This window comes from Papaver somniferum, unplaced genomic scaffold (genome assembly GCF_003573695.1).
Source record: "Papaver somniferum cultivar HN1 unplaced genomic scaffold, ASM357369v1 unplaced-scaffold_29, whole genome shotgun sequence".
NCBI lineage: Eukaryota > Viridiplantae > Streptophyta > Magnoliopsida > Ranunculales > Papaveraceae > Papaver > Papaver somniferum.
In genome coordinates, this window is record NW_020639929.1 from 355,820 (window position 1) to 416,767 (window position 60,948).

At 37.2% G+C, this 60,948-nt stretch overlaps 3 protein-coding genes across 4 annotated transcripts; 1 reads left to right on the top strand and 2 right to left on the bottom strand.

Annotated features, from left to right (window-relative positions):
• Positions 1–32,538: 32,538 nt before the first annotated feature.
• Positions 32,539–35,421, top strand: LOC113341303 (disease resistance protein RPP13-like). Its single transcript, XM_026586230.1, has 2 exons — positions 32,539–34,122; positions 35,036–35,421. The coding sequence occupies exons 1-2, from the start codon at positions 33,605–33,607 to the stop codon at positions 35,040–35,042; spliced, it is 525 nt and encodes a 174-aa protein (XP_026442015.1). The 5' UTR covers positions 32,539–33,604; the 3' UTR covers positions 35,043–35,421.
• Positions 35,422–39,022: 3,601 nt separating this feature from the next.
• Positions 39,023–43,772, bottom strand: LOC113341323 (7-deoxyloganetin glucosyltransferase-like). Of its 2 annotated transcripts, none has more exons than XM_026586238.1 (2): positions 43,124–43,772; positions 39,023–40,504 (listed from the first exon to the last, which is right to left on the bottom strand). In XM_026586238.1, exon 2 carries the CDS (start codon positions 40,284–40,286, stop codon positions 39,546–39,548), a length of 741 nt encoding a protein of 246 aa, XP_026442023.1. In that variant the 5' UTR covers positions 40,287–40,504; positions 43,124–43,772; the 3' UTR covers positions 39,023–39,545. The 2 variants fall into 2 exon arrangements, with proteins under 2 accessions (XP_026442023.1, XP_026442024.1); XM_026586239.1 differs by having other exon boundaries at positions 40,291–40,504.
• An 11,519-nt stretch (positions 43,773–55,291) lies between these two features.
• LOC113341455 (30S ribosomal protein S9, mitochondrial-like) lies at positions 55,292–59,851 on the bottom strand. Its single transcript, XM_026586333.1, has 4 exons — positions 59,100–59,851; positions 56,780–57,223; positions 55,898–55,978; positions 55,292–55,652 (listed from the first exon to the last, which is right to left on the bottom strand). The coding sequence occupies exons 1-4, from the start codon at positions 59,785–59,787 to the stop codon at positions 55,561–55,563; spliced, it is 1,305 nt and encodes a 434-aa protein (XP_026442118.1). The 5' UTR covers positions 59,788–59,851; the 3' UTR covers positions 55,292–55,560.
• Between the last annotated feature and the right edge of the window lie 1,097 nt (positions 59,852–60,948).

Here is a 60,948-nt window from a genome sequence, read left to right on the forward strand (position 1 = left end):
TGCGACTAGGATGTACAACTTGCTGTCAGACATGGGAAATGGACCCATGAAGTCGATCCCCCAAACATCAAAAATCTCCACAATCAAAATGGGGTTCAATGGCATCATGTTTCTCCTCGAAATGCTTCCTAGCTTTTGACAGCGTTCACAAGCAACACAATAATCATGGCAATCCTTGAACAATGATGGCCAATAGAATCCACACTGCAAGATCTTTGCAGCGGTTTTTCTTGGCACTGAAATGGCCTCCCATGCTTGGTCATGACAGAAAGATATCACATCTTTCTGTTCAGTGTTGGGGACACATCTCCTAATGATTTGGTCCGGGCAGTACTTAAACAAATATGGGTCATCCCAAAGGAAATGTTTAACTTCAGCCAGAATTATAGCGGTCTTGTCTCGACCAACGTGAGGGCATCCTACCTGTAGCGAGGTAGTTAACAATATCAGCAAACCAAGGAAGGTCTGATACATCATTGCTCTGGGAATGATTCTCTATCAGCATGACTCATCAATAGACTCAAAGTTAATCTAGACAAATGATCAGCAACCACATTCTCACAACCTTTCTTATCACGGATTTCGAGATCGAATTCCTGTAATAGAGTATCCATCGAATAAGGCGAGCTTTAGCATCCTTCTTGGAAAGAAGATACTTCAAAGCCGCATGGTCTGTGTATATGATGATCTTAGACCTATCAGATAAGATCTAAACTTGTCTAATGCGAAAACGACGGCAAGCAATTCCTTCTCGGTAGTTGTAATTGAGTTGTATCATTAAGGGTTTTGCTAGCGTAGTATATCACTATGGTAGTCTATCAACTCGCTGTCCTAAAACAGCACCAACAGCATAATCAGAGGCATCACACATAGTTCGAACGGAGTTCCAATCGGGTGGTCGGACTATAGGAGCGGTGGTGAGAAGGGTTTTTAATTCCTCCCATGCCTTCACACAAGCATCATCGAAATTGAAGGTAACATCTTTGGAGAGAGACTGCACAGAGGTCTGAGATTTTGCTGAAATCTTTGATGAATCGCCGGTAAAAACCAGCATGACCTAAAATGATCGATTCCTCACAGAGCGGTTTTGGTAATGTTGATGAGGTCACTTTAGCTTTATCCACTTCAATTCCCTTTTTCTGAGATGATGTGTCCTAGAACTATTCCTGAATTCACCATAAAATGGCATTTTTCCCAATTTAGAACAAGGTTCTTTTCTTTACATCTGGACACAAGGGCATGCTTCAAACATTCGTCAAACGAGAACCAACAGAGAAATCATCCATAAGATCTCGAGAAAACTATCTATCATGTCAGAAAAAATGCTCATCATGCAACGCTGAAAAGTAGCAGGTGCATTACACAACCCGAAGGGCATACGTCTATAAGCAAACGTCCCAAATGGACACGTGAATGTAGTTTTTTCCTGATCTTCTGGAGCAATGTGAATTTGGTTATAACCGGAAAAGCCATCTAGAAAACAGTAGTGACTGTGTCCAGACACACGTTCTAGCATTTGGTCAATGAAAGGGAGCGGGAAGTGATCCTTCCTTGTTACTGTGTTCAACTTCCTGTAGTCGATGCATACTCGCCATCCTGTGGTTGTACGTAGGGACTAATTCATTCTTGTCGTTCTGAACTACAGTAATGCCTGACTTCTTAGGCACAACTTGAATGGGACTAACCCATTTGCTATCGGTATTGGGTATATGATACCCGCATCAAGTAGTTTCAGGATTCTCCTTTGACTACATCTCTCATGTTAGGATTAAGTCTCCTTTGCATTTCCCTAGATGGTTTGGCATTCTCTTCGAATTAATGTGGTGCATGCAAATGGTGGGACTATTCCTTTGAGATCTGAGATGGTCCATCCTAAGGCCTCTTTGTGTTCCTTAAGTACTTCTAAAAGCTTACTTTCCTGTTCCGTGTCTAAACATGATGAAATAATGACAGGTAAAGTATCAGAAGAACCTAGGAATGCGTACTTCAACGTACTAGGCAATGTTTTCAATTCAAGCTTGGGTGGCTCAACAATGGATGGAATAGCTTGGAATCAGAGAGTAAGGGTGGTTCCACTTCATATTTCCTTTCAGTGACGTCCATTTGAGGTACAGATTCGAGCAGAGATAGGACGTCACTACAGTATGCATCATCATAGGAATCTGAGTTAAAGTTCTCCATACATGCTTGAAAGGGGTCGACGGATAGAATGTTAGTCAACGAATCTTGTATTAATCCTTCAATCATATTAACTTCATGCACATCATCATCATCAAGATTCACAGGTTGTTGACTAATATCGAACACATTCAATTCTACCGTCATGTTGCCAAAAGACAGTTTCAACACTCCATTACGACAATTAATGATCGCGTTGGACGTAGCCAAGAAAGGACGTCCTAAGATGACAGGAATGTGACAGTCTGGGTTTTGTACAGGTTGAGTGTCTAAGACAATGAAGTCTACGGGAAAATAGAATTTGTCAACCTTGATCAAAACGTCTTCGACCACTCCACGAGGAATCTTGACAGATCGGTCTGCCAGTTGTAGAGTGATAGATGTTGGTTCAACTCCCCAAGACCTAACTGCTCATAAACAGAATATGGCAGTAGGTTAACACTTGCACCTAGGTCTAATAACGCTTTATTGACCGTGTGTTCTCCTATAGTGCAAGAAATTGTTGGACATCCTGGATCCCTAAACTTGGGTGGAGTTTTGTTCAGAATGATGGAACTCACCTGCTCAGCTAAGAAAGCACGTTTGTGCACATTGAGCTTGCGCTTTTGAGTACACAAGTCTTTGAGGAATTTGGCATATGCAGGGATTTGCTTGATTGCTTCAAGAAAAGGAATGTTGATGTTGACTCTCTTGAACAGATCTAACATCTCATTATAATGGGTACTTTTCTGTTGATAGATCAATCTTTGAGGGAATGGGGCAACAGGAGAATGAGTTGGCAAAGGGACATTCACAGCAGTAGAATTGTCAGGCTTTCCAACTTGCTCAGATTCTTTGGTTTTCTGGGGTTGTGGAGACAGCGTGGAATTTGTATCAAATTCATTAGGTTCGCCCACGTTGTTCTCGATGACTTTACCACTTCGGAGGGTGGTAATGGCATGGACTTGATCGGGTGAGGTTTCAGTGCAGGATGTTGTGCCTGTTTGAAATATCCTCTTTGGATTTTGTTGGGGTTGGCTAGGAAGTTTACCCTTTTCTCTCTCACTTATGGAATCACAGATTTAACCCATCTTTTGATCAAGACTTTTCTGACTTTGCACCAGACTCTGGAACATCTCCTCTAGGGCGGATAATCTCTTGTCGGTATTGTGTTGAGGATATGATTGTTGTTGAGAGTTCCTAGGATATTGATAACCTTGATTGTTCTGAGATCCCTGATTGTTTTGATAGCTTTGGTTGGGTTGAGATGGTCCTCCCTGAGTGGGTCCTTTGGACCATGAAAAGTTAGGGTGGTTTCTCCATCCTGGATTGTAGGTCTGTGAATAGGGGTTATGCTCTTGTTTTTGAAACATGGCATGTGCCTGTTCAAGCCTAGATTCCTGGACTGCAAGCAAATCGGGACAATTTTGGAATTGATGGTTGGGATCGTTACAAGCGGCACATACAGACGAAGCGACATGTTCTCGGAGAGTAGTGGTGGAAGGTTTTGAATTTTTATGTAGTTCTAACTCTTCTAATCTCCTAACTATTGATGCCATGTTTGCTCTTCCCTCGAAATCTGCTTCAATCCTAAAAGCCTTCGCTTCGGATGTAGTCTTTCTGGGTTCACGGATGGATTCCCACTGTTGCGTCTTTTCAGCTACTTCAATCAAGAAGTCCCAAGACGCATCAGCAGTTTTGTCTACGAATAGACCATTACACATCGACTCAACCGTTGTTCGGGTGGACACATCTAGACCTTCATACAAAATTTGCACAAGTCTCCATTTTTCAAAACCATGATGGGGACATTGGAGCAATAATTCGTTGAATCTTTCCAGGTATCTAGCTAAGGTCTCACCCTTTAATTGCACAAAGCTATTTAGACTTTGACGAATTGTCGCAGTCTTGTGATTTGGGAAAAACTTTTTGAAAAACTCCTTTATGAGGTCATCCCATGTCATGATGGATTGAGGCTGTAAAGCATAAAGCCAGGCCTTTGCCTTATCTTTCAGGGAGAAAGGAAAAAGCCTTAACTTTAGGGTTTCGTCGGACATTTGAGTGAAACGCAGAGTTCCACAAATTTCCTCGAATTCTCTCACGTGGTGGTAAGGGTTTTCATTCTCAACACCTCTAAAAATAGGAAGCATCTGTATTGTGCTTGATTTCAGCTCATAATGGCCATTAGCCTCGGGTAGCACAATAAAAGAAGGTTGACTGGCTCTAGTTGGGTACATATAATCCTTGAGGGTACGGGGTTCTCCCATTGTTTCTGGTTGATCTGGACTGTCTCCCTCAGAACTTAGAATTTCGATAGGTTCGTCTGGGTTAATTCTAACAAGTCTGTTTGTTTGGTCTCTGTAGGTCACAATCATGTCCTAGTAGGTACCTTAACTAACATTTTAGTCAGAGCAATCGGAAACAATTTTGGACCACAAAAAGGCCCAATATTTTGGTTTAAAATGGGTTTTGATGATTTGGTTTTTGAGTGGGTTTTGGTTTTAATAAGGGATTTTGTTTTTGGTTTAAAATTGGGCTTTGGAAAAATTTTTGAACTAAACCTAGCATAAATTAGCACAACCCATAAAAGAAAATAAAAACAATAATAATAATTAAGACAAGCCCATAAAAGAAAAAGAAAAATAAAAGAAAAATAAAGACAAACAATAATTACAGTCCCAAATAAAAAAAGAAAAAGAAAATAAAGGAAAATAAAAATTATTACAATCCCAAATAAATAATTAAATTAATTATTACAAGCCCGAATTTGAATTTAAATGAGGCCCAAGTGGGTTACCTCATGGGTTAGGCTTACTTGATTTTTGGAGAGAATCCCAAAAATAGGCTTTTGGTCCCCTTTTAGTTGCACAGCCCAGTTGGGCTTTAGGATCGTCCTAAGCAGCTCACACAGCGAGCCCAGCAACAGAAAAAGGCAGAGCCCAGCAGTAGCAGGTGGCTAAGCCCAGTTGCAAAGTTTGGCGAAGCCCAGCAGACCACCACCAGTGAAGCCCAGCAGTGAAACGCAGCTTCAGTTGGCAGCCCAGTTGCTTTGGCTTGGCAGCAGCAGGCTTGGTTCACCAGCTCCAGCAACAGCAACATCAGCAGCCAAGGTTTCAGCAGCAGCAGCAGCTCAGGTGGCTAGCAAAACAGCTTTGCAGCAACTCAGTGGCACCTGCAAGTGAACAAGAGTGCAATGATCTCAGACAACTCTGCAATGATCTTGACATAGATGCAATGGTAGATGAAAGACAGCAAAGGAAATCAGCAGATGGCAGCACCACTCCCCGGCAGCGGCGCCAAAAACTTGGTGTTGTGGGAAAAGACACACAAAACTTGCAAGTATACAAGGCCAAGCTTTATAGTATAGGGATAAGAAAGGGATCAGTCCACAAGGAGTGGGAGCATACAAGAAATTTTCCTAAGCTATCAATGGGTGCAAAGCACTATGGCAGTGAGCAAAGCAAGGTAATGTGGCAGATGCAAAGAACTAAAACAGTTAACAAAGCAAAGCAGTTAACACAAGATGGCAGCACAGCAAAGATTAAATGGCAGAGGATATAAAATAACAAAAGCAGGGAACCAAGGCTGTAAGCCAAGGGCAGGGGGAGTTTGTGCACTGATTTCAGTGCACAACAACTTCAAAATGCAAGAAAAACAGTGAAGGAAGGTAAATTTAGCAGGGAACAAAATAGAACTGAAATTATAAGTGATTGCAAAGGATTTGTGGTTAAGCCAAGGCTTAGGATCCACCTTGTGTCCTAATCAAACAACATATTTCTAGGTTGAGTAGAAAATCCTATGCATACATCTAGAATGGGAGGAAAACTAATTTGCTCACTAGTTTGCCCCTAGCATTGACTGTCTTTTGATAGAACAATCAATCACAGGCACTATAAGCATTAATCTCTTCCCAATGCTCAAGCAAAACAGGGCAAGGAGTTAACTATCCTAGCAACTTGTCATTTGACAGTGCATAAGGCTTCAACTGAGCCTTAGCTTAATGCTACTTAGCTCATGCTCAACATATTACAAACACAAGCATTCATCATATAAGCTAAATTAAGATACAACATGAACACAGGTTGCACACAATCAACTGTAGCTAAAATGGAATTTGGAAAATGAAAATTGATTGCAAATATTGTTCACTGGCTAGCCCAGAGATCCTCCTAACATTCACCCTTCATCTCTATTTATACCCAAAACATTCAATTAGGGTTTACAAGCATTTTCCCCAAATTTGATAAAATAAGGTTTCTTGGGAAATTGGGGAAAACTCACCATACCCTCTGAATTTGCTGTCCCCTCTGCAATTGAGCGCTGACCCATGCTTCAACTTGCTTCTGCTACTCGAACGCTTCTCCAATTTCCTTCTTCTCTCCACTGTGAAACCCTAGTTCCATCTCTGTCTTGGATGTAGCACCTAAGAGTGGTGGGTGCTAAGAACAAGAAGGAGAGTAACTAGGGTATGGCTGTTCTGATGATGGTCGGCTGGGGAGGTGATGGTGGCGATGGGTGAGGTGATGTCTGCAACTGTCGGGGGAGGAAGAGGTTTTTGGGAGAATGGAGTTTTGGGGAAGAAGAAGGTGGGTGTTTGTTTTGGGTCGATGGGTTTGATGTTTAGGTGTTGGTCAGGTGCAGCGGAGTTTGATGAACAACGAGAAGGAGCGATGGATGGGAAGATGGTAGGTGGATCCAACGGCGATACAGAGGTAAGCGTGGAGCGACCGTGGGATGAAGGGATGTAGCAAAACGGACGACCCAAGATGGAGATGGGCGTTGCGATGTAAAGCGGGGGCTTCGGAGTTTGATGTGCTATGATGGAGCGACCGTAGGATGCTGAAATGCTTCGATCTGACGGCTGAAATCCGAGACGGGCTTGGATAGTGGAAATGTGTTTGAGTAAGGGTTTTGGGCCTTGGGTATGCCAAGCCCATATCTTCTTTAAGGACAATTCTTCTTCTTCAAGACCATTCCTAGCCTCTTGGTTTTGTGCACAACGTTCTTCGCGGCTTCCTTGCGTAATTTCTTCCGGATTTTCACCACTCTTCAGCTCTTTTCCGCTCCGCAAGTCATCCAGACTTTATTTATTACCTAAAAAATGCAAAATTAAGTAAGAAAAATATTTATTCTTGAAAACAATGAAAATACAGAATATGGGATAAAATGTAGAATTAATGCACAAAAGATGAGTTAAATGCCAAGAAAAATATATAGAAATATGCACTTTTTAGCACTCATCATACAACGGTACTCGTCGGTATGAGAAAGTTAATTTGCCAATTCTTTTGAATAAGCATGCAAAGGTATAATGGAGCTCGTTTCAGGGGAAGAGCATCACCTATTCATGCTTAATTCTTGTACTTGATGTCGGTTGACACTTGCTGAAACCAAGAGCTAAGTTTTAAATATTTCTTTAGAGAAGTATTTAAATGTGGGGGATAAGACATGTGATCTTGTAATCCATCAACGATGAGAGGATCAGTAGATGTGCATATCCGCGTTTAACCTGGGAAAACACAGGGATGCTCTGTTTAGAAGACCAGAGATTGGAATGCATGAGGTACATAATTAATTTCAATTATGTGATATATGCTTTACAACCACCTATGAAATATGTGATATGTTTAAGATTTGACTGAAAGACCAAGATGGTTGATATGATCTAAATGATCGAAAGGATCCAGAAGAAATTCTGAAGGAAATGGTTTTTGTCAAACTCGATGCGTTTAATGTGTGTTGTAAATGTGCAGTATAGCAGATGTATACAAATACACTAGTATCTCAAAAGAATTACCGGGATGATCTGATCAGAGACTTGCAATACGACTTGCAATACTTGAGGTACATCTTAAATTGTGTATGTAATACATATTGTACTGACCTTAAGAGATGTTGTTGTTTCAGGCTATGGATAAATCTTAGCCTATGTGTGTATCCTCTTAAGGAGTGTCTGTCTAAGGAAGTCCTTAAAACAGACAACATGAACTTGTATATTGAAGAAATCAAAGTTCGTGTGCTTTAATTCAAGCATAAGAGGAAGACGAATGATTACTAAGATGCTTCTTAGAAGATATTCCTCTGTGACCGAAGCCTGTGGCCATCATTGCAGAAACTCAATTGACTATGTGAGTCTAAAGTAAATGAGCAATGACAAAGTCTAGACATACTCGAAGAAGGCTAATTCGGTAAGACAACTATACTCTTTAATGAAGTAATTTTAGTTGATTCTCTAAGTCAAAAAGAGGTCTCAGTAGACATGTAAAGTCAAAAGAGAACCTCACAGACTTAGGGAAGTCAACAGAAAAATTAGTGGTCCTTTGACGAAAGGATTTTCTAAAGAGATAGTTCGTGATTATACATCGAGGGGGAATGAGACTTAAGCTCATATAAAATAAACTTGCCATGAAGGATACTCAACCTTGCTGACTGGAGATCCCAAGATCAAGGTTTCGAATGAGACAACTAATTTATGGTAGGTAAAGGTAAACACTATCAGAGAATTATATTCTCTCTGTCCCTTCCCTATGGTGTAGATGTGATAGTGTGACTGCATGTGAAGGGTGACTTTAATAAGTCTTAATGAGTTCCATAGTTTCAATTTAAGATTGAAGTGGGGTGTAGCAGTGAACACTCTTAATGGAACTCACCTATCTGAATGAGGAAGTGGGTCGCTTTCTATGAGAATATGAGCTGATTCTCTAGAGCATTCTGAGAAACAAGACGTCCATGGCCAAAATGGACACAACGGCGGAGCTTGGCAGCAACCTTGGAGATATCATGTGTGGTTGTTATCGCGAGTTACACCAAATGTTAGACAGTTCAAGACCTAATGGACACTGGCTAATAAGTAGTTCAGGTAACCTCTCACTAAGCAAAGGTTCAAGACCTTATGGACACCTATGCCTATTCATGATATTTCTTGTTTTCCGTGTTTTATCGTATTTTTATTCATGTGGGGGATTGTTGGAAAAAAATACAGTTTTATGTGAATAAAAATTACTAATAAAAAGGTTTTTCCAAAAATAAAAAAACACCTTCCAAATTTATCTCTTAGTTTTTTACGGGATAAGTTTACCATATATTTTTTGGATTTGGGTTAGGGTTCTATATAAGAAGAACCTCTTTTTATTGCCGATATATATAGAAAAACCTCTCTTATATCCCCGTGAACTGAGTACTTCTTCTTCGTTTTTTCGATGTTTGATTCGAGGGTTTAAGTGCTAACGATTTCATGAGTTTTTCCGCTGCCAAGTTCTAGTAGGACAAATTTGAATATGCTATTCAAACTTTGTTAAGATTGTTGTATCTTGGAGGCAGATGTACCCGTAGGGCTATAGCATCATCTTTTCAGAGTGTAGCCGGGCATTCTTGTCTTAAGGACAGTATGTTGAACATGCGCCTCAATCTACCATTCGAGTTTCTTATTTCTATGTTGTTTAACAGGATGTTCAAGACATCAACAGTTGGTTAACGAGAAGACACGAAAATCAGATAAGTGCCTCTTTTATTATTTATTTGTTTGATCAATTTTAATTGTTATTTACCAACATACCATTCAAAACTGCAGTCAACGTATCCCTGGATTGTTCTTACAAAGTTCTATAACCTTAGCTAAACAATTCCTAGTTCTTGATGAATCCAACATCAATGCTAATCATGTCAATTCAAGAAATCTCAGGGTTCTGAACCGTATAATTATAGATGACACAAAGATTTTACAATCTTGGGATGGTCTTATTCTTTGTCGCAGCGTTGGCACTAGCAGATGTATATATTACATTTGCAATCCAACAACTGGCCATAACAAAATTCTTCCTCCAGCACTATCAATTAACTTCGCTGTCGGTGATCGCAATCTTAGTTTAGCTTTTGATCCGGTAAAATCATCTTATTACGAAGTGATTTATGTGCAAGCAAATGAACCGGCTGGTGGGATATATAAATATCAAATTGAAATATACTCTTCAAAGACGGATTCTTGGAGAGTTTCTGGAGAATATACAGTTAATTTCTCTTGTCCTTTAATTTCGTCAGGTGTCTTCTGGAATGGTTCCTTGCACTGGATGCCATCAACAAATGAGTCTCAATTACTATATTTTGATATAGATCAAGGACTGTTAAAAACATTGCCGATTCCACCGTCTCAACCAGTGAGCATAAGTATAACAAGATTTAAGTACTTTGGTGAATGTAAAGGGCATTTGTATCTTATTAAGGTTGGTTGATATATATGAGATGAAGAATGATTATAGTGGGTGGAGTAAAAGATACCACGTAAATCTCGACCAGCTAAAGTCTGAATTACTTGATCCCGATCAGAAACCTTTTTTTGACTACAATATTTTGCTTATTGAAGAGAATGATCAAGATTCACTAAAATTAGTTTTGCTGATTTAAAAGATTTAAGCTTCAAGATAATTTCTGGTGCAGTACCTGCAAGCTTTCTAACAAACGGATTATTCTTGGGGTTGTTGGGTACCAATGCATCTACACCCTTGCTTCCGTTTGATTAGATGTTTGCATTTCCTTTTTGTTGACCTTAGTTGATGTTTGGAAATGCACGTTTGTTGAAGCTGGTTGGATAAAATGTCTTTTTCAATGACCAATTGTTTATTTTTCTTTTTTCTATTACAAACAAAGCATTGGAATTATCTTTGTGCTCACCTAACAGCCTATAACTTTACATTCCACTTGTCATTAATTTTGAATTACCTGTTTCTTTTAGTCTTCTTTCTCTTTTAAAGCAGCAAGAAATTACCATACTAAGAAGTTGATTAAATGAGAGAAAAGGTGATTTTCTGACTCAAGTCTTACGATTTTGATTTTTCTAAAGCACCTAACTTTATAGCGAACAATTTAATGCATGGAGCCAGGGCCGTCTCTGATATTCCGACCACCTTGTGTCAAAGAGCACAAAACGAAAAGAAAAAGCAAACAGTGATTTATGGCACCTATTTTTAGTGCACCGAGTGCCCCCACTCTTAGGTGGTATCCATGTGAACACATTTTCCCTGCGTCACTTTCTTATTCATGTTTTGACCGCCACTTTCATGAGTTCTCAGTTCTCTAATGAAAGTTTTGGGAAGATGTAATGGAAAAAATTGGAAAAAAAAAATCATCAGACGATCCAGTCAAGAATCATGATCCGATTATGAAAAATATCATTTTTCCATGAAAACAATCCAAAAAGAGATCAAGTTATATTAGGGTAAGGAGAAATCATTCAAAATTTATGGTCAAGTTTAGTGTTTCAGTTTCTGGATCAAAACTTAATCGAAAATGACAACTTGCGGGGTTTTGTCAAGAGTGGCTTTTGATTTTATAAGTGAATTGTTTTCCAACTTCACTGAGAAAAATAAGGTCTAGTTTAATTGTATTTACAATTTCAAATATTTAATGAATATTTGACATAGTAATAAGGTAGAGTTCAAAAATAGGAGGAATAGTTTTTCTTCTTTCTTCGTCCGAGAAGTTCTCCCATTAAAGAATAGTAAACTAAATGGAAAAATTTCCGGCAAGCAAAATTGATTCTTTTTTTTGTTTGTTTGCTCTGTTAAATTTCTTTCATCTATGTGTAAAAATCTATACTAGCCATCTTATATGTAAAATTTTATTGACATGGTTTTCACCATTGAGATGTTAATTGAATCTTCTGTTTGAGAAAAAGAAGTTAGACCTAAACTAAAAAGATAGAGAAAAGAGATAAACCAGTTTGGCTGCGTACGTGGATGCCAACTAAAAATGGGTGCATTGGGTGCATGAAAAATGGGTGGCATATATCATTTTCGATTTTTTCCGAATAAAATCTATTGTATAACACGAAACCTGAAGTAATTTATGTCGCGCAATTTAAGAGCAACGTTAATAAGTCGGAAATTTTCCATCAAAAATGAAAACAAACAAATTTTTAACAACTGTGTAAGAAGGAAATTTTGAGGACTAAGCTACGTTCGTAAATAGATTGAAGTAGATAACTCCTAGCCAATTACTCTTTCATTTTAGAACTTGCCATGTTGTTTTGCCCGCTCTAGATAGTTTTCATATACCTGCATTAAAAAAAAAGAAAAAGGCTGCATAAGGAAACTCAAACAAAAGAAGATGCTCTGATTGATAACTGTAGTTTAGTGAAGTCTTCCAAAATGTAAATATTGTTGTAGGTACGATACAGGGGCTATCTGCTTAGAGTACAATTCGCTAACTATAAAGACCTATAATGTACAACGTACAACTAAAGAAAGAGTGATTGAACACATTTAGGTATCCTGTCTACATTCACATAACCTCAGAGCATAAGTTTGTAGTATTCATATGCCGGAATTAGGCCTGCACACGGTTCGGTTCGGTGCGGTTATAGCTAAAACCGTTCACCTAACTGTGTTTGGTGCGGTTATCACAATTAAAACTGCAGCCGAACTGTTTAGTATTCGGTTCGGTTTTTAACCGCACCGATACTATTCGGTTACGGTTCGGTTCGGTTGGGTTTTCACCTATATCCTGCACCTGTGCATAAATACATTCTGAATTTCTAATAAACTGATGCTACATTCCATACTTAAGTCTTGACAAGATAACCATAGTCTAGAGAATAAAAACAGAGTTGAAGTTCACAAACAAATTGACCAAAGTCTTAAGTCTAAAGATTAACCAAAAAGTCTGATGAAACCAAAGTTAAAAAGCAAGTAGCATAAAGAGTTTCCAGTAAAAGAAAAAGAATTATCCATTTGATCTTCATTTCTCAAGTAGCAGACCATCCATCTCTCAAGCCAATCATCCCCTTAATCTTCATCCTTTCCCAAAATGTCTGCAACAAGAATACAAAGAAGAAATATTCAAATATATTCAATGAAGTCTAATGATAAAAGGTATAAAAACTAACAGATAAAAGAAGATAACATTCATTCAAATTTCAAGTCAAAAGAGAAGAGATTCTATTACCATCTTCAATGTTGGAATTGTCATCTGGTACATAGTCACACAGAAAATCAAGTGAGATAGGTTTCTGCAACCAGCTTTGCGTACAGAGAAGTGCTTCAACTGTCCTGGCAGATAGCGAGCTTCTCCATGGGGTAAGAATGCGCTTTCCGGTACTGAATGCAGATTCTGATGCAACAAAAGACATTGGCATTGCCAAAATATCCTTCGCCATAAGTGATAGCACCTTGTACTTGGTACTATTAGCCTGCCACCATGCCAAAATATCAAACTCCCTGGTAGACGCTTCACAGTCATCAAGCAAATACCTTTCAAGTTCTGACTTTGGATGAGTACTATGAACATTCATTCTTCGCATTTTCTTCCTTGATTCAAGCATATCCTCAATGTTCTCTTCTTGCACAGAAACAACCATGTCATCAACACCAGCAGCAGCTGTTGACCCAATACCTAAGACATCAGAAAAATCAATAGTAAGTAATGATAAAAAGCAGATAAGCAATATTAAGTAATGAACTAATGATGATCAATAGTAAGTAATGATTTCACCTTCCTCTGCATTGGCATTTGAATACATGCTGGTGTACTCATCATAAAGTCTTCCCATATCTTGATTCACAGCCTTCAAAACAGTTGTAACCCTGAAATCATCTTGCTCATACAAACATTCCAGATCAAATTTCAAACCAGATTCTTTCTCCCGAGGATCAAGCAACTTAGAAAAATACATAACAGAGTTCATATCTTCATAATCCCCCCAATATGCGTTATACTTCCGAAACATTATTTCTGCCATCCTAGAAATATGAGGATCTCGGTTTCCTATAGCTCTAAGACAAACCAACTGTTCATGGATCAATGCCAACTGCCATAAAAATTCATGTGAAGTAACCTGAACTGAAGCCGAGAACTTAACAGTAACATCAAAGAAGATTTTTAAACACTTAACAAGACACCTAGCATATGACCAGTCTGCAGCATAGGGAGCATGATGACGGGGCTTGTTCTTTTTCTTAATATTATTCTTTCTAGATACATCTACCTCACATTCAGATTCACTAGATGAACTAAGATAATAATCTTCATTATCAATTACAAAAGTATCATCATCGGTATTAGGTAAAGCTTCACTTTCAGATTCTTTGAAAATATACTTAGAACGAAAGCTCTTGTCCTCCCTTTCTAACCTCTTAAATACCTTTTCATATGGAATGGCAGCTTCAAGCATCAGATACGTAGCATTCCACCTGGTCTTCACATCAAGGAAAACCATCTTCTTACAATCAATCTTCTCGAGAGCAAGACATTCTTTGAATTTCGCCAACCTAGAGGGAGAACCGGTAACAAACTTGATAACTGATCTGATCCTTCCAACTGACTTGTGATACAACAACACAGCATCTTTGACAACAAACGCAAGAACATGCGCAACACACCTTACCTGATAAGAATGGAACAAGGAAATATCATCAAAAAATCAGTAACAAGCACAAAGAAGTATAGAATAAACATAGCAATAGAGCTAAGAAAAGTAATCATACCTGCATGTATTGAGCTCTCACTACTGCTCCTATCCAATTGATGACACTGGTTTGAAGATAATCAATTGCGACAGTATTTGCACTGACATTGTCCAAAGTCATACCAAAAAGATCTTCTAGACCCCAATCCAGCAAATATTTCTCAAGCATTTTCCCAATCTCCTCTCCAGTATGACCCTTGATCAAGCAAAACAGGATGATCCTCTTTTGAAGTTTCCAATGGATATCAATAAAGTGCACTGTCACACACATATAATTGAAGTTGTTTGGAGAGGTCCATGTATCATTTGTAAGAGAGACTCTTTGTTTAATTTCCTTGAAGTATTTCTTCAACTTCTCTTTCTCATCTTTGTACATAATTAAAAGATCTCTGTAAATGGTCATCCTGCTTGGCACCTTGAATCTAGGTTCAAGCTGTTCACTATATCTTCTAAACCCTTCTCCTTCTACAATTCTAAATGGCAGTTCATCTATGACGACAAACTCAGTCAATCTTCTTCTACACATATCCTTGTCATAAGTTACAGAAACCAGCTGTGATGACTGTCCAGGCCTTGGTGGTGGAAACACCAAACTCTTTTTTCCCTTGAGCTTCTTGTTGGGATTCTCTGGACATGTGACTAAATGTGTCTTCATGCTGGAAGTTCCATTTCCTCTACTATGTGCTTGCAATTTCTTGTGACAATGCTTACACTGTGCTTTTTCTTCGCTGATCCTTGTAAAGTCATTCCAAACTTTTGATCTAGTTTTCCCCTTATTCTTAGGTACAACTTCAGGTGCAGAGTCCTGTGTAGGTGTAGCCTGCGGTGTAGCTTGTGTTTCTTGAGTAGCATCAACTTGAGGTGTTATAGATAGTGTCACATCAGTAGAACCAGCTGCAGTGGATGGAAAGGGAGATGCATTTGCCATCTTGCAGCTTGATAATGAAGCTGAACTTGATCCAATCATTGCCCTGCCAAAGGTAAACAAGTTAGTTCTTACTTCTTAATACAAGCACACATATTTCTTAAAACAAGCAAGTTAGTTCTGATTCTGAACTTGATAATGAAACTGCACTTCATGTGAGTGACATTGCCTGCCATCTAACTCAATTTTAATTAAAAGCAAACAAAACAGTTCTATGCTGGTCCTGTGTTACATAATTAAGATTATAGATAGATGTCAACTAGAAGAATGAACCAAAAACGAACCTTGGATGTAATAGGAGAGAATGAAAGTGATAGTCATTTGCTACCTAACTAAATAAAACAGTTCATATGCTCTAAGGAATTTTCTATGTAAAACTTGAAAACAAAAATAAAGTTGTGGCACAGGGTAGGCTTTAAATAAACCTAAACAGTTATCCTAACTCCTAAGATACACTCCACTTAGAGCTAGAAACTCCCCTAGTAAGGGTTTAATGGAGTTATACCCAAATTCAAAAATAAACACAAATCAGAAGCCTACCTAATAAACTCATCAGTTTGATTTGAAGTGTCAAGTATGAACAGACCTTATAGAGTATGTTTAGATACATCTTTATCTTTAAACACAAAAAATTACACAAGCAAAATCTTAAGCAAAAATTAAACCCTTTTTCACACAGTCACAGATCATAAATCACTTCATTAATCAACAAACCTTTTTCAAAACATTTTACATCAAAACCAGAACAAGTCAAAATGAAGATTGAACAAGAGAGATAGGTTACCTGTAATCAGACTCCTTCCTTAAGAAATCTTTCAGACTCCTTCCTTGAGTTCCTCCCCTTAACTTAACCAAAACCTAAAATAAAAAATCATGGCTGTAATCAGAAAAATAAGATTTGGCAAAAGAAATTGATTGATAAACACAAAACAACAAGCAAACGATTTCGATAAAAGAAACCCTAAGTCCTAATCAGAAGAATAATTAAAAAAAAAAACCCTAGAAATTGAAAAACAAACAAATCAATCGAAACCCGTGACCTATTTACTTACTAGATAGAGCCATAGATATGGTGGTGCTCTTGATGGAGGTGGTGGTGGTCTGTTGTCTACTGGTGGTGGAGGCGACTGAAGTGATTCAGGTGAAGGCTGAAGAGAAAATGAAGAGGGAGAGGAAGAGAAATAGAAACGAAGAAGAGAAAATGACGAAGAAATTAGGGTTGCCAAAATATATATGGTGGAGGCTTTAATCTAGACGGCTAGTATTAATCAGGATAAAAACTAATCGACGGTCCCTACTAATAGGTTGTTCGGTGCGGTTAGTGTGCGGTTATGGGTGGAACCGTTCACCGAACCGTAAATCTAACGGTTACTAAAATGAAAACCGTGACCGACCGTTGGACCATCGGTTCGGTGTGGTTTGCGGTTTCAGTGCGGTTTGTGTGCAGCCCTAGCCGGAATGCAATCATTAGCATTGGTACCGTACAACTTTAATTTAATGTGTGGCATATAAAACACTTTTATGTGACCTGCAAAATACTGTAAGTAATTAAGAGAGGAACAAACCTATGCAGGTTGACAATTGACATCATAATACTGTAAGTAATTATGCAGTGAAAATTAAAACGACATGAGTGAAAAATACTGCCAATAAGAAAGAGCATGTAGTATAAGATACTGACCTCTTATTATATTGTGTCCATCGTTATTTGAACTTCAATCTCCATGCATTTTTGCTAGCAAACTCATTGATCAGTTTTTGAAGATCAATTGTATCTAAGAACCCACTCTCAATAGATATCAAAGCTAATCCGTTTAGCAGTTCTTGTGACATGGTTGATCTCAGATACGACTTCAACAATCTCAATTTCGAAAAACTTCTTTCTGCCGATGCCACAGTAAATAGTCAGTGATATCCTGTATGCAATACAAGTAACGGGAAAACAATCATGTCCCTTCAAGAAGTTCAAGATATCAATAGCATTCCTAGTGTCTTTTGGCAAAGTCTCTCTGACGATTTTTAGTTCAGCAAATTCAAATACCAAAAGCATTTAGCATCCACTAAGATCAGTTAATCAAATTGAAATATCAAAAGCAACCGTCCAGTATATCATCAAAGATTCAAAGTGAAATTAACAAAGCAACCATCCAGTATATCATCAAAAATTCAAAGTGAAATTAACAAATAGGAAACAAGTTAATCAACTAACCCCAGTAAGGCAGTAACCCTAATCCTATAACCATCCAAAAACGCAACTAGTCTTCTGATTATGACTATTAAACTACATAACACTATAAAAAATTAGTATATATCCCACCATTAAATCAAAAATTCCCGCCGTGTGCCGTTGCCCAAAAAGCCCTATTTAAAAATTGGGTCTGATGGAGCGGGGGCGAAGCCAAGAATTTTATTAGAACGATTTTTTGGGCATCACTGTTTTTTGGGGACCATTATTTTATTTTGGGTAAGACATTAGAAGTAAATCTGGATCACCCTTTATATAGATATTTATATTAATACCTAAACTATCCTCTTGATTACTTTTAGGTTATGATTAGTGAAATCATTAGTGAAACGATTAAGTTAAAATAATTAGTGAGATTAAATTAAAAGATGGGTTTTTTTTTAAAAGAAATAGAATTATTGAGAGAGTAAAGATAGATTTGATGAAGGAGAAAAACATGGAAAATAATTTTTTTTTTCCAATTCAGTAAGCTTGGGTATTCAAGTAATGAAAGCTCATCTGATTCTCCATCTCCATCCTCTCCTAGAGTATTTGTTAATCTTCACAATGATCCGAATATGAGTTATTTCTTAGATGGTGATTGTATTCTTCCCCAAACTCAATCTCAAGATGAAAATGATGGATTTTATCAACCACAACCGGAGGAAGAGTATTTGGGTATCCAGGTATGCTCCAAACTTAGATAATGTTGGTTGAATAGCTCCAAATTTTCAAACAAAATGTAAAATTTTTAAACAAATTTGGACTTGTTCGGTTACCTTATGTGAAGCACAGGTAACCGAACTCATATGAAAGTGTAGTTCGGTTACCTTATGTGAAGAACAGGTAACCGAACTCATCTGAAAGTGTAGTTCAGTTACTTTACCCAAACACGCAGGTTACAAAACTCGCTATTAATGGATGTTTCTAGGATTTCCAAAGTAATGTTCGGTCGTTTCGCAACCAATTAACTAACCGAACTTTAGGTAAAATAAGATTTAACTTAGTTTACAAAGTTCGGTTGGTTCACAACCAATAACAAAGCGAACTTCACGTAAAAATAAGATTTAGCTTAGTGTACAAAGTTCGGTTGGTTCGCAAACTGCATATAAACCAACTATCTAACCGAACAATACATAATATAAGAGTAGACTAAGTTTAATAAGTTCGGTTGTTTCGCAAACTTGAGCCCAACATCATAACTAACCGAACTTATCGAACAAAAAAAAATCAAGAGTTCCAAAGTTATATTCGGTTACCTAGATAAAATAGAAGGTAAACGAACTTTGTACTTGTTATTTGTTCGGCTACATGTCAACTTGCTTTATAAACCGAACCTGGAGTTTGGTTAGCCCGATAAAATTATCTTGTTATTGAGCTTTATTTTGATTGCAATTGATGTTGTTCCATCTCTTGTAGATTGAATGACAACCTATATCAATGGATGATCAACCTTCTCTGGTTGATATGTTGTTCGAAGATACATCCCATCACTATGTCAATGATTTGGTATTTACAGAACCTATTGATGCGAATAATTGGGCTAGAGAGCATGCCAAGAGAGCCATGTGCGTATTAGTTTTGAATGGAAAAGAAAGCAAATCTCGTTTTGAAATGGTTTGTGAGAGAAGTGGAGATCCGGATATTATTCACAAGAGGAAGGGTTATGTGTATAAAGGAAAGACGACGAGGAAGAACACAACATTCTCAAAGAAAAATAAATGTCCGTTCAAGCTAGTATTTAGTAAGTGCAAACAAAGGAATTGATGGGTTCTATTTATGGATAAGGTGGTAGGTCATCACAACCACCCTCGTCCGGAGGATCTTGAAGGACATGCAATAGCCGCAAGTCTAACTCCTCAAGAAATGGAGAAAATAGCTAAATATAGGAGAATGGGTATTTCACCACTTGGTATGCTTCTCTTATTAAAGGATCATAACAAGGATAACGTATCATCTTTGTCCACCATTTACAATGCAATTGAGACAATTAAAATGAATGAATGGAAGGATAGACAAGTCATGCAACAATTGTTTTTGTTAGCTCAAGAGAAAGACTACGCGGTTCAAAAGAAGGTAGGTCCGGAAGAAGAAATAACTCCTCTCTTCACTGCTCATCCGAAGAGTGTTCAATTGGCTCAATTCTTCCATGAAGTTCTTATAATGGATTGCACTTATAAGACAAATGGCATTGTTGAACATTGTTGGTCGTACGTCGACGAAGTCACAGTTTACCGTTGCTTTTTGTTTTTCTAAAAGACGAGCAAGAACCAAGTTACACTTGGGCGCTACAACAAGTGAAGGCGATCTACCGAGATGATGATATCCTCCGGGTTATAGTGACGGAAAATGAAGTAGCATTGATGAACGAAATAGAGAGAGTCTTCTCATTGGAACATAATATGCTTTGTACATTTCATATATGGTGCAATGTGATGAATAGGTGCAAGCATCAACTTTGTCCACCTAAGAGGAAATCATTAGAAGAGATTAGTAAGCTACCAGAAGATGAACAAGCGGATGCAAAAGAGGAATTCGATAAACAATACACCATAAATCACGCTAAATGGGTTGCTTTCTCCGGGGAATCGGAGGCATTTATTTGGTCTCTCACTGAAGAAGAGTATAATCTAAATCTTGCCGAATTTATTAAACATTGGTCTAGCCCCGAATATCCGTAGGATATTGTAACGTATGTGGTGGAGCAATGGTTGTAACTGAACAAAGAGCGCTTCGTTTATGCTTTAACCAACCACCATAAACACTTTGGGAATCAAGCGAAAAGTTTGGTAGAATCGGATCACCACCGGTTGAAGAAAAATCTCTTTGGATGTGTCGATAATTTTGTGGTTGTGTTTAACGCTATGGAGATTTACTTCAACCGCGAGATTGAGAGAATTAAAGAGAATCTTCAAAAAACCCGCATCATGAAGTACAAAAATATTGTAAACAAAGGTAATAAATCAAGAAAATGGAGGTTCTTCGGTTTTTCAAGGGACTCCACTATAATGTTTCACATGCTTGCATTAAGAGGTTAATGGTTGAGGTGAATTTGATCGACATATGGGGAACCAAGCCGGACGAGGTGTGTGTTTGGAACATGATGAAATCTATGAGACTCCCTTGTCGCCACATGATAGCTAAGTATGAATATGGCATAATCCCTTTAAGCGATATAAATTCACATTGGCAACAATTAAGTTTTGTTCCTCCTCCAAAGGGCGATGTCGGAGAAGAGTTTGGTGACAATGAAATGGGAAGAATCGTTATCGAGATGTACCGGAATATGAACAAATTCGAAAGGCCAATCTTCTGGGATGACATGCGGGCAATCGTTTATCCGCACACTTCAGAGAATGTGCAAGAACCGAATAAAGGCAAGGGCAAAGGTAGGTCAAGAACCAAAGAAACAAAAAAACAAGTTAGAGAATATGCAAAGGTGTTATCTAAGAGGAAAAGTTAAATGACCCCTTTTACTAGAGATCCTTTGGGGCATTAGCATACCGCGGCGAAGTACCAAGAAGATTCTAAGAAAAGGTCTAGGAATATTATTGAAAAGGGCGAGACGAGCGGATAAACTCACCAACCAAGACGAGCAGATAAACTCACCCTTCCTTCCTTCTTTATTTCTTATTCTCCATTCGTCTTATTTATTCTTCTCTTCTCTTCTTATGTTTCTCACCTCCGGCGATTTTGAGAATCGATTGAGAAAATTTGTTGATGTAGCAGTTTAGATTGATGAAGGCGAAGATAAAGTGATTATAAATCGAGATCGAAGACGATTAGGGATCGAAGAAATAAATAAGAGGAAATCCAGTTAGAGTTTTGTAATTGATTCTGAGTTCGAAGAGAATTGGTTGGTTTGCAGAATTGCTACTAGATGAAGGACGAGAGGGTTACTGTTCAATTGATGTTTTAAAGTGGTTCTGATGAAGAATTGAATTATTAGGTTTTCTGTATTTTGGTCTAGCTTGTGTATAATTTTTGAGTAAGTGAATTGTTAATCATTAATTAAAGAACAGAAGGGTTGTTGTGTAATTGAATTTCTGGAGTTTGGCAAAGAATTGAAGATGATTAGGGTTTCTGTTCTTCAAGATATAAGAATTAAGGTTTCAGCAGAATTGGTTTGGTGAATTAACAGGGGAGGCCAATGGTTAGGTAAGTCTCTCTATTGCTTAATTTTACTGTTTGAAGTTGGATTGTTAATGATTGTTGAGTTTGTATGTTTATGAATGAAACTGAGGTTGAGGTGGTAAAACAATGAAACTGTGACTGCAGTTAGAAGTGTTATTGATAGTGAAGAGATTATTGAATTTGAGTTGAACTACTATGATTCAGGGAATGATTATGATTTGTTTGTGAGCTGCAATGGATTTGTTTAACTGATGATGTAGTTGAACTGAATTTGGAGATAATGGAATTGAACTGGTGGTGTTGTGGATTGAAGATACTATATGGAGGGGAGGTTTTTCTTGAATGAACTGAGTTTTAGATGAATGCAAAGTTAATGGTATGTGAAGCTGAGAAATGTTGTATGAGTTGATCTTAGTGTTAGTGAGGTGCTGATGGGGATTCTAATATTTCGAGTGGAGTGTTAACTGGTTTTGTTTAGGGGATAGATAGTGGTGTTGCAGTTCATGAGTTGGTATTGCAACTGTGAGAGTTGTATGAATGAGTATCTGAAATGGATAGTTGTTAAGGATTACAGTTGTAGTTAAATATATTGAGTTGCAAATAATCTGAATTGGTAGTTATTATAAATCTGAAATTAGTGTTGCTATGAAAGCTTGGAACTGCTGAAATTGCAGGTAAGCCACAGTTGTATTTGTATATTGATTTTGAATATTGTTTAGAATGAATGAATAGATTTCTTTTGAAATGGCAATAAGGAGATGGTGTAAGAAATGTAGCTGATATAGGAATTAGGCCTTTAGTTATCCCAGTCAGTCTAGATGACTCAATCTTTTTAATTGACTTATTGTATTTGACCGAGTTAACTCATTGACTAGACCCGACCAGGCTTGACTAAGTGGACCTAACCGATTTGACTCAGTTGACCTTTGACCTGGACTTAGACGTTACCTGTTAATTGACCGTTAGTGACCGTTAGTTGACTCAAATGGAGTGGAATAGGCCGGTTTAGTGGACTTTGGTCTTACGGCTAGTGTTCCTTCTACAAGTTGTAGATATTCATAAGACTTAACTAATAGACTATAGATCCAACCCAATTCAATTAATAAACCTTAGTTATGCTAAAGATAGACTGTGAAAAGGTGTAACGTCATAAATGGGCTTAGAACCATTAGATAGAGTTGTACGATTCTTGTGTGAGCCATTTGACTAGATTCTTAGACTTATTGTGTGATTAACAGTTAGACTATATATTAACAACTATCGATTCGAAGGATGAACCGGTGGATCGTGGATCTCGAAGTAGGCGTGGCTTGTCATCAAAAGAGGTGGTAATACATTTGACTCTTTGGTAACCATTGTTGTTTCTTTTACAAAAGTTTATGTTTAATTAACAAACTCATGCGTTTCTGTTTGTGCATTCTATGCATTGTTTAACTTGTTTTGCGATAATTCTATTGATTCTGTTAATCTTTCCATGGTTTGGAAAGGACCTATAATGTTTTGTTGTCAATATGAATTGTTATGGGAAATGAGAATTTCCACGTGTGGTATATAGGATACGCTCCAACAGTTATATCTACATGAATTCGAACTTTTATGCATATTAGGTGTGTAAGGAATTGGTCGACCCTCAATATAATACATTGTTTGAAGAAGGAGTTTGTCCATATACATGTTTGTTTATTTCAGTGACTTGGTCACTATTTAATGTTTCGGAAAACATTTATTGTTTTCCAAATCTTGTTTATGATTACTTGAAAGTTAAATGTTATTCCTGCTGGGCGCCCCTTTTAGGGATGATGTGCTCACCCATTCCCACTTTCAGTTTCAGAGACAGATCAGAGTTGTGCAGCGAAAGCTTCAAGGGTTAATTTCGTTAGTTGGTTAACTTTTAATATGTTTATTACATTGCATATTGTATTTGTAAACCAAATGACTATTGTATATGTATCATTTGAGAGGACTTCATGTATATATATATTTCTGAGCGGGGCTAGTTTTGGGTTAAGCTTGGTAGCAGATTTCTTAATTGAATATTTAAGTAAATGATTTAGTTACATAACCGAACAAATAAGTTCAGTAACCTGCCATTAGTTATCCCAGCCAGTCTAGCTGACTCAGTCTGTTTAATTGACTTATTGTATTTGACTGAGTTAACTCATTGACTAGACCCGACCAGGCTTGACTAAGTGGACCTAACCGATTTGACTCAGTTGACCTTTGACCTGGACTTAGACGTTGACTGTTAATTGACCGTTAGTTGACTCAGATGGACTGGACCTTAGTTAATAGGCTGGTTTAGTGTACTTGGGGCTTACGGCTAGTGTTCCTTCTACAAGTTATAGATATTCGTAAGACTTAACTAATGGACTATATATCCAACCCAATTCAATTAGTAAACCTTAGTTATGTTAAAGATAGACTATGAAAAGGTGTAACGTCATAAATGGGCTTAGAACCACCAGATAGAGTTGTATGATTCTTGTGTGAGCCTTTTGGATAGATTCTTAGACTTCTTATGTGATTAACAGTTAGTCTATATTAACAACGATCGACTCAAAGGATGAACCGGTGGATCGTGGATCTCGAAGTAGGTGTGGTTTGTCATCAAAAGAGGTGAGATACATTTGACTCTTTGGTAACCATTGTTGTTTCTTTTACAAAAGTTTATGTTTAAAAAACTCATGCGTTTCTGTTTGTGCATTCTATGCATTGTTTAACTTGTTTTACGATAAATCTATTGATTCTATTAATCTTTCCATGGTTTGGAAAGGACCTGTAACGTTTTGTTGTCAATATGAATTGTTATAGGAAATGAGAATTTCCATCTGTGGTATATATGATACGTTCCTTCGATTATATCTACATGAATTCGATCTTTTATGCGTTTTTAGGTGTCTAAGGAATTGGTCGACACCAGTATAAACTAATAGGGTATGTAAGGAATTTGTCGACACTCAATATAGTACATTGTTTGAAGAAGGAGTTTGTCCATGTACATGTTTGTTTATTTCAGTGACTTGGTCACTATTTAATGTTTCAGAAAACATATATTGTTTTCCAAATCTTGCTTATGATTACTTGAAAGTTAAATGTTATTCCTTCTAGGCACCCCTTTTAGGGATGATGTGATCACCCATTCCCATTTCCAGTTTCAGAGACAAATCAAAGTTGCGCAGTGATAGACACATTTATGTGTCTAATATGTCTCAATTGTATGTATTGTTAGTGCTCGATTTTGTATTTATTGTGTTATTTTATGTCTTTGTAGGAAATTTTAGAGAAATAAGCCATTACGGCGAAATGGGCTTAAAAAGTGGTGTTTTACACCCCAGGATAAAGTGTTAAAGGCACCCCAGAAATGCGCTAAAAGCACCCGGAGGAGTTGTTAAAAACACCCAGAAAAATTACTGTTTCAGCCCCAAAATTACTATTTCCGCCCCAATTGCTAAAAAGACCCCAGGAATGGATAAAGGGGAGGTCCCTTTCTTCCAAAAATTTGAAATCAGAAAAAGGCGGGAAAAACGATGCATGCAACTGGTAGAAGTTTGATCGGAAATTTGGACGTGATTTTGTGCGATTCAATCGCTGAAACTTTGTGGAAAGATGTGATATATCATAATAAAGATGGTATGGGTGTTTGGTTCGACCATAATTGGCTTGAATTAGCTAGGAAATCCACGAGATGGAAAAAGGGGAATACGTGCAGGGAAGAGTTGTTCACGGGATTCAGCGTGTTTGTACGTGTTTGGATGGAGTTGGGATGCTGTAGAAACTTGTTTGGAGTGTGTTCCACATCAAAAGAAGCGCGGAAGAGGAATTGAAGGAAAGAAAATCCCGTATTTCTTTGAAAAAGGAAAGAAAATATCCCGAGTAAAAGAAGATTATTTGGGATTAATGGAGGAGATTCAACGCGTGTTTTTGGTTTAAATAGGTTCCCTGGGAGTCCTAGAGGGGGAGTCGAGAGTTTGGGGTCGAGAGGAGGTCCAGAGAAGCAGAAATCAAGAGTTGATGAAACTCTGTTTCTGCTGCTGCTGATGATTAAGAACACCAAGAACACGAAGAAAAGACTCGGAAGGTCAGTCGTTTATCAATAGTGTCTAAGACGCACACTGGAGGGTCGCAGTGCAGTCTCAAAATCAGCAGCACCTGTCTCTTATCGTTCTTTTTGTGACGCCTTCTGTGGGTCGTACATTCACTGTTTACACCATTTTCTCTTTTTCTCTTCATTGTAAACACCATTTGAGCAACAAATAAATATTTTGAGCGTGTTTTTATCATGATGAGCTAAACCCAACACTGGGACGACGGAGGAGGGTGAATTTCATACACGGGTAAATTTATTTTATTCTTTTTTATGACTTTTGCATTAATTTAAAATTGAAATATGATTTGAATTAATTGGTTGTTATTTAATTTGATGATGTATTCTTAGCTTAGGTGTTTTGATACATCATGCTTAGGACTTACAATCGATGTTTTGAGAATCTATCTTGGCAAAATCAGAGTCCATGTTAATTTTATTGAGTTTTAAATTGTCAAAGAATATATGAATGAACCTTGTGTAGTGAATTCGGCCAAATCCTTAGTCCCAGTACCTCTCGCCCATTTTTAATATTTTTGTATATATAATTTTATTAAATCTTTAAATTTAATCTTCACAAGTCCGAGAGTTTGAACCTCATTACTACAACCCCAGAAAATCTTTTAATCACGCAGCGAAAGCTTCAAGGGTTGATTTCGTTAGTTGGTTAACTTTTAATATGTTTATTACATTGCATATTGTATTTGTAAACCAAATGATTATTGTATATGTATCATTTGAGATGACTTCATGTATATATATATTTCTGAGCGGGGCTAGTTTTGGGTTAACTTTGGTAGCAGATTTCTTAATTGAATGTTTAAGTAAATGATTTAGTTACATAACCGAACAAATAAGTTCAGTAACCTGCCATTTTTTATCAGGTATCTGAATACCACTCTGGAACTTCTGCATTTTTTTAACCGTTGAGTTCGGTTATACCGAAAATTTGCGATCATGCTAAGGATTTTAGCCTACTTACCAAACTACCTTATTGAAACTAAATAATTTTAATGTAATGAAACACATGAGTCTAACATCAATAACATAAGAATACCATAACCAATTGTTTTAAGTCTTCCAAACATAAGAGAATAAACTACCAAATCCGTAATTAATAAATCTTCCAAACATAAGAAAACAAACTGCCAAATCCGCAATAAAAAAGTCTCCCAAACATAAGAAACCAAAGTACTAATTGTTGCAATCACTCATTTACGACGACCACTATGAGAAACTTTTCTACTCTTGCGTTTAGGAGCTTTAGCTTTTCCTCGTCACTAAGAGTGTCCTCTCCACTGCTTTGTTGTTCAACCATTCAACTTGAACTTTCCCCTTCTTGGCGACTCCTCTTCACCGGCATTGGCTCAACACTGTTGGGTGAAAAAACATTAGTCAATTGGTTGTAGAGGTATTTTTGTTCTAGAGTGTTCATCGGCTCTCCACTCCAGATTTTTGCCATCAGTTTCTTCAACAATTTAGCACATGACTTCACCTTTTTGCAATCAAAAGCATAAATAAATGACTATTATTTTTCAATATTTCATAACATTTTGAAAAGCATAAATAAGAGTAAATATATTACCGCCGAATTCCATAAGATCAAAGCCTCATCACTACAGGTAGGCGTATTTTTCATAATTTTCCGAGCCTCTTTCTCCACCATCTTCGCTTTCGCTTTCTCAGCACGGGCTTGTTATACTCTGTTTATTACACGAGGATGAGAAAATTTTTCATACCATTCAATATATCCCTCGTTATCAGCATTTGGCTCATTATACGAATCTGGCAAGTCTTCAGTTGAAACAACATAATTCCCAATGTTGTTCCAATGGCCCACTGATGGAGCAGGTTCGTATTTGGGAAAAAAATTCTTTTTTGGTGTTGTTAGTTCCCCGATTCTTCACCTTGAAGTTGTACTTTTCCTCTTGTGGAACAGTTTGGACACAAGAAAATTGTCTCAATACTCTTCGAGGATTATACATTGTACAACCGCCTGGATGAAACAACGGTCCATTGTAACCCGCGATAGGTGAGAAATCAATAACCTCTGCATCCTCTTCTTTATCTTCATTAAGTCTGTATGGATGGAAAACCACATCTTCAACCGTTAAATTATCCAATGTCTCCCTCAACCTCAACACCTTCTCATCCTTACCCTTGTCTTGTGAATTCAAAAATTCATATTTACCAGATGTAGCTTCCCATAAGGCCAAGGATTGTGAGCATGAGACAATTTCACTTTAGGGAAGTGGTCACACACCCAAACCTATGAGAAGAACCCACAAATGATACATTCGCAGTATGATTTGTAACAATACATATTCATTCACTTATCAAAAACAAAGTTCAGTTTGTTCGCAAATATAAGTTTCAAACACACAAAGGATAATTTAACGGCGTACCTGAACAAGGGTGTATAAACCTCCAAAGAAAACACTCATAAGCCTCGAAACTTTTCTGAGATCCGCTTGAAAGAATGAAAGAACCGCAATGCCCCAACAGTAGTTGTTCACCTCTTCAAGGGGGTCCAATAGATGGAGGTAATGGGAATTTACCACGTGACCTGAAGTGTCGGGGAATAAAATGGTTCCTAGTTGATATAACAAATAAGCAGTCACACAATGCTTAATCTTGTCCGTTGTCATCACCAACTTTCCTTGAGAAACCAAATATCTCGTCCCTCCAAACTCGTTAAACAAGGTTTTCATTTGATCTTTTTCAACTTCTTCTTGTACGTGCGGTCTGCCTCAAACTCATTATACTCATCACCTTCATCAGGCTCTTTTGCAGCTCTTCTAAACTCATGTCGTGCCTTGTCAGCGCTCCATCCTAGACACTTTTCGACCAACTTTTCAAGAAGTTCATTACTCATCGAGGGATCACATCCTTCTTGAACACTTGTTCCCGTAATTGGTAGGCCTGTGATTTTAAAACAATCATCCGAATTTATTGCTATCTCACCAAACGGTAGATGAAAGGTATCCGTCTCTGGATAAGCCCTCTCGGCAAGTGCAGTAACAGTGACAACATCAAATTTTTGGTGTGCATGTTGTATCACGTCCATAGTGCACAATCATATTCCGACAACTTGACCTCATCACACTCATTCTCTATACTCCATATCTTGTTCTTTTGACGTTTCAAAACACGGACAACATTATTATGGTCCTACAAAAACAACATCATATCTTATATACTAATATATATAGAAAAATATATGTCAAAATATAACAAAATGACTGAGAAATCTTCATGGTTAAGATTCAATACCTTTGTCGCGAAGATCTTGGCATCCCATGAGTTTTTGTAGCCAAACAATACCTCCCCTCCATCTCTTGGAGTACCATAAGTTGGGTTCTTTGGCGGCAAACACAAATTGTCATCAGGAATGTATGCATATCTAGCACAAGGATTTTTAGGCGTCTTCCTAGGTTTTTTCTTAACTATTTGTACTTGTTCATGTTCTTGTTCCTCTTCATCCGAGTCCTCCTCTGATTCATCATCTTCATTATCTCCATCCTTATGTCCATCTTCCTCATCTTCTTCACAGTCATCCTCATTTCCTTCTTCTTCTTCTTCAGCTGGTTCCTCTTCTCCACCTTTATTATGTTCTTGATTACCTATCTCTTCCACAATCTCTTCATTAACTTGTTGGATTACATTGTGAACATTATCTCTATTGACATCATCTTGGATGAAAACACCCGGTAATGACCCACCTCCAAACTAAGCATTTTTGGTTCCACACTTATCGGAAGCTAAGTGTTTTTGGCCTCGAGGCGTGGGAGTTCTCAAATCTTCCGGTAATGGTTGGTTGAATTTCTTACCTTTGCCACTAATCAAGAAAACAAAAGATATTAGCTTAACCGGTAAATGATTTACTGAATCAGATGCAACGTAAGGTTCTCAGCGCAAGGTTTGGTTAGTAGGAATAATTCACGAAAAACAGGCCAACTTTAGAAAAAAATTTGTGTTCTAGGGTAGAGTTCGGTTAGTCCATCTTTTTTTCGAACAAACCGAACTCCATACATATATGTAATTAGGAAAGAGTTCGGTTTGTCAAGGTTTTTTGCGAACAAACCGAACATATTGGGCAGAGTTCGGTTATATAAGAACTCAACATAGTGGGAAAAATAGAACAGTTCAGTTACATGAATTTTTTTTTTGTAATATGGGTAGAGTTCGGTTACACTACGGTTTTAAAATTTTATGCGAAACAACCGAACATAGTTGGCAGAGTTCTTATATGGGTACTCAACATAATGGTAAAAATAGAACAGTTCGGTTACATGGTTTTTTTTTTTGGTAATATGTGTAGAGTTCGGTTACAATACAGTTTCAACATTTTTTGCGAAACAATCGAACTCACAGTTCGGTAACCTAGTTTTAAATCCTATGGAACCGAACTGTTCTTCTTATCAGGAAGTTCGGTTAAGAAACTAGGGTAAAAATAAAACACGTTCTAACCGAACTCAGCACTGTAACTTCCAGATGAACCCTATTTTGATTATTTCTATTCAATTGAACCGATGAAAAATCAAATTAAAAGTAATGGGTTTGTCGGGAAATACATGCGGATCGGTCCCATGGAAGATTCAGGGTTCTTCTTGCGTCTGTTATGCCGAATTAAGTGTTCACCTTCCGGTTGAAGTTCTTCCTCAATTTCATTTGGTTGATTAGCTAGATGTCCTAATGGTGGACCTGTTCCTGGGAGTCTTTTGGTTTGCTTTCGAAGAACTATTTATATACTTGATTGATTAATCGGTGATGAAAGTTTTATGAATCGATGATTAATCGATGAAGACGATGTTGAAATGAAGAAGAAGAGGAAAACTGTTTTTCTCCAACACGGTGTGCAACTGCGGCAGTTTTTGTTTTTCTTGTTTTAGATTAGGTTTGAAGATTATTAAGGTAGGGTTAATGTTAATTAGAGTAAGGGGAAAATTGGTAAACTCACGACTTTAGGAAATCCCTTACCATTGTAGTATAGGTGGTCTTAAAAAGCAATGGTCCCAAAAAAACAATGGTGTCCAAAAAAATCATCCTTTTATTACGAGGGTGCAAAAAGAAATTTTAGGGGAGCAATAGAACAAAAATAGGCTTACATATAATTCTTTTCTTTTCCTATTAGGCCTAAAATAGACTTTGGAGCCAGCTAGATAGGCGATGCAAGAGCACATCCTTGCAATGGCTAGCTCCGCCCCTGGCATGGAGAATATGTCCAGGATGACAATAGAGTGGGTGATAAGTCTTTGTTGCTAAACTATTATGTATAGTCATTGGCCAGATTCCGCCCATTGAAATGTTCCAAGGGACGTTATTAGACACGCCATCTACCAAGCTAAAACCCACGTAATGACAAAAATTTAGTTGCAAACTGGGACTGTAGATAGCAAAACTGAGCATTTAAAATAGATTCTTGAATTTTTCAAAGTTTCATCCTTGAAAGGTCTTTTTTACGTGTGGGTTGTCATTTGGCGCCTTAGAGCAAGCATTATGGAGGTCAGTTTGTGTGGCTTTATATATCTTTGGAATCAAAAATTCTACTTGCACCGTGCAAAAAAAACAAGGCCAAAACTACTCCTCACAAATTTTTCAATGACCCCAACATAAGTGGCCCCCTGTTATCCTCCGGCGCGGCTTTAGAATATGGAGAAGATGTTATGGGGCTTACTTCCTCCACATTCCAACTAACTAGTAGATATTCTAGTTTAAGCTAGCATGTTACACATGTGTACGATAGCCGTAGGTTTGCCTGGCTAAGAGTTTTCTTCTGCCAAGTATTTCTTTTAGGCCCACCTTTATAGACAAAGCCAATTGCGGTAGTGTGGTTTTCTTCGGCGCTAGGCTAAGCCATAAACATAATGCCTGTTTTTATGTAAATAAATAAAGTATGAGGAGATGGCAAAAGAGGCATTGCCATATAGTTGAGAACATTGAGAAGTCAAATCAACAAAACTTATATAATTTGAAGAAACAAATTACAGGCCGGCCAAAACATAAGATAAACAACTGAACACGCGAGTAGTACATACCCAAGCTGAAATCAATTGGATTGGTGTGACGGAGATTTCTTCGGGAAAAAAACATTAACCAATGGCAGAGTAAAGGATTGGATGTGACCTGGATGACTAATTTAAAAATGCATTTATTCTTTTAGTTCAATCCTTATCCAGAATCCAGAGATATATAAACACCTTCTAAAACTTGAATAGCCTGCAGTGCAGCTGCGGTGTACCGTTAAACATCATAGCTTCTTGGATTTATTCTCTTGATTTCTTAATCTTCTTTTCAATAAAGTGGTTTCTATACTTTGAAATATCTCAAAATGGCCATGGAAAGAATCCTTATCATAGGTGTAACAGAATTATTGAAGAATTTTGTGATCCCTGTGGTCGCCAAAAAAGGTTGGTTTCACTTCGAGTCTCAAAAATGACTTGAGAAAGCTTCAAGACACCTTAGAGATGATTCTTTCTAAAATAGCTGATGCCGAGGAGAAGCAAGAAAAGAGTAATGAGTTGCGCCTTTGGCTGAAAAGGCTCAAGGATGTTGCTTATGATGCTGATGATGTTATGGATGAACTCTCTTACGAAACCATGCGTCGTAGCGAAAGAGAGAGCTTCAAGTATAAAGCTCGTGATTTCTTTTCATCATCTAACCCAGTTGCATATCGTTGTAAGCTAACTAAACAAATTAGGGAGATTAATATCGTAGTAGATGAAATTGCGAAAGATATGCAGAAGTTTCAGTTGCAAACTATGGATATGCATGCTGCTACCACTGCCAATGGTAGAAGCAGTGAACAACGGAACCGGAAAACTGCATCCAGCATAATCGATTCAGAGATTGTTGGAAGGGAGGATGATAAGAAGAAAATAATAGATGTACTAACTAAGGCCAGCGAATCATCATCAGGTACTGTCAATCAATTTTTGGAAAAGGTTTCTATAATCTCCATTGTGGGGATGGGTGGACTTGGGAAGACCACACTTGCTCAACTCGTTTACAATGATAAGTGGGTAATTGAACACTTCGATAGGATAATTTGGGTCTGCGTAGAAAATTCTTTTGATGTGGAAACCGTCTTAATAAAAATTATGGAATCCATTACTCTAGCTAAGTTTGATGGTGTATCAAATTTTGATCTGTTGGTGCATAAGGTTCAAGAGAAGCTCCAGGATACGAAATGATCTGTGGAACGAGGATATTCTGCAATGGGAGAGACTCAAGAATGTGTTGCTCGTTGCTTCTCAAGGGAGTAAAATATTGATCACCACACGTCGCATGCAGGTTGTGGATGTTGTAAAGGGGAGCATTCGTCCGTACCATTTGGAAAAATTACAAGAACATGAACGTTGGTCTATTATGGAGAAAAGAGCATTTTCTCCTGGTGGAGCACTAAAGACCCCAAACATGACAAACATTGGAATGGAGATAGCAAACAAATGTAGTGGTTTACCACTTGCAGCAAAATTCCTTGAAAGTCTAATGCATTTGAAAAATAAAGAAAGCGATTGGTTGTTGATTAGAGAAACTGGCCTCAGGAATACACAAGAAGGTCAAAGCGAAATCAGACCAATACTGAAATTGAGTTATGATAACTTGACCTAATTTCAAACAATGTTTCTCTTACTGCTCCATCTTTCGGAGATTAAAAAGGAAACGTTGGTTCAGTTGTGGATATCAGAAGGGTTCTTGGAGTCCTCTTCTAGTATTGGAAATGGACGGTCGATAGAAGATATTGGCGAAGAATATTTTGATAGTTTGGTGTGGAGTTCATTTTTAGATGGTGTGGTAAAGAATGATTTAGATGACATAATCACGTGCAAGATGCATGATCTAGCACGAGACACTGTTGGGAATCGTGAATGTGCGACTGTGAAAGTACGCAAGTTGGAAAATATTTCAGATGTCCGACGTTTACAATTAATAGCAGATGATGAATCATCAACAGCACGTCCTGGAGCCTTGAGTAAATTGAAGAAGTTGCGGACAGTTATCATCCTTGTACCAAACTACGGTCTGAAGGATTACTTGTTCTCAAGAAACAAGAAATTGCGTGTGCTGCATTTTGGTCCAATAGCTGGTGGCTGTAAAAGGATTAGAATTCCGGCTGCTAATAAGTTAAAGCATTTAAGGTACTTCTACCTTTCCAATATAAATCTTTCTGGCATGAGGCATGGTGATCAATACATTAGTAAACTTTACAATTTGCATACTTTGGTGATAAAAAGGTGTGGCTCTGTCAAAAATCTTCTTAAAAATTTGAGGTTCCTTGACATCTCGGGTACGGATATTAAAGAACTACCTGATTCTGTCACTAGTCTTAATTTGCAGAAATTAGATGTCAGTCATTGCAACAGGTTAGCCACCTTTCCCAACTCTGTCACTGGTTTAAAACATCTAAAATTTCTTGATATTTCATTACACCTATTGAAGAACTACCTGGTTTCATTACATCTAAAATTTGTTTACCTTAAGCTGAGAAACCAAATTATATCGGTGTAGGAAAATTAGTTTGCCTTGACTCGGTGCCATCACCTGAATGTAATGTTGGCATCCAAGAGTTAGGAAACCTAAACATTCTTGAGGAGCTAACTATTGTGAATCTTGAGAACGGGAAAGACCCAACTGATGCTAAGAAAACAAATCTTAAAGAAGAACATAATCTTCGTGGATTACTACTAGGTTGGGGTGAAAATGAAATAGAAGAAGAGTTGGGCATGATGAAGTGGGATCACAAGTCATGTAACTTTCAAGTATTTGAAGCTCTAGAACCTCCCTCGAGTTTGAGATATTTGAACTTCATGGGGTGTGACCTTCCCACGTGGATGTGTGATCCATCTCGCCTTCCAGAACTGGATTTTTTGGTACTTATAAATTGCAGCGGAATTAAAAACATGCCACCATATATTGGGCAGCTGTCTTGATCTTATAGCAATGTCTTTAAAGAGTCTACATATGGGCGGATTTCTTTTCTTAATTCAACTCGATCTTACTGATATGTTCAATCTAAAAGAATTGAGTTATTCCTATCCTTCTTGTCTTCAGCATATGAGTATCACGGGGTGCAAAAGTTTAACAGAAATCCCTTCATTTCCTTGTCTGAAGCAATTATTGTTACACGGCACCGACCACAAGTTAGTATGGTCAGTTGTGAGAAGCCAGCCATCTCTTTGGACAATATTGACGAGCTTGTATACTTCCCGGTAAGCACTTGCAATCTTCAATTTGTGGAAATTAAAGAGTGCAATCAGTTTCAAGGCTATGGTGTAAATAATGATGAGAATGAGAATAACGCGGTTGCTCTGTGCAACATCTCTCTGGAAAGGTTGGCCCTCATTGATTGCCCAGTTCTAAAGTTTCTTCCAGATTTACGAGGACCGACTTCTCTTCGGAAGTTAGCCATATGGAATTTCCCAAAAGTGAAAGAGTCATTAACCTATGATCTCAAATCCCTCTCCTTTCTTAAGATGCTACATGTTGATTTTATCCAAAGAGATGACAAGCGTGGAGATCCATCTACGCATGCGGAGTTGATTAATTTATTGTGGTAACAACAGGTACTCTCTCTCTCAACTATCACAGCCCACAGAGTTGATTTGACTCGTTGGGTTTATCATATATAGTAGCATTTATGTAAATGATCTGTTCTACTATGGTTTTGTAGGCCGTTGATATTGATTTTCTGTAAATGGATTGTTCCAAGGAAAGCAAGACGATTGTATATTCTTTGTCTGTTGTTCGCATTTGGTTTATCTTGATTCATGTTTGAGCAGTGCTGTCCCACGCAGCTGCGCGGGACAGCTTAATAAGCAAACAGCTGCTTAGGCGTTGGATCATTTCACTCACCGGTAGATTAATGTTAATTTAGTTTTTCACCTGTAATATAGCTGGCAAACTTGTGTAATGAAAAGTAGGTCCCTCTTTAAAAAAATTCATTTCCTATTGTATCCTTTTTTTTATCACTTTTGTGGCTAACTGGTTAATGCGCTACTGGCTACATTTTTACGCAAATCTTTCTATTCTTATAACATACCGAGAATGCCATACAAAGCTTATGACATACAGAGAATGCCACACAAAGAGGAGTTTTAACCGTTCAATACGCCTACATACGATTAGAAAGGCTTAACAGGGATAGACAATGAGACTACCAGCTTTCCCTTGTGGCTATTTTATGATTTCAATGCAAGCCTGGATTGGGTCGAGGGAACGTCCAATTTTTCTTTTGCCAAGTAAAGGCTTTCCTGTTATGTAATGTCAACTCTGGTTAATTTAATGATGTAATGAACTAACAGTCGATTGGAACAACAACAACACGTTCACATCATTACAATTCACCCTATATGATACATGGGGTTCATCCTATAATTTAGTGGCACTTACGCTTTCTTAGTGTGTATTGATTCGAAGGTTCTGTTGATTATTTGGGGTTCATCCTATCGTTCCAAACTTCCAATGTGCACATATATATACATACATATATATACATGTATTCATTTGGTCTATATATATAATAATATATAATCATAATCAAATTCTAAATTTGTTGCACGGTAATGAGACACACATACATAGGATTTCATGAATACATGTACGATGGCTACATAAATAATTGGTATCAACGCAATATATTTACGCTTTTAAAATAAACACGATGTCGTAAATCAAAGGAATTCACATGTTTAGATACACTCGATATATATGAAATTTAAGAAAATATCAAAAATTAGAAAAAGATTGGAGCAATATAATTTTTAGTCAAATTATGAAGCACAATATATGTTATAGTTTTCGAAGATGTAGGACTATAAGTCTATGACATTTTAATTTTTTTCTATGCTATTGTTTTTTTCTATTAATTTGTTGATTACTTTATCAAGCTGTAAGGTTACGAACTCATTATTGAATGTTTCACTAATAATATATATATTTTTTTAATATAATTGATTTTAAAACATGGATCGAATATTTCTTAAGCGAGATGTAAACCCATGCGCAGCACGGGCGAGAAACTAGTTCTATCTCGTTTGAAAGATATTAAAGAGATCTACACCATCAATACAAATATAACATATCTAAAAATCCAAGTCTTGGAATTTTAATATCAAAGATATTATAAAAACTTCATAAGGATTCGTGAAGGTAGATCTAGTTATCTTTCCTTGATAACTCGAGTATCCTGAACTTAATTATTTGTAGAGCTTGCTCTATTTTTTTTTTATTAGAAGAGAAGAATTTATTAGATGAAGGAATATACATGAGAATTACATTCTACCAGAGGTAGAGAAAATGAAAACAAATTGAAAGAAAAAGAATTACAATAAGATTACATCGCAGTTGTTGAGAATTGAAGTTGAATAGTTCAAATGCACTCTCTTTCCAGAAGCACTAGTCCAAGCTAGAATTTGAGATTTTGCCTCAATTCCCAGGTCTTGATCAGTCTTCAAGTTGTGCTTCTTATCAAAAATTCTATTGTTTCTCTCATTTCAAAGAATGGAATTAATTGAAGCATGAATTAACTCCAGACTAAATTACCAGAGCTTGCTCCATCGATCAAGATAGATAGTAATTATTAAAGTTCTCTTTATTTCAAACTTTGTTTAACAACTCGGCAAAAAGGAACTGATCACAAAATATATCAAGACATTAAACAAAAAGTATATCATAACTAAACGGAAGCAAGAGAGTCGATGCATTGATACGTATTGAGCTTTGAGCATCACAGTGATTTCAGTCAAGAGGAAGGTGATACACCAAAAATAATCTTGAAGCTTTGGTCTTTGTATCGTACGAAATATACTTTCTTTCTATTCGCAAAACTAACTTAAATGAGTCTGGTTCACTTTTGTCATCAAACAAAACATTGTAGTCGGGCATATTTCTCTCATTAAAACCAAGTAATTCATCTAACCATTGTTTCACATCTGCATCAAGTAATTCAATTGGTAGCTCGTTGAGATTCACATGATATCTTTTAATCCACCCACTATAATCAGTCTCCATCTCAAATATACCAAATTCCGATGCTCTATGGTCAGCCTTATGAATAATATACAAATGCCCTTTAGACTCACCGAAGTACTGGATTTCGTCTCTCATTCCCTCGGGAGAGGGTGGCATCGACATGGTTCTTAATAGTTCTCTGTCTATATCAAAATATGATTCCCGCATGGCATCCAGTGCAGTGAACCATTCCAAAAAACACCAGACGAAATTAACGAACAAGGGTTTTCTACCACATGGTCTCCAGAAACCCTCCAAGAACCAGTCTTTGAAGAGTATATTTCAATGTGATAGCTAAATACCTCGCATGGCCCAACTTGCACATAATGATGATGGTATAGGAAGGGTTTTGCTATGACCAGTTGTTGGATTGTAGATGCGATAGGTGTCTCCACCACTGTGACAAAGAATGAGACCATTGCAAGAATGTAGAATTCGGGTTCTGTTATTTTTGATGTCAATTGATATATTATTCACCAAGTTAATGAGTCTTGTTTTGACATGCTTAACATTGATATTGGATTTGTCAAGAACTAGGAATTGTGGAAACTCACTTTGTATGAATAATCCAGGGATGGGGCGACTACAAGTTCGAACAGTGTACTTGCGATTGAAATTAGAATCAGAGATGAGCGAAAACCATTGTTTTGAGACTAATTTGAACACAAGAAGAGATTTCACAGGTAACCACAATAAAATTAGTGTTAAGATGTCGATATTGCTTGCCACAACCGACGCTGATGAGTTAAAAGTCATTTTGTTATCATCATCACCACCACCTGGATTCAGTTTGCAAGTAATTCTTCCGAAGAGATTTGTAATACTAGAAATCATTTGTACCTTAAAAATCAAAAGACTTGAGAAGCTGTATTGCAAGAGAATGCATGAACAAGCTATTCATGTGCTTATAGCAAATAAGATTTGAAGCTTCTCTTTGACGGATTCATATCTTTGATTCACGAATGTATCAATTGAAAGCATGCGCATTGTTCATTGCCATAATCACAAACTTTAATACACTCTACGATTTCTTACATTTATTTTGTTGGATAAGCCTGCCTTTATTTATTTATCACAGTAGTTATTTTATTTTATTTTTTAAATAAGCAAATCATCACTCTCCAGAGACACTAGGGGTTAGTTGTGGGAGAGTTTGAGAGATTTTAATGTATTTAAATCTCTAGGGATTTAGAGTGAGTGTGAGAGAGTCTAGGCAATTTGGGGGGTTTAACCCAAATTCCTCAGAAATCTCTTGTTTTTTGAGAGATTTTGTCCAAGCATAAAAACATCATGAAACTCCCTCAAACTCCCCCAAATTATAAACTCCCTATGACTTTAGTGTTTTACGACTAACAGGGAGTTTAAGGGATTTTGAAGTAGTTTTAAAAACTCCTATAAATGTCTCACCACTAACAGAGATTTTAAAAGATTTTGACAAACTCTCTCACGACTAAAAGGGGATTTGCTAACTCCATTAAAATCTCTCAAACTCTCCCACAACTAACCCCTGAGTATTATAGGACCCAAGCTCAACAAATTGTAAAATGAAATATTAATCAATAATTTTAGCACTAGTGTTTAGTATTTTGCCAATCATCTGGTTCAGATTAGCATAAGATGAGCCACCAGGTGCAACCGCTTCTTCACATTTTTTCTTCCATTCCATGACTTTTTTCTTCATTTCCTTGCGCTTTTCACCTTCCATCAATTTTCTCACTAACTCCTCAACTTCATCCCTCTTCACGTTATTATCAATTTCAATACCAATTCCCCAATGCGTACATGCATACCTACAATTTGTTTGTTGTTCGGCGAAAAACGGCCAGCATATCATCGGAACACCACCACAAATGCTTTTGAGAGTTGAGTTCCAACCATTATGTGTTAAGAAGCCACCTATGGCTGGATGGTTCAATACCTTCTCCTGGGGACACCAACTTGGGAACAAGCTTCTTTCTTTCGTTTCTTCCACGAATTCGATTGGTAATATTTCTGAATTACCTTGGACTAAATCCGGCCTAATGACCCACAAGAAAGTTTGCTTACTGTTAGCAAGTCCCCATGCGAATTCAACCAATTGTTGTTTCGTCATGACGGTGATACTTCCAAAATTCACGTAAACGACTGAGTTTCTTTCTTTTGTATCGAGCCATTCTAGACACTCTGGTTCTTCTTTCCATAGATTAGACCCAATAAGCTTTATCTCATCAGTTTGCTGAATTTTATTGGTAAGTAAATGAAGAGCACCAAGGGTATAGATAGGAGGTAATGATAATTTCCCGGAACGCCGCATTGCGTCTACAACTTCCTTCTCTAACTCATCAAATGTGTTCTAGATAATACCAGACCCATTTGTTGCATTTTCTGTTTCTCCGAGAATGTGGTCGATCATTTTGTCCTTGGGGTCAGTTGTTCGTGCAAATGCAGGGAAATCCATTAGCCGGATATTGTTAAATCCTGGAACAAAATCGACTACAGTTTCAAGGTACCCATTAGTTAGACAGCTCTCATCTGCAAGAAACAAAAATGTTACGTTATAGGTATGCATGATTGTTGGAGTATGTGGCGCGATGTAAACCACATATGTATAGCTAGGATAGTCCCACATGGAATAAGAGGAAGTACATTGATGCCTAATAAGCTTGGGCATCTCCTTACATAGCAACGAAGCCTTTTAGATTAAAACCCCACACCTGCTGCAACAGGTGGTTAAGTGGGGACAATATCGGTGCTATGTGGTCGGGCCCAGAAGTAGGGTGATAGACGCATTTATGTGTCTAATATAGCTCATTTGTATATATTGTTAGTGCTCGATATTGTACTTATTCGGTTATTTTATGTATTTGTAGGTGTTTTTGGAAGAATAAGGCTTTGAGGAGAAATTGGCTAAAAATGCGGCATTTGGACCTCCGTTGATAACTACCAGAAGCACCCCAGAAGTATGTTGGAGACACCCAGAAATACCCCGGAGGAACCCCGAAAAAGTGCGGAAAATGCCCCAGAGGACACTTGCTATACGAACCTTTGATTTTGGATAAGGGGTAACCTAATTACTAAGGGGTGACCTATATCCAGGCAGCTGCTAAAGGGAGACCAGCCACAGATAAGGGGAGGTCATCTTCTCAAATTCAAAAGAAAATTTTGGCGGGAAATGAAATGCTTCACGAACAGCAAACATGGTTGAAATTTTGGGGCCCTTTGGGACAGATTCGATCACCAAATTCGTTTGGGCTGGATGTTAATGGACTAAACAGAGTTGGTACATGCGTTTTTATCAATCGAAATGGGCTGGATAATCCGGGCTGGATAAACAGAGTTGTTACAGAGATACGTATCTTCCCGATATGTACAGAGAATGGGTAAAGGATTCAGGGAGAGTTTCACGCTAGTTAGACTTTTACTTGGTCCTGTTCTAGTCTTGATAAGAGTTTGGTCGCAAATATATAGCTAACAAACGCGTACAGGGAGATCAGAGAGAGATATTTTCTCAACAGCGCAGAGAAGAGAGAAAAAGAAGAAGTCGGATTCACTCGAGATTTTTGGGGGTTTGGTAGCTATATAAGTGTTGGTTCGAGTCATAAGAAGGGTGGGGAAAACATCAGGAGAGATTGGGGAGCAAAAGAAAGACCAGGAGAGGCGTGAGAAAAACTTCCAGAGAAAATATTTTCTGCTGCTGCACAGTTGAAGAAGACGAAGAACAGACGCTTCTGAACTGTCGTTCTTCAATAGTCATAGTATCAAAACAAATTGTCGTTGTTTTACAGCAGTTAGTGCTACTATCGTTGTTTTTAAGACCCTTCCACTTTGTAACAGTGACGCTGTAACATTTATACAGCGTTGCAAACTTCTTTTTACACCATTTTCATCAATAAAAACACATTATTAAGCCATGGATACATCTTATGATTATGTTTTTGGGATGAGGAGCTAAACCCATTAGCCAAGGCGACGGAGGAAGCCATTGTTCCACATTAATTGGTATAATTGTAATTTTACTATTTATTTGCAATATTATTATTTGATTATTTGCATGGGATTGAATTGAAATATTAGTTTTTATTGAATAGTTGTGAATTAATTTGATGAAGCATGCTGGGTTTTAAATACTTTTGATGTTTTATACTCTTTGATTACAACTATTACTTCAAGAATATATTTGAGGCAAATATTAAAATTATTTTTAAAGATAGAATTGCATGAATATTATTTAGAGTTTAGTATTTATTTGGTCAATGGTGGAATCCTAGTCTTGGTATTTTTCTCCAAAACTTTGAATTATTTTATTTAGTTGCCTGTTTAATTTAAATCTATAAAAATTGTTTTCTTCACAAGTCTGAAAAGACCCTGTTTACCACTATCTCTACAACCATTTGAAAATACATCATAGGGTCCGACGGTCCGTGAAGATCCTAACAACTGGTATCAGAGCCTATGGTTGGGGCTACTGTCCGGACGAAGAAGTGGTTGTGGATGTCACCCGGTTTAGAGCGCAGGTGGAGTTAGACTCAAGGTGCAGCAGGCAAGGCCAAAAGTAGAGCTGACGCTCATGGTGAAGTTAGTGACGCACCCATTAACTCAGGTGGAGCAAGGTTCTAGGTGGACAAGGTTGTGCTCAAGGTGGAGTTAGTGCTAGCCTTCCCATTAACTCAAGGTGGAGTAGGGTTCAAGGGCGCGTAGTGACAATAATCATGTTCGATGGGTAGCATATACAGATGGTGAAGTATGATTGGATTGGTGAGGTGATTTGATCTCGCCAAGGTGGAGATTGTTGGAGTACGTGGCGCGATGTAAACCACATATGTATAGCTAGGATAGTCCCACATGGAATAGGAGGAAGTACATGTGGTGCCTAATAAGCTTGGGCATCTCCTTACATAGCACGAGGCTTTTTAGATTAAAATTCCACACCTGCTGCAACAGGTAGTCAAGTGGGGACAATATCGGTGTTATGTGGTCGGACCCTACTTCTGGATCCGACGGTCCGTGAAAATCCTAACAATGATTAGTTAGGCAACTCTAATACGCAAGACACAAAAATATCATGTAAACTATACTGTTTACATCGCATTTTTTACTATATGTGCTAATAATAAATCCTAGCAAATGTGGGTTTGAGATGATATTGCGTACCTTTGAGCGGAATGAGACCTTTCTCGAGGAGATGACGGTAATGGAGATAAGCCATGAAACCACAAGCACTAATAGTCCAAAACAGGTACACAGGGAAACCAAATTCTTTAGCAACTGCAAGTGTAAAACTCATACACCCATCAGAGACCACGCAACTAACATGAGGAATATCGGATGTTTCGTTAAGTTTCGTCAGGAGATTTTGAAACGGAACTCCACAGTTTTTCTTGGTGGATACAGCAAGAGAAGGTATATCTTGTGTTGATTCAACATCAGTTGGCGGTAATCCATCTGGAATTGTATGGAACTGGAAATCAGATAAACCTTTAACCGAATCATTTCCTCTTGACTTGATTAAACGTTTGTGATTGAATTCTGTATTGACAAAAGTGATATGAATTCCTTTGCTGTGAAGAAGTTTTGCTAGTTTTAGCATTGGACTAATGTGACCTTGTGATGGAAATGGTACGCATACAACATGTGTAACTTGAGTTGCACAACCCAATGAACCCATTTCTGTAACTAGCTCTTTGTTTCCCTGACTATATATTATTCTCTTTGTTTCTCTCCTCAGAAAGCTTTGCAGTTGTGTTGCATCTTAAGTGTTGAAAAGATGTGTTTTTATAAGTAGGGTATGAAAGTGGGTGAGGTAAGAAGTGAACAACTAGCTGGTTTGATTGCTTACGTCTTTGAATGAATCAACACGAAAAATAAAACCAGCAAGTCTATCATGCATGTCTATTTTTTGCAACTTTTCATGTTCCTGTTTAATGCTGTACAGCGAAGATTTTTTCCTTTTTATTTCTGGTTGTACATATTTAAGGGGTGTTGGTACTATATAGCAGATATCACCACATACGCATTTGTCAATAATATGGTACATATTTAAAAGATGTTGTCAATAACATGCATGTCTGAAAGGAAAAATATATGCATGTTCTACTAATCTTTCCTTTCACCTTGCAAGATGCAACCGACACTTTTACGTAGCTTATATGGCTCCAGGGCATTGAATCATTGATCTGACAAAACTGCCTATAATGCCATTCCATAAATTGAAAACTCAACGAACTGGCAACTTTCACCAGTTATTGACCAGCAAACTACATATATTTCACGTATATATCTCAATTTTAGGTACCTCAAGGCCTCTTTGAATGAGGTGAGGAAAATGCAGAAAACATGTGTAAGCACGGGCGCTATATATAAGGGACATTTTATGGCCCCTTGTTTGGCCCCAAAATTGACACCATGATGTGGCTCCTTAAAGTTAACACAAAATTGGTTAAAAAGATCAAAATCAACAATTTCTGGGTGAAATGGACAGTTAGATTTTGATACTGTTTAAATGGCCAAAAATATAAAAATAGGCAAGATGTAACCAATTTCATCGTGCCTATTTTCAAATATTTTTTCTTATTTTTAATTTAAACAGGATGTATCCAGTTTCATCCTTGCTATTTTTTAAATTTAAGCTAGGATGAAACCAGTTTCATCCTTACTATTTTTTTTTTGGCTATTTCACCCAAACTATTTTTTACCCGTCCATTTGAACCGTGATTTAAAAATATTTGGACAAATAACTCATTTTCCGTAAAGTTAAATAGTTTTCTTGGTCCAATATGGAAATGTGACCTAAAAAACACGATAAAAAGGAAATAAAAAACGTTTTTTTCATGTCTTCCCAACTTTGTGGATCATAATTAAATTCCTTTGAAATCAGAAGTGAAAAGAAAATGTCTACCAACTTACCAGCAACTTTACATATCCACTTGTCTTCGTGCTTGGGAACAGTTTGAGCTTAAGCTTAACAGGGTAAGAAGTTCATGTTGCATTTTGGAACGCACTCATCATGCGGAAATACCGCAAGAGTTTTTACAAAGATCTTTTAAGGAATGGCTTTGAAAGAAAATGCAACAAAAACTACTCCCTTGGAAGAGAATTTATAAGAAGCATAACTTTGACTAAAAGCTTTGCCCAAAGTCTACCGATTTATGTTCTTTCGACTTTAATTAGTCCAATTTTTCCCATTTAAATCCATTTGCGCCCCTTACATATGTATGTGTCCATCGATAATCCGAGCGTATATGGAGTCGGTTCTGAAAAATGGATGGGAATTAATATGAATTCCACTTTTCAAAAAAACTATTACACCACCATATGACACGTTTTTATATTACATGTTAGCTTTCGGGATTATATGACACGTTTTTGTAAAGACCAGATGAATTATCAAACTCAAACAACACAAATACATGGAACTCCCTCGGTCCAAATTATATGGACGAAAAACCCAAATATCTTAGAATAAAAAAATGTTTAGGTTTGTGTACTAACAGTAAAACGAAAAAGTTTAGGTTTATAAAAGTTCAACCTGTTTCATGTGTCAAAAATAACCTAAAAATATAAACTCCACCTATCCAGTTGAACAAGCACAAATCTCTTCTCCAACTATATAATTTGGACGGAGGAAATACTAAATATTAAAACTTGTCTGGATCACTAATTGCAACTGTGTTCGGCTGGAAGGTTATTCTAATAGAGGAGAGGACAAGTGAGAGATTTTGGAAAATAGAAATTACCAAATGCTTACCCCTAGTAAAGCTCATAAAACTATAAGAAACGATGCAGCTCACAGGTAGGGCATCTGGATATTTAGACTTTTAGGCATACAGATAACATTTTGAGAGGGATCTAAGCAGTTATTTGCTACGGAGAGGGAGAAGAGTATCTTCCAGTGGTGTTCAGATTGGTTAGTGGTGGAACGTGAGGGATTTCCTCGTAACGAAAATTATGCAACGGGCTTTCAGTCGACTTGGTTACCGGTGAATGAAATCTATTACGCTTTAGAATGAAATTTTGTTACTAGCTTCACCGTGGAGCTTACGTGATTCTCAACTTTTCCACGTTTCTTCGTATCCGTTCTTTTTGAAGCATTATTGGGTAAGGCACCACAACTAATGGGATGGGCCCTTAATGTGTAAACATTTATTGTATTAGGTATCCACCGAAAGCCTGACTGCTTTTTCTTGTGGAGTTGTGGTCCTAACTTCCGTTTGTAAATAGACCAAAACGAAAAAGAAACCTGGTACAGAACTTATGAAAAACGAGATCTTTTTATTATGTAAAACAAAATAGAATCATCTTTTGGAGTAATAATAAGAAAGATATAAAAAAGAAAGAGAAAAACATTTCTATTAGCTAGAGAGGGAACCTTATTACACATGTATAGTATTCTATCTATATCAGAGAAGAGAAAATTCTAGTATTTTAATGGACCGCACATCCATGGGTCATAGGCCGTATAACACTCCCCCTTGTGCGGTTCAATAACAAAACTTTATACATATTGCTTTACATATAGTGCTTTGAATGTAGTTCTTCAAATATCGTTCTCTCCTTGATGACTTGTGCTGAAATCAATTGCCTCATTAAAAATTTGACAAGGAAAAACTCAGTGGGATAAAACCTTGGTACAACTCTTCACATGTAGTACTTCACATGTTGTCTCGTATTTTACATGTAGTTCATCACATGCAGTACGATCTTCAAAAACCGACGAGTCCAATTAGTTGCCTTGTTAAAACTTCGTCAAGAAAACCCAGAGGGACAAAACCTTGACGAAGGGGAAAGAGTAACTTGACAGATGCAAGTAAAGGTGATCTGTTGCAGCTGATCACTTTGCTTCGTTGAAGTTGATTAGTTTCTTCACAACTTCTTAGGCAGAAAATTCTTGTGGAAAAGACAATAGCCTTAGTTGGGAAGTTAATTCCCGGTGTTTCTTGTTGTCTCATTAAAAACCTTGCCGAGCAACAAAACCCTGTGAGAAAAAATAACCTCGGTGAATGAAAAGAGTTCAACACACCATTAGATGCTCCCCCTGATGTAAGACAATTTTCATTAGTCTAATGCAGTCAAAAGGAGTTTATCACACATTACTTTGGTGACTTGAATGTTTATAAGACCTTGTTGTTGATTCTGAAAATTACGTTGCTTAACGGACTATCGCGTTTTATCTCTTTGATTCAGATATTTTCAGTAATTAACATCAACGCGATCTTTATGTCTTCAACATTCAACATACTTGATGTTTTTAGTATTGTCTCGCTAAAAACCTTGTAGAGTAACAAAACCCTTTGGGAAAAAGTATTCTCAATCGAAGGGAAAAAGAGTACAACACAGCTTCAATTTCGAAGTAAGATATATCGACATCATATCCTTGGATCCTCCCCATGATGTCGGCATCTCCCCCTGATTCCATTCAGAGCAGTTTCCAGACAGTTCCTTTAGTCATATACTTTCCAAAAGTGAATATAGAAATGACTTAGTAAATAAGTCAATCATGTCCCCCCCCCCCTCCCCTGTTTACTTTCATTGGATAAGATATTATTATTCCTTTATAATCAACAACTTTAGTGTTGCATTCCATTAGCAGTCCTCTTTATGTCTTTGTAGGGATAAAACAAACTCATGTCAATGGTTCCTTTTAAGTATATGGTTACATTCATTATACCATTCCAAAGACACTGTGTCGGCGCTAAGCTATATCTAGCTAATTAACAAATTCACTAAGGATGAAATATTTGGTCGAGTACATTATGCTAAGTACAACAATGTGTCTATTGCACTTAGATAAGGGAATTTCATCTCCCAACACATCTTCGCCATCTTCCTTTAGACGAAATGGTCATTTACTTACATTTGTACCTCAACTAATCATGGGAATGCTAGAAGGATGCAATGTCCTTGTTAAATTTCCTGACAACTTTGGACATATGCAAACTGGTGGAATAATATACCACAAACTCAATATTCGGTCGAGCTTTCCCCAGATTTTTCACCTCAAATTCGGATCTCAAATAGCTTTAAGGTCTCTTATTACATCAATAGTACCCATCATGTATGTACCATCGACATAGATAGATACAATTCCAAATCAAGAACTTTCTTGTGAATACACAAGGAAAAATAACTTACTTGTCTATCCCCTCCAAATTAAATAGCCACTTAGATGGGTATACCACATCCTCCGGATTGCTTCTATCTATAAGTGAGCGTTCTATCTAACTGTAAACACGCTCTGTGGTTTAGAGTCACTTGATTTGGGCAACAAAAGGCTATCAAGTACTTTTGTAAATATCTTTTATCTCTTGATTCTTTCAGAGATACGTAACAACCACATGCATATGCTGCATTTCAAGTCCTTTTGAAATTACCAAGCTAACTAAGTAGCGGAACGCTATAATGTTTTTTACAAGAGGACAATTCGAGGGCTTTGTTAGAAACCTCTCGCAACAAGGCGAGTCATGATACTTTGAGACTTCATTCTTGCCATTGTACTTTATGAAGAATAATCATGTATGTCTCATAGGTTATACACTTGGTTGGTTAGCACCACCACACCAAATACATGTATATTTGTCAAAGAATCAAGTTCTACCTGGATTGTGTAGGCCAAATATGCTCTTTGTTGACATTAAACAGTAAGAAGTATGGTTCGATATCATCGTGCTCTATTTTATTGAGCAACTATATATAAAAATAATCATTAATATGTTCGCACGATCTTTCCATCGACTCGTGTGGTTCTCATAATCCTTTAGGATTTCATTGTTCTCTGGAATCATTAAACTTCGGAGCGTCCTCCAGTATTGATTCATGGGAATAATCAGAGACAATCAAATGAGGTGATTTCATTAATGATACAAATTAGGTTGTTCCTGACTCATCTACTTCCTTTCTAGGTGAGCGTTGATCGAACCTGGTGGTCTTTCCATCTTCCTTTTTGGAGCCACATCCTCAACCACACTTCCAATAAGTATAGTTGCAACACCTTATGGTGTATATTCCTTATTGAAGATTCGTAGCCTTGCAGGTAAGTTTGCAGCTGGTATGTCTAATCTCATCACTTTAGCGACATCAGTGTACATTCTGAAAATCGATTATTCATTGTCACTTCACACTTACATTTGTGGAGTACAAGAATAAATATGAGACAGTGGGAACACACCACAACAATTCCTGTCGTTCCCTTAGAAAATATATTTTCTTATCTCCCCCTAACGACGGGAAGACTGTATCATTAAAATAACAACCTGTAAATCTAGCGGTAAGAGATCTCCTGCAAAAGGCTTTAACACGCGGATAATTGTTGGGAGTAAATATCCAACATAAATACCTAATCATTTTCGTAACCTATCATAGTACGATGTGGACTCGTAATGGCACATACATAGTGCAACCAAAAATGCGTAAGAACACGAATGTCAGGCTTATAGCCAGTTACCAACTGGTAAGCAAAAGAGGTTGACTAATATTGGGTTCTAAAACGAAATTAAGTAAAGGTGTGTTTAATATTGCATATCCCCCAAGCAGTTAAAGGTAGGTTTGTATGCATAACCAAGCCTTATACATCATCTATAACCTTTGGCGATAGCCCTTTGCGAGAGCATGAGGTATAGGATGATCTTCATTGATCCTATTAAATATGCAATAACTATCAAGTCCTTTTGATGTTCACTACCTAGCATTTACAAGGGGCGGTGAGCCCTTACATGTATAATATGAGCTAGTAGTTTTCCAAACACAAAAATTCTTGGGAACTATAACTAGTCCAAAATGTCAAAACATCCACCAGATCCATAAGTCACTTTAATGGTCCACAATATGTATGGATATTTTTCTAAATATCACCTTATTTTCTTTGTAATATGGATTGTTTTCCATTTGCATCTTAGGATGGTCTAGATCCTGTTTTAATAAAGACTTTGTAAAATGAGTGATATGTTTTCTTACTTAAAAGCACAATGTGAATGGGGGGTTGTGCAAAACACTTATTGAGAGATATGTTGTCACTTCGCATTTCGTCAATCTTTTTTTTCTGTTGTCTCGTTCACTCAAATAAAGTGATGTACGTATGAGTCCTTTCAAAACGAGCATCGTGTCACAACCAAAGTATCTTTATGGTTATGCCAAATTCTGTATGAGTCAATATCCAATACTCCCTCTGTTTCTAAAAGACCGTCCTCTATTCCATTTTGTTATGTTTCAAAATTGTGTCCATCTTCTGTTTATAGTTATATTTTTCTAATAAACTCTCTAATATACCCTTAAAGTTTTATATTCATAAATTCTTTTTTAATGGTCCCAATCTAAAATATTAATGAGATTTGTATAATTAAGGAAACAAATATATCCTTCATTCCTTTTAGCTTTCTTTTTTTATTTTCTATTTGCAATCCCATAACAATTTTTGGTAGTTTTTATTACTAACATTTTTATCCAAATAAATTAGACAAGTAACCAAGGGTATGCATGTAAACTACTACCACTACAAAACAGGTGGCTTCTAGGGACGGTCATTTTTTCCAAAACCGTCCCTAGAGAGGGTTATTTAGGACGCCCATGGGCTGACCATCACTATTGGTCACGGGATAATTAATTTAAAGCTATTTTTGGGCCGTCCGTAAAAAAAGTATCATGATGACTGGTCGTGATAGGATAACGATGATGAACCTCTGCCATTTCCGAGAAAAGAAGATGGGTCACTGGTAAAACAAGTTAAGAAGGAGACTGCCAGTATTGATGATCCGATGGAGCTGCGGCTGTTAGCATGAAGGAGTTTTGATTGAGAACAAAACACAGAAGATGCTGCTCGAGAATATCAATGGAAGTGAGACTCGAGTTGCTGCTAATGATCACGGGAGTATTGATGGAGCTGAGTTTCCGATGAAGTGATCGAGATGGCAGAGATGGAGAACTCGCAACATTTGAACTATATACTTCTGTCATTATCGGAAGTAGATGATGTCATTGATTTATCATGATCATGGCAGTAATGCTCGGGATTTTTGTTGTGACTGAAGAAAACGACCAGGCAGGAATGAACTCAAGCTGGCAGTGAACATTGCTGCCATTGTTGGTGACGAGCTCGAGTGCGAGAATAGGTCGATGTTGAATGATAAAACAGGAACTCGTGTTTGATTTGGAACCAGTTTACTTGACCGCAAAACAGGGGTGAAACAATCTTGTTGCTACCGTGAGTAGTATGGACTCTATGGAAGATTTGTAGGTTATTTCCGCGTCTAAGATAAACATGAATCACTTGTACGCGGCTGTAGAGATTAGGTAATATTGGGAAGTTGAAACTTGACCGAGAATTCAGAGTTTGGATGAGAATAGAGTCGGCAAAAAAACAGTCACCAGGCCAAGCTTTCACCGTCGATTTATGAGATGAATAGTGGAGATTTGAACGTGTTTTAGGATTCAAGTCGGCTAAGGTAAGTTTGGTGATTATCAGATTCGAAATATCAGCTACAAAAGGCTATAAATAGAGGCTCGAATCACCACAGAGAAGTATCTCCTCACCCTCACTTTCACGCCCACAAACTGCTCGATAAAATTCTCCAGAGAAGAACAGAAGCATAAAGACTTCACATATGCACTAGTAGCAGAAAGGTTATAGCAACAAGGAGACAGTGGCTGATCTTTTGCAACAGAGGCGGTAGTAGCTAAAGTATTCTTGCAACAAGGAGACAGTGGCTGATCTCCTGCAACAGAAGCAACAATAGCTAGAGTTCTTTTACAACTACAGTTTGTTTTCTATAAACTCCATTATGTCTATCTAATTTACTTATTTGATTGAGGATGAATTCTAAGTACTATATATGATTTGATTTAGTATATGAATCTGTTCTGATTTCTTCATATGATTATTGTTTGTGTTTATTATTAAAAATGAATATGATTGATTGATAGATTGTTTAGGTGGCCAACTGAATATAATTCTTAACTCAATCTAATGCTAATAAGGGTTAGGATATCCGTAATTGTTGAATAATTTCTTACACAAGTAGAGAACGTGAGACTTTACGGAGGGATTCCGTAAAGCAATCGCGTATAAACACAACACTAGAAAGTAGACCGAGCGTACTGAGTCTAACCACTAGGATTAAACCTAAATTCACAGACCATAAAGCATTCGAATGAATTACATCTTGTAAGCGTACCTCAAGGTGGTTCAGATGGATAGACTCTGGTGACTAAGCGTACCTGTTGTCCAGTGGCTTAAGGGATTTTGGAGATAGCTAAGCGTATTTGTTATCTTACGGTTAGTAATAATCTATGATTAATAAATGAATGAATATACTACTTTGATGAATATTTAGTTACGAAGAAGGATTCCTCGATCATCTCACTATTTTGCTTGCAATCTTAATTACTTCTCATCGCTTTATTATTTATTTAGCTTTTGAATCTAAAACAAAAACCCCCATTTGTGACAACTAAACTCCCTGCTCTTCGTGGGAACGATCCTTGCTTCCATTATATTACCAGCTAATTGTGTGGAAATAAGATTATTAATTTGTTGAGCCTACGACACCCATCAGGGACAACAAGAGAAAAAAATAAAATCAGTTGGGTTGCATGGGAGAAATGCATTACACCAAAGGAATTTGGAGGTCTGGGAATTAGGAACTTAAGAGCAACCAACAAAGCATTGCTAGTAAAATGGAGCTGGAGATATACTCAAGAAATAGGCCTTATGAAGAAAAATAGTACAAAAGAAGACAAAATCTGACAAAGAAGATATTTGGCCTCTAGTCTCTAAAGACACATATGGCAAGGGATTCTGGAGGGGTATACAGAATGAGGAAGGTTTGGTGCAATGGATGCTTGGAAGTTTAAAGTCCCCCTGTGTGAGACACACAAACATGCATTCAAAGCTGCAGTACATAAGAAGGAAAAAATAGCTGAATTAAGGCCAGTCCAAGTGCATCAGGGATAATTGAATTAAACAACATACACTCTATCATTGGGAATCCTCCAGTTTTCACAGATAGAGAAGACTCAATCAGCTGCAGGTAAGGAAAAGACTACACATCTAGAGAAGGTTATAGATGGAAAATGCAAAACATGCACAACAGTTCCTCTTAAGATCTAAAACATGTATGGAGAAAATTTGTTCCCCCAAAAGCCCAAGTGTTTAACTGGTTTGCCACTCAAAGTGCAATCCCTTCAATTGACAATCTACTTAAAAGAGGAAGTCAGATCAATGATACTTTGTGCAGCTTCTGTAATGAAGACTGAAATTGTGAACCACCTACTGATTAACTGTCCTTTCACTAGAAAAGTGTGGCTCTACTTCAGCTTCAGAATGGATACTTCGTGGGTACATAGAGATACTGCAAACAGTTTGAGGATTGGAAAGCAAACCAAAACAAGAAGATTGCTTAAAGAGTATGGCTTACGCTACCATTTGCAGTGGTGTGGGCAATCGGGCTAGAAGGAAATCGTAGAGTTATGGCCAATCAAAGAGGAATGACTAATGAGATGATTATCAACTTTAATGATCTGATAAAGTAGTGTAACGGGAAGCGGCAATAACTAGAAACAGGGAACGGGCTGGACTTGTAATTATTCGTGAGAATAGTAGTGTATCTGGGCTGCAATTCTGTGTAATTTCTTTTGAACGATTTTTTGGGGACCATGGTTTTTTTGTGGGGACCATTGTTTTATTTTGGGTAAGACATTAGAAGTATATGTATCACACCCCTTATCTAGATATTTATATTAATACCTAAATTACCCTCCTAATTAATTTTGGGTAATGATTAGTTAGTGTTAATAATAGTTAATGTAATGATTAAGTTAAAGATATTTAGTGACATTAAAAAAGCATATGGTTTTTGTTTAAAAGAAGTAGAATTATTGAGAGAGTAAAGTTAAAGAAGATGAAGAAAGAAAACATGAAAAACGATGGATTTTACCAACCATAATCGGAGGAAGTGTATTCGGGTACCCAGGTATGCTTCAAACTTAGATAATGTTGGTTGAATTGCTCCAAATGTTCAAAAAAAATGTAAATTTTTAGAGTAGATTTAGGCTTGTTCGGTTACCTTATGTGAAGAACAGGTTACCGAACTCATATGAAAGTGTAGTTCGGTTACTTTTTCCAAACACGCAGGTTACCAAACTCGCTCTTTAATGGAGGTTTTTAGTCGTTCGGTTAACAGACATGTTACCGAACTTTGTTTATAGGATTTGCAGAGTCGTGTTCGGTTGGTTCGTAAACTTTAACGTAACAACATATCTAACCGAACTCCACATGTATGCAATTAATGAAGAGTTCGGTTTGTCAAAAAAAATTGCGAACAAACCGAACATAGTGGGACAAGTTCGGTTAAAATCATAACTCAACATAGTGGGAAAAATAATACAGTTCGGTTACATTGGTGTTTTTTTTTTTTTGTATTATAGGTAGAGTTCGGTTACTAACTAGTTTTAGAATTTTTTGCGAACCAACCGAACAGAGTGGGAAAACTTCGATTGAATGAGAACTCAACATAGTGTGAAAAATAACACAGTTCGGTTACATTGGATTTTTTTTTCTTTTTGTAATATGGGTAGAGTTCGGTTACTAGATAGTTTTAGAAATTTTTGCGAACCAACCGAACTCGCAGTTCGGTAACCTAATTTTAAATCCTATTGAACCGCACTGTTCTTCGTCTTCTTCCTTTCAGGAAGTTCGGTTAAGAAACTAGGATTTTTGTGAAACGCGTCCTAACCGAACAAAGCACTGTAACTTCCATATGAACCATATTTTGATGATATCTATTCAATTAAAAGTAATGGGGAAGAAGAGAAGAACGTGAGAAAAGAATAATTTTCAATTGAACGAGGAACGTCAAGGAAAGAGAGAAGAAGAAGAGAATAATTTATTTATTTTCAAAACTAAAAAATTTGGACTCCCCCCTATTTTTGTTTTTGATTTTGATAATAGATTCATTTAGATTAGACGTATATGATTAGATTTATATATAATTATTAGGTTAGTTTTAATTTAAATTAAAATAAAGGGTAAATATGTATTTACCTAATTTTAAGACACCCCTTATAAATATGGGGAGATTGGCCTAATAAGACCATGGTCCCCGAAAAAATCATGGTCCCGAAAAAACCATTCTTTTTTTTCTTTTCAATTTTTCATCTTTCAATAAAGATTTTACCACTTTACAAACGTACCATCGATAGCTAAGATGTCAAAGTTCAACCTTATCATGAATACATTAATGTATGATGCCGTTAGGATTGAAAAATGGGCATCTAACGAACAATTTGAGGCAAGGAATTTTTTAGTACCAAAAACTAAACAGGAAGTTGCAATAATTGAAAACAAATGATAGCTAAAAATAACTTCCAAACACGGAGATGAATAATTCTATTTAACATCGCAGCTCTACACGACTGACCAGCAATAAGGGCTGTTCATAAATTACTAGTTAGATTACATAAGAGACCAAAGAAAAGCGAGACCAGGTAAGAAAAGTGAATTGCGGAGGAGAGTGCATCAAAGACATTTTTATTTATTGCAGTTAAACCACATCTAAATGATTCATACAAAACTGCCGGTATAAAATATATGTTGGGAGGTGTCCTCATCGCTTAACCCATTGGAAGCTCTTTCTTGCCTTTGCCAACCCTGGTTTCTTCCTTTCAACCACGCGTGAATCCCTCATCAAAAAACCCTCTGAAATATGATATACGAAACATTAGCTAACATCAAATAAAAAGATCAAGAAAACATGACAAGTGACCGATCAGAAACTAGTTGAAATACTCTGAATATCATACAACCACAAAACAGATACCCCACACCTGCAGTTTGGATATACTGTACAACCAGAGAAAAAACTCCTCTGATCAATTTTGTTATTTTTAACCCAATCTGAAAAGATTGTGAGAATATGATGAAGTTTAGTTCTGCAACTTTACCAGTTTTGAGGTATGGACGTAGGCCAGGCTCCCAGTTTTGCAAGGCTCTACTAATACCCAACTGTATCGCTCCAACTTGACCTATATCGACAAAAACATGTTTTCCAAAGTTGTTAGAAACAAAGAGAAGAAAACAAGCAATAATAATGAGGTTGACGTAGAGGGTTTTAAGGGCATTAAGTATCTGATTAAGAGTATGTCACCACTTTTTCTCATAATCTACCAAATCCAGAGTGATTACTGAATCTCGGTACCAGCATCTATTTATTAACTCACACCACGTTTGACTAGCTTATGTCGCAAACATCAATTCAGGCATACTTTGTCACTGCCTCATGTCACAAAAACTGACATCTGAGAGACATCTCTCCAATTAAATTTGTCTGATAATAGTTATGGATCAATTCGTTGAACTTTTCATGAAGCTATTGTTCAAAAGCTGTTGCTCACTAAATCGTGTACGTCTATCTTTAAATTCAAACAAATGAAAACTTATCCAGAGGTATAGACACCTTGGTCTCTTCCACCGACTTAAGTTGTGTATTTCAAGAATGATCACACCATAGTATACGACTTAACTCGATGCAAAAGAATAAGGTGCATATACCTCCACACAGTTTAGTGATCAACAAACACCTGTTTAATCGTAAAACTCGGGTTAGCTAGAGATACTACCCAAGGTCCCATTTGAGAACTAGTATACCAAAAGCAACAATTGTTAACTATAAGAAAACCCAGAGCATCGTTTTCACACCTCGCCAAGACAAACTAAGGTCAGCAAATGCAGTTTCTTATACCTTAAACATAATTAAGATTATCTGATACCAAAAGAAAAAAAACATAATCAGTATTATCTCTAATTTCAGAAATAACAAATATTACCTGAGAGACCACCGCCTTGCACAGTACATTTGACATCCCAAAGGCCCAGGGTCTTTGTCTCAGAAAATGGTCTAAGGATTGCAGCACGATGGTCAAGAATAGGAAAATAAACGTCAAATGCTTTGTCATTGATACTAAACCTTCCATCCCCAGGTTGGACCCAGACACGTGCTATACTGCACTTCCTTCTTCCTGTACCATAAGCCCTTCCCTTGTCATCAACCTGCCTCACTCGTGCTTTGGCAACTTCCTCTTGTTTTCTGCGCTCAATTTCTGCATTCGTAGATTTTCTGTCACTTTTCCCATTCTTGGGCATATCTTTTAACTCGCTTAAAGGTTGCAACCCCTCCACCCCTTTTAAGTCCTTCAGAAGAATCATGCTCTCTATCATCTCTTCTGTTATCCCTGATGCAGCAATTAGGTCGCCAAAAGCACGGTCTGGGCCTGCAAATGATAATAGAGAATATGATCTCTCCGTAACCTTTTCACAGTAAAACCCAGTTGGAAATTACTAACCAAATTTATAAAAGGAAACAACAACTAGCATAACAAAGTAAGAGACACGCAACATGAAGTTTTCATGAATAGGACATTGCCGTCTTTTGTCCTGATATCTTCTTTACCTACTAACTAAAGGGTCTAGATTATATACTTTCCATGAATCCTATAATCCCTTGTATACTTCCATGAATCCTATAATCCCTTGTATACTTTCCATGAATCCTATAAGGCTATATTCCCAGAATCGAACTGACCGGGTCTAAATATTATCAGCATAAAAGCAGCTATGGGTCTAGTGACTAGGGAGAAACAGTCTTAACATATCTCAACAGGCTAGGAAGCAGGGTAGGTCACATATAGTTTAAGCAGCTGCCTTCCACATATATCTTACAAACTAAACCTGTATGGTGACACAACTACTCTCAGAACAAATAATTTACACTGCACTATGTTTCACTCAACACCATGACCAGTGTAGGTTTAGTATGCAAGAATTAGTGTTATTTCTAAATTGTACATAATTCTTAGAACAGTAGCACAGTACGGGATCGTTTATAACTTATAAGTACAGATAGTGTACTTGAGGCTTATACTGCCAAACAAAATGCACCTAATAACCAAGAAATAAGTACCAGTGCTACAATGTTTTGCTAACAAGGTGGTATCAGTATCACTGTCCCTAACTCATACAACAAGAAACTAGTCACAATTAGTTATACATGCACATACCATGTTCTTCCTTTTTTAAAGAGGAGTGTGGTCTTCAATGATACATACAAACTCTAACACTAAGCTGAAATTAAATCTGGTTCTGAAGTACACGAACTGCCTAGCTCACATTTGCATAAACATTCATCACGATCAAAATACACGAACTATTGTCTGCTACTTTAATTCATGGAAACAAGTTAGAAATAGTTAAATTTCATCATAAAATAACTTCATGGGTAACTTTACAAACCCACTTTACAAAATCAATCCAATTCATAACAAAAACACCATCAACAGAGTTTTTAATAAAGATAAGTTTCACCGTTTTCCTTCAAATTTTTTCCTGCTATCTATCAAACAATTCTTGAGTCAATAAAAAAAGAATCTATTACAAAAACCTGATGCATATAAGCCGTCCTCAAGTGAGCTATAAATTTTTAGATAAACAATCCAAGAGTTTGTACAGCTAAATATGTTACAAATGATTTGTTTATGACTCCAAAGTGTAAGTCTCCCTGAAAAGAACTCTTAGTAGCTCTCGGAGCTTTACCTGCTGATCTAAAGGTAACTCTTCATTTTAATCTCACTGTACCTGGAATAAGGCTCTATAGTTTAAGAGGTTAAGCTAATTATCAGTTCACATGAGTTCACTACTTTACATACCTTGAATTGATAGGCTCATTGCTAAATCTGATCCTGATTCTGCTAATTACTAAAATACATGATAATGTGGCTCCATAACTAGGTGATAAACTTGCTGTCATATTCATCCCCTCTCTTATTCCACTTCTCTACCAAAACAACTACCCGTTCTACCAATAAGCTACTAAATCCAATCAAAACTTTTTAAAACAGCCATTAACCAAATAATCAAATACCAATTTCACCTCCTTAATCCCAGATCATACAAAACCAGAAGCCTAAGGTAATGCGTTACAACCGGCTACCTGGTACAATCTTCAATTCTTTCTAATGAGATGTTTCACTCAACACATTACTAACAACAATTACAGTCTAAAACAAGACATTCGCAACAACAATTGATATAAACAAATGCAACAAGTAAACAACATAAATTAAACCATGCAGCAAAAGAACCAAATCATACCATTCAATTGTTGAAGAAGATTTTTCTTCTCAATCTCAAGAAGCGCATTAGCTGCCGCCTTCTCATTCTCATCCATCTCTTCACCATCCCCATGTAGTAATTGCAGTTCTTCTTGGCTCCTCTCTACTTCACCTCCCAAATCAAAAACATCCTTTTCATCCTCAACAAAATTCCAAGCTTTAGAAGCACCACCACCACCACCATCAGGATTATCTCTACTACTAGTTTTTACATCTGATTCAAACTCAGTATCAATAATATCTCCAAAGAAATCAGTACTTCCTGAAGCAAATGAAGAATCTTCATTACTGTTAGTTCTACCTCTACCACCACTCTTCTTATTCTTCTTTGATCTGTATAAATCACTATTATCAATACCTCCTCCAATTCCTGAAGAATCTCTGCCCCATGATTCTAATCCATTTCCAAATACTGAATCTCCGTCTCCATCATCCTTATCAGTACCTAATCTCCATAAATTTGAGACTGAATTTGGGTCTTTTTTATCCTTACTAGAGAAATATCGGGCTGATTTAAAGAACAAGTGATTAGGGTCTTGAGAAATGGGATTAGAGGAAGAAGGGGGTGATGGGGAAATGAGAGAATTAGGATTTGACGATGATGATGAAATTAGGGTTAGGAAACGGAGATGAGAAGAAGAAGATCGAGAAATGAATCGAGAGAGCATTGTTGCTGGGTTGGATTCCAAAGGGAAGAAGAAGAACCCCCTTTCAGTGTAGAAGCTGAAAAATTGGACCAAGGGTTTAAGTTAAACCGCGGTTTATGGATGGAGGCCCATATTTTATTCTAATCCGAGTACCCGACCGAACTGTGTGTTGAACTTGAACTTTAGCATTGTGCGTATGGGTATGATTAGGGCTGCACATGATCGGTTGGGGTCGGTTTTGGCCTCACCCACCACCCAACCCACTGATGGCGGGTAACAGAAGTTGTGACCCGCAATCGACCCAACATCACAATGGGTCGATTTTCACCCGACCCACAATACGGCGGGTTTGGTCGGGTGGGTGGTGGGTTACCCACCATAAAATAAAATGACATTACATTATAAAGTTGATGCAAAGTTGCAAACTCCAAAGTTGATAAAGCTAACAATAAAAAGGAACAGAGTTCAATTGCTCAAAGCTCAAAAAATAAAAGAGTGCATTACTATTGAGTAATGTAGATGTGATATTCTCTAGTCATGAAAGCAACTTGCTCTTTATTCAAACCAGTGAAAGTAAACATCCCAATTTGTTTAATAATGTGACTCCAATCACCCGGTGTACCTGCTTACCAATAATCAACAATAACACATCACACACTAAACTTCTTGAGAACTTGAACTGATATTTACTATCAGAATTTTACACAGACCACAGAAAGATTAATGGACACTGTGCTTGAGATACAGAGACGTCTCTGTTGGAAGCTTTTTAGGTGAACAGAAAGAAGGTGAGACGTTGTTGGGTTTTTTGATGAACAAATTACTGCTTTACCTCTTGCATGTAATGCATCGAATAGTTGCTGACGCATACTTATAATTCTGTCAGCCATAGCTTTCAGCTCTAGAGTCCACTCATTGTACAAGTCTCTGTAAAAGCATCATGTTAGCATAGGATTCAGTTGACAGCCAAAGCAATAGTACGAGTATTGATGTATGAATGAATTTCATATACAGTCTCTGAATCCATTTTATATTTGTTTCAATATTTATATATTTGTGAGCTATGTTACGAATTAGTTATTCCTGCAGCAGGAGTTATATCACATGGTTCCATAGTCAGTCTAGTCTAGCCTTCAGAAAAAAAGAAGAAAGAAACGCTCTAATTCTAAACTAACAAATAAC

Coding starts and splice junctions, on each gene's coding strand:
- LOC113341303 (XM_026586230.1), top strand. CDS start 33,605: ATGTTTCTCTTACTGCTCCATCTTTCGGAGATTAAAAAGGAAACGTTG.
- LOC113341323 (XM_026586238.1), bottom strand. CDS start 40,286: ATGCGGCGTTCCGGGAAATTATCATTACCTCCTATCTATACCCTTGGT.
- LOC113341455 (XM_026586333.1), bottom strand. CDS start 59,787: ATGCTCTCTCGATTCATTTCTCGATCTTCTTCTTCTCATCTCCGTTTC. Junction 55,979..56,779: donor GCAAGGCGGTGGTCTCTCAG/GTAATATTTGTT, acceptor TTGTCGATATAG/GTCAAGTTGGAGCGATACAG. Junction 55,653..55,897: donor ACGTCCATACCTCAAAACTG/GTAAAGTTGCAG, acceptor ATCATATTTCAG/AGGGTTTTTTGATGAGGGAT.